General features: G+C 43.6%; 2 protein-coding genes and 1 non-coding gene across 3 annotated transcripts; 1 reads left to right on the top strand and 2 right to left on the bottom strand.

The window, feature by feature from the left end:
* Nucleotides 1-28,090: 28,090 nt before the first annotated feature.
* Nucleotides 28,091-30,792, bottom strand: LOC142496437 (indolethylamine N-methyltransferase-like). Its single transcript, XM_075603133.1, has 3 exons — nucleotides 30,517-30,792; nucleotides 30,146-30,353; nucleotides 28,091-28,799 (listed from the first exon to the last, which is right to left on the bottom strand). Exons 1-3 carry the CDS (start codon nucleotides 30,662-30,664, stop codon nucleotides 28,367-28,369), a joined length of 789 nt encoding a protein of 262 aa, XP_075459248.1. The 5' UTR covers nucleotides 30,665-30,792; the 3' UTR covers nucleotides 28,091-28,366.
* Nucleotides 30,793-37,529: 6,737 nt separating this feature from the next.
* Nucleotides 37,530-59,449, bottom strand: LOC142496438 (indolethylamine N-methyltransferase-like). Its single transcript, XM_075603134.1, has 3 exons — nucleotides 59,241-59,449; nucleotides 58,869-59,076; nucleotides 37,530-38,418 (listed from the first exon to the last, which is right to left on the bottom strand). Exons 1-3 carry the CDS (start codon nucleotides 59,386-59,388, stop codon nucleotides 37,986-37,988), a joined length of 789 nt encoding a protein of 262 aa, XP_075459249.1. The 5' UTR covers nucleotides 59,389-59,449; the 3' UTR covers nucleotides 37,530-37,985.
* Nucleotides 51,669-51,752, top strand: TRNAL-CAA (transfer RNA leucine (anticodon CAA)). The gene has a single exon. It is a non-coding gene; the product is annotated as a tRNA-Leu (tRNA).
* Nucleotides 59,450-72,089: the final 12,640 nt, after the last annotated feature.

A 72,089-nucleotide genomic window follows, 5' to 3' on the forward strand; every position in this document is an offset into this window, starting at 1 on the left:
CCTCATATGGCCCATGCCATTTAGCAAGGAATTTACTCTCCACGGTGGGAACCAGAACTAGTACCCTATCACCTGGAAAAAAAATTCTGACCCTAGCACCCTTATTATACGTATTCCTTTGTGCTTCTTGAGCTTTCTCCATGTGTTCCCTCACTATGGGTAGGACTGCAGCAATGCGGTCCTGCATCTGGGCAACATGCTCTATTACACTTCTGTAAGGGGTAACCTCGTGTTCCCAAGTTTCTTTGGCTATATCCAGTAAGCCCCTTGGATGTCGGCCATACAATAGTTCAAACGGGGAAAAGCCTGTGGATGACTGGGGAACTTCCCTAATGGCAAATAACAGGTATGGTAACAAACAGTCCCAGTTTTTCCCATCCTTATCGACCGCCCGGCGTAACATGCTCTTTAAGGTTTTATTGAACCTTTCCACTAAACCATCTGTTTGTGGATGATAGACTGAGGTTCTGAGATGCTTGATTTTTAGGAGTTTACATAGCTCTTTTGTTACTTGGGACATAAATGGTGTTCCCTGGTCAGATAAGATCTCTTTAGGAATTCCGACCCGGGAAAACAGAAGTACCAACTCTTTTGCTATGTTTTTAGCAGAGGTGCTACGTAGGGGAACTGCCTCCGGATATCGGGTAGCATAATCTAATATTACCAATATATGCTGATGTCCCCTAGCAGACTTTATTAGGGGTCCTACTAGATCCATAGCAATCCGGTCAAATGGTACCTCTATTATGGGAAGGGGTACCAATGGGCTGCGGTATGCTTTGAACGGGGCGGTGATCTGACATTCTGGGCATGAGGAACAATAGTTTGTAATTTCTGCCAGAACCCCAGGCCAATAAAAGCTTCGGAGAACCTTTTATTTTGTCTTTTCCACCCCTAGGTGTCCCCCCAATGGATGACTATGTGCGAGGTGTAATACTACGTTACGGAATGTCCGTGGTACCAACAATTGTTTAGTTGTAACTGATTTTCTTTTATCAACCCGATATACTAGGTCATTCTCTACCTCGAAGTAGGGGTAAGCAAGTGACCTATCTGGTTGGCCATGAGTACTATTCTGGTCCCGTATATTTCCCCTTGCTACCGCTAATGTGGGGTCCTCCCACTGGGCCTTCTTAAAACTCCCAGGACTGACCTCTAGGTCAGCGAGGGTCTTATCCTGTACTGGGGTGGTAAGTGCCTGATCAACATCTTGATTTGGGGTATTCCCTACCAAAGTAGTGATGGGGAAGGGAATTTCACAGCACTCCTCCTTTTCCCCCTTCTTATTTGGGCCCTCGTCAACATCCATTTCTGAAAAAGGGAAAGGATTTGTTTCTTCTGACCCTTCGTTATGGTCCGCTATTGAACTCTGGGTGCTATTCTGAGCTGGGGACCACATTTTTAGAAAATGGGGAAAGTCGGTCCCTATTAACACATCATGTGCCAGTTTGGGTACAACACCCACCTTGAAATCTAAAGAACCAAATTCTGTTTCAAAAAAAACATCAACAGTGGAATATTCATGATTATCCCCATGTATACAACAAATTGCCACTCTTTGTGAACTGTTTACCTGTTTCTTCTTAATGGGCAATAGGTATTCGGACACTAGTGTGACCATGCTCCCAGAGTCAAGAAGTGCCCGAACCCTCTTACCATTAACCTTTACAAATGCCCACAGATGGTTATTCAAGGGGTCCTCTGGGATAGGGCCCATACATTGGGACAACAGCGAATAAGGTTCCACGCTGTTGCATTGCATGGGCTCATCATTTAGTGGGCAGATTTTTGCTGTGTGGCCCCTCTCATGACAATTTACACATTTAGGTACATAGTCTGTGTCCCACTTAGAGCCTTTTCCCGGCTCCCCATGTTGGCTATTGCCCTTAGTGTGCGAACCACTGTTGCTGGAGCGGCGTGAAGGTGGTCGCCGCTCTTCAGCGCCCCTTAACCCCGGTACCCTTTTACCGTCTCTGGAAGAGTCCTGGAACCTCGGGTAGTGGGGTTGCTCCACGACTGTGGGTTGCGGGTGCTCTTCTGCTGCACTGTACCTTTCTACAAGGGCCACAAGCTCATCCACATTGTGGGGGTCACTCCGACTGACCCAACGACGTAAGGCAGAGGGAAGTTTCCTCAAGAACTGGTCCATGACCAACCGTTCCACGATGTGGCTTGCTGAGTTGATCTCGGGTTGTAGCCACTTCCGGGCGAGGTGGATGAGGTCATACATCTGGCTTCGGGTGGCTTTATCCATCGTGAAGGACCATGCGTGAAACCTTTGGGCACGAACAGCCGTGGTTACGCCGAGGCGGGCGAGGATCTCGAACTTCAACTTTGCATAGACGTTAGCTTCGGCTGGCTCTAGATCAAAGTAAGCCTTCTGGGGTTCGCCGCTTAGGAAGGGTGCGATTAGACCAGCCCACTCAGCTTCTGGCCATCCCTCTCTCTGTGCCGTGCGTTCAAACGTGAGAAGATAGGCTTCCACATCATCCGAGGGTCCCATCTTCTGAAGGTAGTGGCTTGCCCTGGTCATTTTCGGAACTGGTGCTGCCGCTGCCAGTGGAAGGTTACTGATAGTCCCCCTCAGAATCTCGAGTTCCTGCTGTAAGCCCTGAGCGAACCGCTGTTGCTCCTCTCTCAGCAAGCGGTTTGTCTCTTGCTGGTGTGCATTCGCGTTTTGCAGGGCTTCATTCGTCTGTTGCTGGTTTGCATTCGTCTGTCGCTGGTTTGCGTTCGCCTGTTGCTGGTTGGCATTAATCTCTTGCTGGGCTATTAGCAGCTGTTGCTGGGCTGCATTCGTCTGCTGCTGGTTTGCATTAGTTTCTTGCTGGGCTATTATTAGCTGTTGCTGGGTTTTATTCGCGTCTTTCTGGGCAGCGACATTGCGTACCAGCGCACCCACCACGTCTTCCATCTTGTTTGCAGAGGAATAAAAAAACTTTTTTTTTTTTTCAAAGTTCTTCAACCCGCAGACCCCCTAGTGCTCTGCCCGCATTCTCCACCATATGTGACAAAACGGCTTACTCCGGGGCTCCGCCGTCTGTCCGGGACTGTTAGAACACGGTCTTTTAGGGTAGGTTAAATGATGAGACGTCACGTACTGTTCCTTTAAACAGGCTATGCCTGGTTTATTCAGTCCCAGGCACTGAGACTGCCACAGTGTAAACAGAAAACAAAGCCAAACAAAAAGCTGCTCGTCTGAGCGATAACTTAAAACTTAGATGTCCCTGACTCAGAGTTGGAAGTGGCTTGTCCACTTCCACCAACAAAATAAGTACCTTTGCAGTCTTTAGACAAACTAACAGAATGAATGAAGCGATTTGGGAAAGAGGCTTTCTCACCCCTCTGCAGTTCAGCAGCCTTCCAGGCTCTTGGGCGGGGCCCAGAGGAAACAGGAAACAGGTCTTATATACCTGAACTCTAATCAGCATGACAGGTGACAGAAAACAGGCAGCAGACAAACTGTGGAATGGAGTGCCTGTACTACGAGGCTGCCCTGTTCAGCTTAGACAGGACAGAAACTGTTCAGTATCCTGGGAGCCCTGTATATGGAGTTTATTACCAACCCCTGGTTTCTGTCACAATATATATATATATATAAATAAAATATTATAGGAAGGTAGTATGGTGGAATATGCCACGGGCTTCTAAAGGCTTACACAAGCACTACAGAAATTAGATAAAAGCAGGTGTATAATCTGAGAAACATCTGCTCAAATGAAACTATTCTATAAATAGCTTTCTGCATCTGTGAAAGTCAGAAAACATGTTTAATCTGACAGTGTTTTGGATACTAAAAAGCAGAGAACAAAATGTAAAGTATTCTTACGTTTAGCACCTCCCACAAATAAATGACCATTTCGGGGAATACGAATCAAGATGACATGAATATTTTTTTTATTGTGGCAATTACGTCAACATTGAACATATGGAACTTGTTAATTATGTTTCTTCTAAATCTAGCCTCTTTGATAGAGAGCTTAATGCCACCTTGGGTCTGGGGGATTTATTGGATTCATAGACAAAATACATTTACAGCATATCATTTACAGATACAATTTTTGGCATACCCTAATATAATATTGTACCAATGTTTCTCGTAACTGTGCCTATAACCACTCCTTAAAACTGCTCCCCTAGCTGCTCATATAACTGCTCCCTATAACTCCTCCCTTCTTGCTCATATAACTCCTTCCTTAATTGCTCCTATAACCCCTTCCTAAAACGCCTCCTCAAACTGTTCCTATAACCGCTCATTATAACTCCTCTCCTAACTTCTCCTATAACTGCTCCCCATAAATTGTCTATGTGACTCCTCCCTCTAACTGCTCCTATAATTGCTCCCTATAACTCTTTCCCTACCTGCACTTATGCACACTCCCTAAAACTTTTCCCCTAACTGCTCCTATAACTCCTCCCTAACTGCTCCTTTAACAGCTCCCAATAACTCCTCCCTTCACTGTCCTATAACCGCTCCCTATAACTCATCCCCAACTGATCCTATAACTGCTTCTTATAACTCCTCCCCTAACGGCTCCTATAACAGCTCCCTATAACTCCTCCCCTAACTGTCCTATAACCTCTCCTTATAACTCCTCCCCCAGCTGTCCTATAACTGCTCCCTATAACTCCTCCCCAACTGATCTTATAACCTCTCCCTATAACTCCTCCCCAACTGATCCTATAACTCCTCCCCTAACTGCTACTATAACCATTCCCTATCTCTCCTCCCCTAACTGCTCCTATAACCACTCCCTATAACTCCTCCCCAACTGGTCCTATAACTGCTCTGTTTAACTCCTCCCCTAACTGCTCCCATAACCTCTCCCTATAACTCCTCCCCTAACTGCTCCTATGACCGCTCCCTACAACTCCTTTCCTAACTATTCCTGTAACCGCACCTCAGCAGAAGTTGAAGTAAAGCAACTTCATGCATGAACTAAAAAAAAGCAATATGAATTTGAAGCATACAGCAATCCCTCACTGTATTATAAAGCAGTAGTGAGTATAGAGAGGATGTTATTGAGTTAAGTGAAAAGCTAATAAGCAACCTCATTTTTAAAAATTCACTTTTCTTAGATCTGCACCTGGGCAAATAGAACATCCTCTTTATGAGCAGGGGCTTTAGATGTTTGAATACATGTACTGTAGTTCAACTCTCTTCTGCGTTATACTGCAGCACATTACATTTCCCCAAGAGTCACCCAACTTGAACAACTTTAACCTTCCATCATTCATATAGAGAAATAGAATGATGCGCTCCCACTTGATAGTAAAAATACCAAAGTCAGAAGTACTGATTCATATAAGTTTAAATGTGAATAAAAGTGAATCTAATTGAAGCGATGGCTCACGGCATCAACAGAGGAAAATTGTAAAGGAAAACCATCAGTGCAAGAAATTCACATAGTATGGAGTGGTTCAAAAGTTTATGTTAAAATGTACAGAGTAAAAAGATACAAATACGTGTCACACAATATAAAGTGTATCAATAAATGAGAAACAGCATGAAAAACATATAAGTTACCCACTGGCACTCTCATCAGTTGAAACAAACTTGCCACTAGAAAGAGAAACTTTCTGTTACAGTCCACACCCAAGGAGAGGTTTCAGATGAACGCCGATAGGGAAAGCACCCGCTCTCGGCTCCGTGGTGAAGGAAACAGCTCACGTCACAGGCAATTGCACATCTGCTCTCTGCTCCATGATGACAGGCACAGCTCATGTCACAGGCAATTGCACACACGCTCTCTGCTCCAGTGTAGAGTAAATGAGGGGTACACTGTCCGTTCCAGACCTTGTCCCCGGTACCACCAGAATTAGACTGCTCATCTCGTTCTCGTTCCAGATAGACACCGATCAGGGAATGCAACCGCTCCCGGGCAGCTGCCCACAGTTATCACGTGGTGGTTGTCGGAGATTAACCAGAGATACAGATACCTGATTGTACTGTAGCTTCTAGAAAAAACTCAACACCGCTTTACCTTGTCTTCTCAGTGTGGAAAGATTAAGTGCTAGAAGGCACTAAACAACTAAATAGAACTAAATAAAGAATACATTAATTAAAATGGCACACTATCAATTCCTACGCGTTTCGTTATTGATACACTTTATATTGTGTAACACATTTGTGTCTTTTTACTCATACATTTTAATATAAACTTTTGAACCACTTCATACTATGTGAATTTCTTGCGCTGATGGTTTTCCTTCCATCATTCATGCCTCTTACAGAGGACGGCAAAACCTCCAGTTTTCCTTATGGATTCTTGCTGTGATAATGCCTTTGCTGATATAAAATAAATGTTTTTACAATTTGACATCAAACTACTGTGAGAGTACTTTTTATCTTCATCGTCTACTGCAGGGGTGAGCAAACATTTTATGCCGAGCCCCCCTTTTCATCCATGAAATTTCTCGGGCCCCCCCTGCCTGATGTAATCAAAATCACATGACGTCAGCGCACGTGAGCTGGTTCAGCCATTGAGGGCGAACCAGCTTTGTAACGCCCCCGCCACGCATCTACAAAAAAAGTATTTATAGCACAAATTACATAACTTAAAAATAAATATTATAATATTTGTCTAATAGCGTTCCCATTTCTGCTGTATTATTAATCTCTCTCTTCCCGCCACATTAGAACACCTCAGGACCTTTCTAACCTCTTCCAGTCTCTCCCTGTATTTCTCACTCCCCCTCCAGTCCCTCTCTATTCCTCCCCTCAGTGTCTCCCCCTCCCCCCCACTCTCTTTCCCTCCCCCCAGTGTGTCTCTTTCTCCCTCCCCCCATTGTCTCTCACTCTCTCCCTCCCCCCATTGTCTCTCACTCTCTCCCCTCTTCCAGTCTCACACTCCTCTTCCAGTCTCTCCAACTCCCTGTATTTCTCACTCCCCCTCCAGTCCCTCTCTATCCCTCCCCTCAGTGTCTCCCCCCACTCTCTTTCCCTCCCCCTGTGTGTCTCTCTTTCTTTCTCCCTCCCCCTAGTGTCCCCCTCCCTCCATTGTCTCTCACTCTCCTTCCAGCCATTGCCTCTCCCTCCCCCCAGTGTCTCTCTTGCACTCTCCAACCAGCTATTGTTTCTCCCTCCACCCGGTGTCTCTCTCACACTCTCCCTCCAGCCATTGTGTGTCTCTCTCCCTCCTGCCAGTGTCTCCCTCCCTCCCACCAATGTCTCTCTCATCCCATCCCCATGTAGCTCTTTCACCCCCCCTCCCCATGTCACACTCACTCTCACCCCCCTCCCCATCTCACACTCTCACCCCCCTCATGTCACTCACACCCTCCCCATGCCTCAGTCTCACACTCACTCCCCCATGTCCCAGTCTCACACTCACTCCCCCATGTCCCAGTCTCACACTCACTCCCCCATGTCCCAGTCTCACTCTCCCACCCCCCATGTCCCAGTCTCACTCCCCGCCCATGTCCCAGTCTCACTCCCCCCCCATGTCCCAGTCCCCCCCCATGTCCCAGTCTCACTCCCCCCCATGTCCCAGTCTCACTCCCCCCCATGTGCCAGTCTCACTCCCCCCCCATGTGCCAGTCTCACTCCCCCCCCATGTGCCAGTCTCACTCCCCCCCATGTCCCAGTCTCACCCCCCCATGTCCCAGTCTCACTCCCCCATGTCCCAGTCTCACTCCCCCATGTCCCAGTCTCACTCCCCCATGTCCCAGTCTCACTCCCCCATGTCCCAGTCTCACTCCCCCATGTCCCAGTCTCACCCCCCCCATGTCCCAGTCTCACCCCCCCCCATGTCCCAGTCTCACCCCCCCATGTCCCAGTCTCACTCACCCCCCCCCCCATGTCCCAGTCTCACTCCCCCCCCATGTCCCAGTCTCACTCCCCCCCATGTCCCAGTCTCACTCCCCCCCCATGTCCCAGTCTCACTCCCCCCCCATGTCCCAGTCTCACTCCCCCCCCATGTCCCAGTCTCACTCACCCCCCCCCCCATGTCCCAGTCTCACTCACCCCCCCCCCATGTCCCAGTCTCACTCACCCCCCCCCATGTCCCAGTCTCACTCACCCCCCCCCCCATGTCCCAGTCTCACTCACCCCCCCCCATGTCCCAGTCTCACTCACCCCCCTCCCCATGTCCCAGTCTCACTCACCCCCTCTCCCCATGTCACACACGCAGGAAGCAGGAAGCAACGAGATGCTGCTGTGTACTGTAGCACAGCGCAGCACAGCGCCACCTAATGGCCAAAAGAAAAATTGCAGCTGCAGACGGCTTTTTTCCCTCTGCTCCTGGCAAAATCGCCGCTGCTTCCTGCGCCCCCCCTAAACAATCTTGCGCCCCCCCAGGGGGGCGCGCCCCCCAGTTTGCGCACCGCTGGTCTACTGCATACCATGGTCTCCAGTTGACATTCCATTACCCAGTTTTTTTCCTTTTGTGATCCCCTTTACTTATTGGTAAAATCAGCTGTCACTGTAATCTGCTAATTGCCATGTCAGTTCTCACATGCACCTCCTTCCAGATTGTGTGCAGCTTGTCTGCCAGCAGAAAGCAGTCTGTTTGAAGATCCCCAGAACAGATGGGATGGAGGCATTAAGTTGCTCCAACATCATAACGATTGTAGACATGCTGCCCAAAGTGCTATCTGAAGAAAGATTTAGTGTGTGGGAATGTGGCCACATTTGTAAGACGCAATAAAAGAAAACTTTAATCATCCGATTCAGGGATATCTCTGAAGTTGTCTCTCTCATGTTGCTGCCATGTATTCTTGACAGGCTTCTTCTATATATTGAACTTAATTGCCTTCATATTATAAATAAACATGAAGGTTTTCCTAAATGTGAGTAGTTTTGTTTCTTCAGGGTGGCCAAAACTGGTCTTTAAGGACCACAAACAAGTCAGGTTTTCAGGCTCTCCCGACTTAAGCGCAGGTGGCTCAATCAGCGGCAGAGTGAGCCGCTTGTGCTGCAGCCGGAATATCTTGAAAACCTGACTTGTTGGTGGCCCTTGAGGACTGGAGTTGGCCACCACTGGAGTAGTTGTTCCTTCAATAGTTTTCAATAAGTGACAGCTATAAAAAGGGTCCACCCGAGAATATAATATCAAGTCTTGAAATATTTGGCTGCATACTCATTTTATTCTGTTAAATGTAGGTATACAACATAAAAAAATAGTGTTTCGGAACTCAAATGGAAGAAGAGTCTTTTGGTCTATTACAATGCCTATAAAAGATATAAGTAAACACGATTCTTTGGATCCATGTGTGTCACCAATCAGCTCCTACTTAAAAAATACTGTAGCATTCCACTATAATCTTTGCATGTAGCATATTGTCACCTACCCAGACTTTCTCAGTTATAATTTAACTGTCATGCACGAAACCCTTGTTAAAAACTGGATGAGCTGTGTTTCTTTGTCAGAGGGTTTCTCTGAACAGCACATTATTAGCTGTCCCCTTCTTACTTGCCCTCTCAAAATGTATTGTAAAATATGCCATTTTTTCATTGTCCAGAGCTTAAAAAATCGGCTCATCTTGATCTACATGCAACATCTTCCATTTATTGGAAAATGGCACTTTATGCATTGATCAGTCTTATTAAGTTAATTATTGATCTGGATAAGAGGGAGAAGTGGAAAATAAGGGGTGACAAACGGTTCTGGAACGACTGTGGCTAGAGACGAAGAAAATATCAAGGCATTGTGGGGTGCGTCTTTATGAAGCAAATCGATGATTGACAGCTCTGCCTCCCTCAAAGTTCATTTGGAGAAGCTGTCTTTGCAGCACCGAGACCCCATGGTGGACATATGTAAAATTTAAGTGACCAGTAAAAGTAAGGTAAGGTAAATTCCTTAGCTGGTTTTCACTTAGCGCCAATAAAGGGGTATGGGAGATCAATCTCACGTTAAATGCCATTCAAGCCAAAAGCAGTCCCATACCCCTTATCAGTTTGTTTATCTTTGAACTCCATCGCTCCCACTGATTTTTTTTAATTGACTATAAGAAGATGCCAGTTGGATGGTCCTTGTCAACCAGATTATGTCTCCAATTTTTTTCTCCTATTGTTACAGTGTTAATGCCTTAGGGCAGGTCCCCGCTGATTACTGCAGCGCGAGGGGGGCTTCCGTGCTGCACAGACAGAAACTCCTGTTCTTAAGAGAATTTATATCAGGCATCATGACGGAGCGCTAGGCCACGCCCCCAGCAGTTCAGCCAATAAGGGCGAACCTGCCAGGTTACGTCATGGCTGCACCCCCGTCACGCTCCCCCCCCCCTGTCTTTCCCCCCTGCAGCTCTCTGCAGACTGGGTAATTCGGCTGCATGCGCCGCAAGCCTTGCGGGCGCACGTGCAACGCAGGCAGCAGGCCCTCAGCCTTACAGATGAACTCCGCTGTCTGTTGGCTCGCCCCATGTGGAGAGTACAATGTACATTTCAGCAGATCGTGCCAAGACAACGATCCAAACACTGCTTGTGTATAAATAAAAGACCTTGGCTAAGAACTCAGTCTAATTTATGCTGTACATGTTGCTTAAATCAAGAGAGAATTTTCCACCCTATTTTTCTTTACGATATTGGCACTGTGTTTCCTTTTTATGAGTTACCTCTAGTAAAGTTCACAGTCGTGGTTTAGGTAAGCATTGCTAACATTATAATGAAGGGTTTTTGTCTCAGAACTATTAATGTGTGATTAAAGCAGAACGAGTTAATACCTTTGCTCCAGCAGAACACAGCTCAATTAAAGCTGTTACTTTAAGCCTGTGAAATTAGTAAATTTAAAGATATAGGGGGTCTTGCACTAAGCTCCGATAAGTCATTTTTAGAACGCAAAGTGCTCTTAGAACGTGGTGTTGCGCTGAACACGATTCACAGAGCCATGCAAACAGACACTTTTGCGTTTAAAACTGACTTTTTTCAGGATTATTTCTAAGTCCAACTTTGCACGTTCGTTAACCTGTTTGCATTCAATTCTGCCCTTATGCGGGATGCACTAAGCTACGCAACCTTAGCGAACAAGAAAGTTGCGTTCAAGAAAACACGTCAGCTCAAGATAGCCGCAAAAAAAGCTGGACTTTTGAAAAATTTGTTTGTTTACATTTTTGCATGTGCGAAACTCATACAACAGGCCGGCGGGGGTCCCCGGCTGACCCCACGGTGGTCCCCGAGGGAGGCCAGGGATCGCGTGAGTGTCCCCAGCTGACCCCACGGGTGTCCCCGTGGGAGTGCGGGGGCACCTGCGGGAGTACGGGGGTCCCCATGGCCGTCACGGTGTCCGCCAGCGAGGGTCCGGGGTACCCGCAGGTCTGCGGTACCAATGGTGTGCCTCCAAAAATACTAAACAATATTTATAACTAAATACACCCCCCTAACACATACAATACAGTAATGGGCAAAATTACTATTATCCACATAGGGATAATAATGCATTTGCCCATTTTAAATACATATAAATTACAATAAATACAGTAAATACATATTACACTTACATTTTACAGGCACCCACGATGAAGGCCGTCTTCATCCTTTTCTTCATCCTGCCCATGTCCCTCCGGTTCTGCAAAACAAATACACAAGAATAAAAATAGCCCATAACCCCATAATCACCTTAGCGGTCATTAACCACTACAGTCATTAAGGGGTTAACACACCCTCACCCACCACTCGGGAGGCATAAATACCCTCCCCCACTACCCATCCCGTGAGGCCTAACCACCCTCACCGACTAACACAGGCGGGAGGCCTACCCACATACCCTTGGGAACAATACCCCCTTCCCCCACCCCCAGAACCCACAAGAAAAACTATACACAGCTCGCAATAAACATTATTATATTTATTCTATACATAACTCACCCACTGTGCCCCCCCATAAATACATGATTTATTATTTTACATACAGGGTTAATACCCCAGGCCCAAGGGAGTCTCCGGTTGGCCTGACGGGTCACCTCACAGACCTCACAGTAGCCCAGCACCATTTTTCAAACAGGGTCTGGAGGCCTATGCGTGGATCTGCCAAGTGCCGTGGTCCACCAGGTGGTCTCCTCAGATTACCATGGGCCCCAATGGGGTCCCCATGGGTAGGCTGCGGCTGTCAGATCCACAGGTGTCTGAGGGGCCTTTGGTGGTTCCCATGGGGGTCTGGGGGCCCTTGGGTGGATGCTACGGGTCTGCGGTGCCCCCACAGATGTGGGGCCACCGGTTCTTCCCCGCAAGTGTCCCCCTGTGGACCCGGCAGCCGTTTACCCGTGACAAGCCCGAGGAGACTGCAGGTGGTCTCCATAGGTCCCCCGCAGACCAAAAGGAACCAACCATATATGTAAAAAAACTAAACCTGACCAATACATTAAATACATCAACCCCCCCCCCCCCAACACATACAGTACAATAATGTGCAAAATAACTATTATCCAGATAGGTATAATAGATTATTTGCCCATTATTAAACACATTAACTAGCATAATAAAATAAAGTTCTACTGACCTCATCAATAAGAAGCCCCCTCGACAGCAAATTCCGTGTCCTCCGTTGCCAACAAAATACATAGCCAATACATTGCAATTACATTCTGATATCAATGAATCCCTTAATCACCTTATTGTATAATAACCACAAAGGTAATTAAGGGGTTAAGCCACTCTGGCTCGATACCCACCCTTCACACATTCATTTGTATATATACATATATATATATATATATATATATATATATATATATATATATATATATATATATATATATATAAAAGAGAAAAAAAGACTGCGCTCCTTGGGTGTATACTGACAATTGTGGATAAACAATACTAATATACTAATATATATAACAATATGGAACTGGCATTAGACTATTTAATAAATAAAATGGCTGATTGACTCACATTAATAAAAATACACACAATGTGATGAATAATAAAAGCTATATGTGCTGATGGTTAAAAAGCTGCTGAAAAAAATGTACTAACCAGTGAAATAATAAATATGGTTATGAATGAGCACTAGATGTCATGAAGGATCTATTTCTACACACATGCAACACTCTTGGATGATATTAAGATTAATTAAAAAAAGTATGAATATCAAAAAAATTAAAAAATTAAAAAATATATATATGAAAAAAATATAAAAAAATAAAAATAAAAAATGAAAATGAAAAATATTGAAAAAAATGTTCAATCAAACCAAGGGTCCATGTGTAGGATCTGGCTGCTCTCCGCAAGGACCAACGAACTCCCAGGAATCTGCGAACAACAAGAAAAGAAAGCGCCGGATCCTAGTGCAGCATGAAAAAATACAATTTAATAAAAATGAATAGAACCAACAAATGCAAACTCACAAACAAATAAAAAGTTAAAGCATGTAATGAGTATACTCATTCGCCAACCGCCCACGGAATGCCTCTGCTTGCGCGCCAAACCCTCCGTCTGTGTAGTCCCAGCTCTTCTGAACCGACATCTGGCAGGGAATACAGGATTAAGATAGCCAAAGTGTGACCCGGAAGTCCTCCTCACTCTAAGTAAATTCCGGATGTGAGGTCTGTTCTTCGTGACTCCGCAAGGCAAGGGATATTCAGAGAAGTCTCTTTAATGTCCCACCAGTGTCCGTAGTGAATGGGCAGTGAAGAATGGTATAAAAATGTACCAGCACTATACCAGCAGCTCAAAAACACTCTTCCCTACGCGTTTCTTCACACTCAGGTGATTTCATCAGGGGATATCTGACGGATGTGCGTCAGACTATTTATATAGTTATGCGTCAATTAACCAATTTGGCACCTAAATTGCTTAAATAAAATGGGTATAGTGTGATAGTACCAAAATATAATAATAAACAATTTTATATGTGAAAATCTAAAATACAAAATTACCAAAATAAATAATTATAACTGTGCAATCAATACATCACCAAAATACATAGTTAAAAGAGATGTGCTGTGGACCCACTACCAAACTTGGTCAAAGTTCCTCTGGAGTCCAAACAAAGTCCAAAAATCAAAAATACAAAGTATTACTCATACAATGCTTTTTTAACTCTTATGTTTGTGAGTTTATTTTTATGAGTCTTTTATTGAGAATTAAATCTTTTTTGCACAGTAATGCACTAGGATTGGGCGCTTTTTTCTTTTACTTTATATATATATATGTATATATATATATACATATATATATATATATATATATATATATATATATATATATGTATGTATATACAGCATATATATATATATATATATATATATATATATATATATATACTAGCTGATATACCCGGCGTTGCCCGGGATGTAAATGCGTAATACACAGGCGGCACACTTTATCCGAGTGCGGCTCATTCCGCAAGCCGGGAAATGTCCCGGCTTGCGAGCCACACTCCCTCAGCGTGCCGCGCATCACCGATGCGCGGTCACGCATCATCGGGTGCCTGTGCCACCTGTACGAGTGCCCAGGGCTCCCCGAGGGAGCCCTGGTGTCGCGTGGATGTCACGACGGCGGCGGGATGTTCCGGGGGACCCGGCAGACCCGGTAAGGAGAGGGGGAAGCTCCGATCGGCGGGCCTCTCCTCCGAGGCTTCGGCGCGCGCCCGGCACCCTCCGGCGCGCGCCAGGTTACTGCTGCGGCCGAGAACGGGCAAATGCTCGAATAAACTCGGCCGCAGCAGTAGGTAGTATTATTTATAAATCGTGGAACAATAGGTGACTATTTGTTGTAAAGGTTGGATAATAATGTTGAAAAGAAAGATGGAATAAAATGTAATACGATGTTGTTGTTTAAAAATGGTTTATTGTAAACACACCACAGTACAATGTATATTTTGGTGACATAAATATATTTATTTATGTCACCATAAAGGTATCAGTACCGTGTTAGCCGAGCTTCAATAATCAAAAAATAAATAGATGATACCGTTCTGTGGCTAATGAAATGCTTTTATTTGTGCGAGCTTTCGAGATACACTGATCTCTTCTTCCGGCGATGTTACAATGAATGAAGCAAAAGGTATACTTAAAAACAGTGTCTCTTGGAATGTTATCTGTGCTGTTCCTTCCCCCGGTGTGGATGTGTTTTATGGCTAGAGGTGTCAAAAGGTTACTGAAAGCAAGTGAAGAAAGTGTGTGTATATATATGTGTGTATATATATATATATATATATATATATATATATATATATATATATATATATATATATATATATATATATGTATATATATATATATATATATCCCACTGTACAAATGAATGTATGAAGAGTGGGTGCCCATCATTGCCAGGGGGTACATAGAACACAATCTATTAATGCTGCTTTATGTGTTTAATAATGGCCAAATAATCTATTATCCATATGTGGATAATAGTTATTTTGCCCATTACTGTATTGTATGTGTTAGGGGGCTGGGGATGTGTGTTGTATATTGCTATGTTTATTGGGGGCAATTGTCCCCAATAAACATGCTATTGTGTCTTAACCCCTTCATTGCCTTAGCGGTTACCCGCCAAGGTAATGAAGCTGCTTTAATGTATTTTTATTAATAGTGTGCGGGAGCAGAGGGTCCCCTGAGCAGAACCGCATTGATTTCTTCCTCAGAGACCCCCTGATTCCTGAGTTACAGGCCCCAGTTTGGGGCATCGGTGCCAGTGTCGCTGCCATGTTTATAGCGTCCACGTCGCGTATGTGACGTTATAAAGATGGAGGCGACACGGGCACCCGATGCCCCATACCTTGCCCTGTATCTCGGGAAGCTGGGTGTCTCTGAGGCAGAAATCAATGCGGTTCAGCTCAGGGGACCCCCTTCTCCCGCACACTATTATTAAAATGTACATTAATGCAGCTTCATTACAATTGCAGATAGCTGCTATGGTAAGGAATTATTGTTTATTGATATGTGTGTTTTCACAGTAGTGTAGATGTGTAGGGGGTCTCCTGAGTTGAACCGCATTGGTTTCAGCCTCGGGAACCCCCAACTTCAGGAGATACAGGACACTTTATGGGGTGCCGGTATCCTCTGCAGAATGTAAATATCCCGGTCACATGACGCGGGAGCTTGAAAGTGCAGGGGATACCGGCACCCCATAACGGGGCCTGTATCTCCTGAAGTAGGGGTGCCCCGGACCTGAAACCAATGTGGTTCAGCTCAGGAGACCCCCTGCTCATGTACACTATTATTAAAATGTATTTATTTAGTGTCCGATCGCCTGTAACAGCCTTGCATGGAGATGCCAAATCTCCATGCAAATGTTCCAAGCGGATTTTTTTTCTATCAGCTAGTGTACGTAAAGTTTAAGAACGCTAGCAGAGGGAAAAAAGCAACACGTACGCTGTGGCTGTTTTGAGCTCGTACGTTAGAAAATGGGCTCAAGGCCTTAGTGAATCGCATCTCCGGCCTCACTTTTTAACGGACGTGCTTTTTGTTTTCATCCGGACGCAAAAGCCTTGAGCTTAGTGCATAGCCCCCATAGTCCCACTTATCAGGTCAATATTTCAATGTACAATTTCCCTTAAAGAGGAATTCCCACATAACAGACAACTTAGTTTTTTCTTGAACATCTCAATATTATCAATATAATTCACTTCCTTAGAAATATTGAATCACCTTTAACGTATTATTTGTACTTATTGTTTTCTTGTGAAAAAAATTAATGCTTTTTCTTCAGGTGATACTATATGTTTTCCTACATTTATCTGTTAATTAGTGTTCTTTCCCTAAATCTACTTGGTTAATGATGGCATAATAAATCAGCAAAGGAAAAAGAGCATATAACAACTTACCTCTATGCAGTTTATAAATAGTTTTATCCCAAGAGATTAGATCGGGGGGGCCAACTCGTGCCCCGTGATGGCTATGGGAATGGCTCGCGTGATGAAGGAAGAAAAAAATAAATTGGCTGAAAAATTAATTAAGGTATTCAGGGGATCAGCCGCTCTGAGGGCTGCGAGCTTCTCCTGTCGCCTTCTTTGCGGCTCTCCACTCTTCCAGGCCAGCCTCCTGCTCCACACAGGCTGCCATCGTCCCCGCCACCGCACCTCTACCCGCCGCTGGATCTGACACCAATACTTGTTGCACCAGCCACTAGGAGGTCTCTTCTTCTCGCCTTATCCCTATAATTGTCTATCTAGGCATCTGCTCTTGGTACAGGCCCCTGATCTGCTGCCAACCTCTCTGGAATGCACACCTCCGTGCCGGCCACCATGCTTTTTCTGGGACTCCATTAATGTTTGTAATTTTGTAATGTTTTTATTATCCCAGTTGACTGAAATAAATAGTTTTTTTGCCTTGTTTTAAAGAGATAGCTGGCAACAAAGTGAATTATAATGTGTGATTTCAATGAAGACATGTTGTCTAGACCTGGTTGTGATACCACCAGGGAACAATCTGCTCAACGTAAACTTTGTTAATGCCAATCTCAGCAATGTGAGAGAAGCCTTGTCTCTGCCATCAGTTAAAAATCAACCGGCGCTCTAGTGGTAGTAATTAGTGAATAAGAATGTGAAATGGCACTAGATGACACATACTGTATATAGTGCAATATTGTGACCAATAGTTGTGATAGGAATAATGAATATACAGATGTGATGAAATAATAAATCAATATATATAACCGAAAAAACTGCTGCTTCCAGCCACAATGAACTTTCCTCTTTGGTTCTTAGAAGTGATGATGATGGAGAGTGTGGGGAATACAGAAGACAGCGTTGCTATAACAGCATGCAGAAAGCCCCGAATACCAGTGATAGCAACATTTGCAAAAATAGTGAATAGCCGGCGATGAGATGATCGCCCCTCTGAAAAGGGCTCACACGGTGAGTTCTATCTGTTGCAGAGAGAAAGAGCTGTCTCTCTCTGCTAAAACCTCGACAGAAATGAATTATTTTTTAAATTTAAATGTTATTTCTTGAGTAGATGAGCAGGTGGTCTCTGGAGCAGAATCGCGTTGATTTGAGGTTCAGAACCCCCTGCTTCCCAAAATATAGGCCCCGTAATCGGGTGCCAGTATCTCCTATGCATTTGATTCCCACGGTCTCGTGACGCGGAACATTTCAATGCATAGGAGATATCAGCACCCCATAACGAGGCCTGTATCTTGGGAAGCAGGGGTCCCTGAGGCTGAAATCAATGCAGTTTGGCTCAAGAGACACCCTGCTCCCGTACCCTAATAATACAAATGAAAATAGCTTAATTACCTTAGTGGATAGAAAACAAGCATTTTCCAAAAAATGCATTGGCTAACACTGTGTTTATCAATAGCCTAAAGTGACGTCACATCTTTTTGAACTAATGTAACCTATCACATGGTACACCAACCAATGGATTGTCTTCAATCCCATTGGTTGTAATACCATGGGATACAGCCATGTGGTTTGAAGGATGTGACATACCTCCCTTGGAGATGACGTCACAACCTTCTCCAAAAAAAAAAAGAGGCGACCACATGATACAGCGTCCAATCAGATTGGAGCTGTACCATCTGACCTGAAAATGTGACTATATAAGGCCTGGACGCCTCATTTAAGCTCAAGAAGCCAACAAGTCAACATCGTGTTGTGGATTTTCCATTGGGTTTTGGATTAACAGATGAAGAAAGTAGATGAAGAAAAGAAAGAAATAATGACAGATGAAGAAAGAAGAAGCTGATAGAAGATAAAAAGAAGAATTTTGTTACCCGTCCCAGATCTTCAAGGTGGATGGACTTTGATGATGTCACAGAGCGTCCTGATAGGCCGGGATTCGGAGGGTCAACACCTTTAAAAGTAAGAAAAATATTGAATGTTTTTTTTACAGGTTTTTTTATTGTGTTTTTGTATTTTCATGTTTCACATTGCCCATTGAGTGATAATGTATTAATCTGTGCCCCTTTAGGGTACAGATAAATATAGTGTTTACCACTGCATTTTTTGGATTATGCTTGCTTTCTATTGAGTGTTTTTTTTCTATTTCAGTTTATTGTTTGGATTAAATTGTTTGTAATTTTGATGGCTTGTTTTTATTTATTTATTCGATTGTTTAGCATTTTAAAATAATTATGTCTTGTTTTGGTCATGCTTTTAATTGATGTGTTGGCTATTGGTTTTATTAATTAATGGATTTGTTGGCTACTGATTAAAATTATTTAATTGTTTCATTGATTAGTGCTTTTATTTATTTACTTGATTGTTTGTCTAGTGCTTTTATGTATTTAATTGGTTGGATACTGCTTTTATGTCTTGAATTGTGGTGTTTAGGTGCTTATGTATTTGTGTTATGATTGGGTATTTTTGCCTGCCATGTTTTTTATTAGGGTGACTATTGACTGCTCTAGTGGCTTATCATGCCAATATTATATGGGTATGATATACCACTATGCCAATCAATGGATACAGGGTTGGTATAGTAGGTCCGGGGTGGGTGTATAGTCCTCCCGGGTGGGTAGCGGGGGAGGGTGGGTAAACCCCATAATTACTATAGTGGTTGTTAACTGCTAAGGTAATTAAGGGGTTAAGGACCATTATATTTTATTTTGTCTTGTATTCTTTCTGGCAACGGACGACCTGCAGTATGCTGATCAGGACACCATTCATGATGGCAGGGATAAGTAGAAAGGTTTATTTAATTTATTTATGCTGGCTAATGTTTTATTTAATAATGGGCAAAAGAACCCATTATATGGGATAATAAAAATATCCATATCTGGATAATAGTTATTTTGTATTGTATTGTATGTCTTTATTTATATAGCGCCATTAATGTACATAGCGCTTCACAGTAGTAATACATATGGTAATCAAATAAATAACAGATAATATAAATAACAGATCAGGGGAATAAGTGCTTTAGACATAAACGTAACATTAAGGAAGAGGAGTCCCTGCCCTGGGGAGCTTACAGTCTATTTGGTAGGTAGGGTGAATGTACAGAGACAGTAGGAGGGAGTTCTGGTAAGTGCGTCTGCAGGGGGCCAAGCTTTATGTATCATGTGTTCAGAATATCCACAGTGCTATTCATATGCTTCTTTAAGCAAGTGTGTCTTAAGTTGTGTCTTAAAGGTGGATAGAGAGGGTGCTAGTCGGGTACTGAGAGGAAAGGCATTCCAGAGGTGTGGGGCAGTCAGCGAAAAAGGTTTAAGGCGGGAGAGGGCATAAGATACAAAGGGGGTAAAAAGAAGACATCCTTGAGAAGAACGCAAGAGTCTGGATGGTGCATAACGAGAAATTAGGGCTGAGATGTAAGGAGGGGCAGAAGAGTGTAAAGCTTTAAAAGTGAGGAGAAGAATGGAGTGTGAGATGCGGGATTTGATAGGAAGCCAGGAGAGGGATTTCATGAGGGGAGATGCTGAGACAGATCTAGGAAAGATTAGCGTGACTCTTTCAGCAGCGTTTAGGATAGATTGTAGGGGAGACAGATGAGAGGCAGGAAGGCCGGACAGCAAGAGGATACAGTAATCAAGACGGGAGAGAAGGAGGGCCTGAGTCAGAGTTTTAGCAGTCGAGCAACAGAGGAAAGGGCGTATCTTTGTTATATTGCGGAGGAAAAGCGTCAGGTTTTAGATATGTTTTGAATGTGAGGGGCGAATGTGAGAGAGGAGTGGAGTGTGACCCTTAGGCAGCGTGCTTGGGCTACTGGTTGAATGATCGTATTTCCAACAGTAATGTGGAAGGAGGTAGTAGGGCCAGGTTTGGGAGGAAGTATAAGGAGCTCTGTTTTAGCCATGTTGAGTTTAAGGCGGTGAAGGGCCATTCAGGATGATATAGCAGAGAGACATTCAGAAACTTTGGTTTGTACATCAGGTGTAAGGTCGGTTGTTGAAAAGTATATTTGTGTGTCGTCAGCATAGAGGTGATAATTAAACCCAAAATATGTTATTAGGTCACCTAGAGAGAATGTGTACAGAGAAAAGAGAAGAGGTCCCAGGACAGTGCCCTGGGATACCCCCACAGAGAGATCAATAGAGGAGGAGGTGTTAGCAGAAGAGACACTGAAAGTACGATAGGAGAGGTAGGATGAGATCCATGATAGAGCTTTATTCCGAAAACCAAGAGTATGGAGAATGAGAAGGAGAAGAGGGTGGTCCACGGTGTCAAATGCTGCAGAGAGGTTGAGTAATATGAGCAGAGTGTAATGACCTCTGTCTTTGGCAGCATAGAGGTCGTTAGTTATTTTAGTGAGGGCTGTTTCTGTGGAGTGAGCAGTGCGGAAGCCAGATTGTAGAGTGTCTAGCAGAGAATAGGTGATGAGTAAATTGGAGCAAGCGAGAGAATACAAGACGTTCAAGGAGTTTAGAGGAAAAAGGCAGGAGGGAGACAGTTCGAAAGTTAGAAAGACAGGTAGGGCCAAGCTTGCTGTTATTGAGTAATGGTATGACTGTTGCATGTTTGAAGGAGGATGGAAAGGTTCCAGAGCAGAGGAAGGAGTTAAAAATGTGTGTGAGCGTAGGGATTATAGTAGGAGCAAGAGGTTTTAGGAGATTGAGGGAATGGGGTCAAGAGGGCAAGTGGTAGAGGCAGAAGAGGTGATCAACAGCGACACATCCTCCTCTGAGACAGTGGAAAAAGACTCAAGGATTGGACGTATGGATTCCACCTTTTCCTTAAAATAGTCAGCAAAGTCCTGAGCGGAGATGGAGGAAGGAGAGGCAGCTGAGGGTGGTTTGAGTAGAGTATCAAAGACAGAGAACAGTCGGCGTGGGTTAGACTTGTGCATGTTGATTAGTGAAGAAAAGTAGGCTTGTTTAGGTTGCGAGAGGGCAGAGTTGAAACAGAATAGCATAAATTTGTAGTGAAGGAAGTCTGCGAGAGTATGAGACTTCCTCCAGAGGCGTTCAGAGGAACGAGTGGAGGAACGCAGCATCCGCGTGTGGGAATTTAGCCAGGGTCTAGGGTTAGAAGGGCGAGTGCGGCAGAGAGAAAGCGGGGCATGTAGATCAAGAGACGAGGACAAGGCAGAGTTGTAGTTCCTGACCAGGTTGTCAGGGTCTGTAGCAGAGCTGAGAGAGGAGAGGGTGGAGCTTAAAGTGGTCTCAAAGTCAGGTAAGTGAATAGAGCGCAGGTTTCTGCAGAACTGGGGGGTAGATGCAGGTGGAGAAGGGGAGAAGCGAGATAGAGAGAATGAGATGAGGTGATGGTCAGAGAGAGGAAAAGGGGAAATGGAGAAATCAGAGAGAGATAAGTTTTTAGTGAAAACCAGGTCTAAGTAGTGGCCATCCTTGTGGGTGCTGGCTGCAGTCCACTGTTGAAGGCCAAAAGAAGAGGTTAGAGAAAGAAAGTGGGAAACCCAAGGGAGAGAGGGGTCATCAATGTGGCAATTGAAGTCCCCAAGGAGAAGAACAGAGGAGTCTGAGGAGAGAAAGGCAGAAGGGGGATGAGTAGAGGTAGGTGGGCGATAGATGACCGCCAAATGGACAGGGAGAGGAGATAAGATCTGGACAATGTGAATCTCAAAGGAGGGAAAAGCAAGAGAGGGGGAACAGGATTGGTATAGAAGCCAGGGTCCACCCAAGGGCCCCCAGACACCCGCAGGGACCACCCGAGGACCCCTCGGCACCCACGAGGACACCCGATGACCCCTGGACACCCACAGAGACCACCTGAGGTACCACAGACACCCGCTGGAAACACTTGTGGGGGCCACCCGAGGGTCCCATACACAGTCGAGGACCACCCAAGGGCCTTCAGACACCCACGGGGACAACCTGGAGGCCCACAGACACCTTCAGGTGCCACCTTGAGGCCCACGGACACCCATGGAGACCAGCCAGTCACCCCGTAGGCCTCTGGTATATATCCTGTGTATAAAAAAATTAATGATAGTTTTTTTGTGGGGGCACAGGGGTTGGATGGGTTGTGTATTGGTGGTTATTACATATTGTAATATTTATTGGGGGTAGAGGGGGTGAATGATTGACCAAGAACCCACTTCACTCATCCCCTCTGACCCCAATAAAGGTGCTGCTGTTCCTTAACCCCTTCATTGCCTTTGTAGTTAGCCGCTAAGGTAATGAAGTTGCCTGTAAATGCATTTTTATTGCATGGGATTCATACCGGGTATCTCCGATGCTGATATTAATGGGGATCTGCTCTGGAGACTCCCGGCATCAATCTGATGCAGGAAAAAAACATTTTTTTTCTAAGTCCCGTCTTGCCGCTTATCGACAGCTTCTCACCACCTTCTTGTCAACTTTCGTGGTGGGATGATTTTGAGAGAATCTCTATTCTAGAGCCACGATTAGCCTCGATAAGATAATTGGGGCTACTAGAATAGCATGAGTTTGAAAAGCTGACGATAAGTGGCTTATCGGCGTAAAATTGCCGAAATGGTCTCTTATCGCTGATAACTGCTTACTGAATTGCTGTAGGCTTTTTTGGCAAAAAGGTGGCAATAAGTGGCTTATTGCTTCTTAGTGCATAGGCCCAAAAGTGTCAATGCCCAACCATAACAAACAAAAATAAAAACTGGCCTAATGGCCAGTAAAAAATACCCAAAAGCAGGAAAAATAATCCCAGCCCAATAGCAAAGTTAAAAATAAAAAATAAATAAAAAATAACTTTGTTCATATTTCCCCATCTCTCCTTCCTTCTCCGCTTCTCAGTTCACATGAACTGCTCTTTTATTTGTGCCATTGACTCCACACAGGTATACCCCCTGCCTTATAACACACCCCTACATATTGTCCTCACATATCCTCTTTCTTTCCATGCTTCTCCTCCTTGCTTCTGGAGACATCTCTCCCAATCCTGGTCCCTGTCTTATTACTACATGCTCTCATATTTGCCTCCCAAAAACAACTTCACCTCCTTGTGGTATTAACCCCTCTAACCACATTCCCATCCTTGTTAACATCCATCACCTCTACTTTTATCCTGTACCCTTTGGAATGCACAGTCCCTAAATAACAAATTCCTCTCAGTATATGACATTTTTTTCTCTCACTCTCTGCTCCTCTTTCTATAACTGAGACTTGGCTCATTCTGTCTGACTCTGCACTTGAAGCTGCCCTCTCTGGTCGTGGCCTTTTCTTTCTCCCACACTCCTTGCCCTGATGGCAGGGGTGGAGGTGTGGGGCTCCTCCTCTTCTCAATCTGCCATTACCGAACCCTTCCCATCACTCTCTCTCTTTCCTTCCTTTAATGCTCACACTGTCCAGATTTTTTCTCCTCTGATTTTGAACATGGCGGTCATCAATCGCCCACCTACAACTACATATCCCTGTTCTGTCTTTTTCTCTCCCTTTGAATTCTAGCTCTCCTTCTTTTTCTCCTCCGACGCTCCTATTCTTCTCCTTGGGGACTCCAACTACCATATTGATGACCCTTCTCTCCATTGCGCTTGCCACTTTCTATCTATAACCTCTTTTTTGGCTTTCACTAATGGACTGCAGCCAGCATTAGAGATGGGAAAACCAGTCCAAATCCGTTTCGCTACATTTTCCGAGTTTGCCATTCAAAATCCGTTCCACGGTGAAGAATCCACAAACGAATTTTTACAGTTTGAAGCCATTTGGATTAATCCAAAACTACCATTGGATGCAATTGTAACAATACATTCCACAGATTCCACAATCCGCTGACGGATTCTAAGAATGCTGAATCCGAGGAATGGATTCTTAAAATCTTTCGGTGGATTGCGGAATCCGTGGAATGTATTGTCAGTAAAAACAAAAAATCGGCAAATGTCCAATTGCTCTTTTTGAGAATCCGCAGACCAAAGGAACCGGACGATCCGTGGAGGATCCAAAACCACCCAAACAAATTGACCATCTCTTGCAAGCACCAAAAAGGATGGCTACTACCTGGCCTAACTTTTTGTTCTCTGACTTCTCCAGTTCCCCCTTTCCTCTTCTGATCATCATTTTATCTCATTTTCTCTCTCTCCCCTTGTCCACCTCCATCTATCCCTAATTTCTGCAGAAACCTGCGTTTCATTAATCTCTCGCCTCTTGACTCCACTTTGTGGTCCTCCATCTCCTCTCTCAGCCCCACTACAGACTCTGACAACCCAGTCAGGAACTTCAACTCTGCCCTATCCTTCTCTGTTGATCTACATGCCTCTCTCTTGCCCTCCCAATCTCACCCATCTGACCCCAGCCCCTGGCTAAACTGCGACACATGCATGCTCTGCTCCTGCACTAGTTCCTCTAAACACCTCTTTAGGAACTCTTACACTCTCACAGATTTCCTTAACTTCAAATGTATACTATCCTCTTCATCTCTGTCCTCTCTCAGGTTTAAAAAACCTGCTTTTCTTAACTAATCAACACTCACAAGCGTAAACCATGCAACTCTTCTCTGTCTTTGACTCTCTAATCAGACCACAGCCCATGGCCGCCCATAGAAATCGTTGGGCCCAGGAAAAAAATATGAACAGGCCCCCTGAAATGTACCTTGGGGGAGGGATTAGAAAGAGGTAATGAGGTGATGGGGGTATTATAAAGAGCTAAGGATCAGGGGGGAAGGGATATTAAGTGGTAATGACCCGGGTGGGGGGGATATGAGGAGGTAATGAACCTGGGTGGGAGGTATTATTGGAATGTTTGTGACCTGGGAGGAGGGGATATAAGAGGTAATGGACCTGGGGGGAATATAAGGAGGTAATGGACTAGGGGTGGGGGAGATATAACATGTTAATGGCCTGCGAGAGGGGATATAAGAAGAAATAAGATAGGGGACTGATATAAGAAGGTGACAGAAGGGGGAGGGATGTAAGCTAATGGACAAGGAGGGAGGGGATATAAGAAGGTATTGGATAGATACAGGGGTTGTATAAAGAGTTAATGGATCTGGGGGGAATATAAGAAGGTAATGGGTATGGTGGGGAGGGTATAAGGAATTCCTGGAGGGAGAAAAGGGGGTACTGGAATTGGGGAGAAGGGTTTAATGGGTATTTGGCCTGGGCAGGGGGATATAACGGGGTACTGGACATCTAGAAGGTACTGGGTCCTCGGAGGGTAAATGTAGGGGGTACTGGACTTGGGGAGTGGGTATAAGGGGGTACTGGGTCTGGGGAGTGGGGTGAAAGTGGGTACTGGGCATGTAGGTGGTATTGGGCCTGGGGAGACGGTATATTGTGATACTGGGCCTGGGGAAATTGCTATAATGGGGTTTTGGACCTGGAGAGGGGGTACTGAACATGTGTTTTTAAGTGGGTATTGAGCCTGGGAAGGGAGGTTTAAGGGGGTCCTAGCTTTAAGACGGCACTCCTCACACTTCTTCCCAACATGGCCCTACTACCTCCTTCTGCATCACTGTTGGTAGTACTATCATACACCCAGTATCGCAAGTACACTGCCTAATTGTCACATTTGACTCCTCCCTCACATTCGCCTTTCATATTTACTATGTAGCTAAAAGCTGTACATTTTATCTCTGTAACATTGCAAAGACACGCCCATTCCTCTGTCCCTCTACTGCTAAAACTCTAATGCAGGCCCTCATTCTCTCCCGTCTCGACTATTGTAAACTGTCACTGTCCGGCCTTCGCGACCTCCCACCTGTCTCCCTTACAATCTATCCTAAACACTCCTGCTAGAATCTGTTCACTCTCCTAAATCTGTCTCAGCGTCTCCCTGCTAAAATCCCTCTCCTGGCTTCCAATTAAACTCTGAATCACTTACAAAAGTCTCCTCCTCACTTTAAGGCTATACACTCTTCTGCCCCTCCTTACTCAATACTTATTATGACTGCAAATGATGAAATAAAAAAAATGGCAGATGAGAAATTGTATTTAACTTATTGAGTTTTGGTGACAGAGAGAGAACGTGATTTTTCCAAATTGCGAATGTTGAAAATATTGTGATGATATAATTTATTTTCTTGCTGTAAGCTGCTGATTGGGTCATTAGAACCCAGCTTGTGATGTTTCGGATACAACAGAACCATGACTATGCGGATGTTAACATATCGTTAAGTATTTAACGGAGTTCTGTGGATACCAGCAGTCCAGCACCCTTCAAATAATGCATATGGTGCTTCTAAAAATTATATGTTAATATTGATGAAATGCACTAATATTTAAAAGCTTTTTAGTAAGTGTTTGTGAAGGTCGGGGTCACTGGTAAAAATTTGTGGGTTTTTTTTTACGCTAGTCAGTAATCTCAGCAATTTTCCACCTTTGTGAGCATACACAAATATTTTGCCCATATCTACCTAGGACGTGCACATATCCATTCATATAGTCACATGGTATGCAGGAGCATTAAAAAAACAAAGGTTTATAGGTTTGTTGTGATGGTGTCTATGCCTTGCAAATGTAGCACAAGTCATGGACACAACTTTCAGGTTAAACCCAGGCAGGTATTAGGAAACAGACTGTAATTCCCAATGAAGGTTCATTATGAATATTTCACACATATATACAACACAGATAGAAAAGCCCAGAGCTACATCCAATATGACAAAAATACACAGTGAAATACCTATATATCTCTTGAAAAAGGGTCATTTAGTTAAACCCTTTAGCCAACACATTATAATCCCTCAAGCCACATCAAGGCAGACCCCAGTTTGCAGGTCCTAACACTAACTGATTGAAATTATTATTTAAAGGACGAATGATCAACATTGGATCCGTACAAACCAGCTGTATGCAAGAGACCTGCAGGTCTAATTCTTTTAATTATAGAGGTAAATAAGAATTGTAATCAGTTAGTGTTATGACCTGCAAACTGGGGTCTGCCTTGACGTGGCTTGCTGGCTTATAATGCTTCTATTGCTTCTAATGCTTTGGCCAAATGGTTTAACCAAATGACCCTTTTTCAAGAGATTTATAGGTATTTCACTGTGTCTTTTTATCATATTGGATGCAGCTCTGGGCTTTTCTGTCTGTCATTGTATACATTTAGCCACGCCCAGTAGCACTCCAATTGAAACATATATATATATATATATATATATATATATATATATATATATATATATATATATATATATATATATATATATATTGGTATTTTGGGGGTTTCTTAGAGCTTACTGGGATTGTGTGTGATTATTGCACAAACGCAGAACAAGATGCAGGAGAAACCAACTGTGATCATTTAGAGGGAATATGCAGATCCTTTTTTTACACAAATAAAGGGAACTACATATCATAAAACCAAGATAGTATTCCGGGAATAAAGAATAATCGAAAGTAACTACAGTATATGACCCAATTACCTATTATTGTTATCAGAAAAAAAGTCCCACTATCAGCATTGATCTCTTGAGATTATACTTCCCTAATGATTATAAAATTCACCTTTGATTTTTATTTATTTTCAGTTTATAGATATTGCTTGATATAATGCTTAAGATAACACAATTTTGTGTGCAACTCTTACGACAACATACAGTATCTGGTGTGAATTCCTTTTATATTTTAATTGCAGTCAATAAGATTTTTGCTGTATCTTTACCATTCAGTTTATAAAGCATCAGATAAACAAATTGGTGAATACCTTACTTTTTTCAGGAGTATATTACTTAACCTCCCTCTCTTTGCGTGCTATTAGAAAAAAAGCATGCTTGTAATCTGATAAATTGCTGGTCTTTTTAGTAGGCAATAAATCAAAATCCACAATGATGAACCCTGCATCACAAACAGCCTCTCTCATAAACTCCTCATCATGTATCAGACAGGAGAGCTTGTGCTCACCAACCATACAGTATGATTTATTCAATGGACCAAACAGTACCATATGTCCCCCAGTTTTTAGCATTGAGGCTAGTTTTTTCATATTGCTACGGTAAGCCTGGTGGTCCTTACTAACAACAAATAAGAGAAACATGGAGAGCACACAGTCCACCTTTGGCAGGACTATAGGCTCTAAAGGGTTATCTTTGGTGAAATCACATTTGACAACGCGTTTCACTGCTCTTCTTGCTTTGTCTTCCTTTCCTTGCCACTTCTCGCTGAAATTACAAAATTAAAAGGGTTCAGTTTTGGAGAAAACAGTGATACAGTACATGAAAATAATGTACTGTACACATGTCTCTCAATAAACTACGACAATTAAAAAGTTCAAACGAGCAGAACACTGCATTGTAAATATGTCCCTATCTGTGTCAGTGCAGTACAGAATGGATTTCAACAGTTCTCAGGTTTTACCAATTTCTGACATCTTTCATACTTTCCACACAGAAAACTGAGTTCTTTAACTATGACAGAAAGTAGAATTTTAAGGTACTCTTAGTGAAAGATTAAATATTGAAAGATGTCAGCCTTTATATAATCATTAATTAAGGAGTATGTAAGACATGGAATTATATTATCCTTTCTTGTTATTGAATTCTCTTTTTTGTTTTGTTTAATGCCCTTATCCATACATATTTGTATTACTCTCTTCTCCTGTATATGACCTCTCTATAAAGCACTATATACGTAACATGATTAACACACTGTAAATATCAGACAATTAAATGATTAGATTACTTATCTAATGAAAATGTGCAGCATTATTAGATTAGACTATTAACTCACTAAAATGTACATCTCTGTATTAGCCAATTTGACATTGATCTAATTTAAACGCTCTTAACCCTCACCCCGTATTCACTTACATGGCGTTAAGCGAGTCTTAATCGTGTTAGAAGATAAACATTATTTTAATGGTCATTAATCTAAATGATATATGATATGCCAATGATCATATGTTATATTCTTCCCATATTCACTAAGCTCGGTTAAGGTTTATTCTGGAAAAAAAATGCTACATTATTTGTCATATCTAATTCATTCATTACTCCCATCCACACCATGAAATCAGACTTTAAGTGGACAAGATTGACAGAGAATACCAGAAATAGAGGACACAAATTCAATAAATACATACAACTTTTTAATACAGTAATCCCATAGTAGCCCAAGTGGACATCTAGTAATTTACATCCCCATAGCTAGCTGGTAACGATGGGCTACAAGGAGATTATTATATAGATAACAGGAGACTACCTGCCCCCCATTGCATATCAAAGAGGTGCAAGGCATTACTTGGGAACTATTTATTACCATTACTATTTATTCTGTTTGATTATTTATGTTTTAGTCTGTGGTTTTGCATGTAAATTTCATACTGAAAATTTGGAGTTTGTAGAATTGACATTCATGTCTTTCTGTAATGTAGATATACTGTACTGTATATTAAACACATTCACGCCTAATATTGAGCATTGAGGTTCTATGGTTGCATTTTCCAGCTCCCTCAAGGTCTAATTTAGCTCACCTGGAAGATGATTATTTGTTCTGAAATATACTTTACCTCTTTCCTTCCAGCTCACAAACTATTTTTGCAGCGTGAGACCAGTCAGCAGCTCCAGGCTCCTTGTTCCTCCACATTTCAAATTCCCTGATATTTGCGTCAGTAAATTCTATCACATTGATCTCTTTGAAGAAATCACAGGCGGATAAGAGATGAAAAGCTGTTGGTCCAATGGTAACATCTAGCAGGGTTTCCCCTCTCACACGCCCTGCACCCAACGGTTAGAAAATAGGAAAATAAACCTTTTTGACAAAATTGTTTATCACATTACAAAGTATTGAAGAAAATATAAATTATTCACATGCTTCAGTTCCCCCCAAATGTACTGTAGATAATATATGAACTTCAACTATAACTATAAATGAACGTACCTGAAGAGAATGTTTTAAACAGTTGTGTAATGGGATATACAATCAACTCCTCAAACATATCATTATTTTCAGGATGGAAATATGTATTGATAAACCCGTTGGGATCAAACATTTCATCATGGTAATGCGTATGGAAACTGGATTCCATTGTGAGTCTCCTTTGTGTAATGATCCTGTTACTTCTATGTAGCACGTGTAAGTTGCAGCTTGAGAAGGTAGAACAGTAGAAGCTCGGTTGGCATCTCAGTATTTCAGCAATTATCAGAGCATGTGATTAGCTTCTGCACAAACATTCACGTGGGACGCTGCTGATCCTTGTTTGCTAAAGCAATACCATTTTTTTCACATGGCAATTATTGAAATGATCCATCTGACATGACACATGACACAAAGTTTGTGATTATTTTGTGGTCTATGTATCCTCAATTCTGTCTGTCCTGATTATTTTTCTAGAAAATGTTGAGTTTTGTGATTCATGCAATTTGTATGAGTAGTGTGAGCGTGCACTTTCACCTGTGGTTTCATTATTTTTTTTTATTGTGTTTTGAACGGGGTTTTGTTTCTACATGTTTGTTCGTGTTTTGGATTTGGTTCTGGGCTTTTCTTTTTTTTTAATGAACAATGGAAGAAAAAAAAAGTAAGCAGCAAATGCTGAAATAGTATAATAATGCCTGAAACATTGCTAAATAATAATAAGAAAATCATATAACAATTAGGAAACTAAAATAATGTAATTAAAAAATAAAAAGAGAGAAAGAAGGAGACACTATAGGGTAATATCGTAGGGGCTCTCTCGTGACAATCTGCAGTATTCTCCAACGGTTGTACTCGCATACTGTACTATGAAACAATATTAGGCACATCCCAAGCAGATGCAGAGTAGTTGTGTGCTGGACGTAGGAAGAGAAAAGAAAAATAAAACACCATAGCGCAATAAGTCAAACTCCCAAAAACTTTTTGTTGATAAGATTTATATATATTCCAAAATTGAGAACGATTCTGAAAAGTATTGGAAATAAAAAAAATAATAATAAGGTTGCCTTCGTAAGGAGAAACCAAACCCGAGAACATGCACTAATTCAAGAACAAAAAAAAACGAATGCAAAGATATCTGGGTCTAAGAGGTTCTTCCCGGGATCTAGACAGGACGTAAATAAATAAATAAATAAATACAGAGGTGAGGAACCAACTCAAAAAAAGTAATAACGGTTGTATAACAAATCATACAATGTAGACAACAAATGTAATCATTTATAATTTTATATGATGTACTTTCCTCAACCAAAGACATTTTTTATATTGCGCTTACATTGCGAATTTGAATTGGAGGCGGCTGCATTTCTCCTTTCACCCTGAGTGAAGAAGACCACAGCCCCGCACCATTGCCAGCTAAACGAGCTTACAGGAGTGCTCAGTGTCCTCTGGGACAGCGTCTAACCTGACTGCAGAGAGAAGCTGTAACCAGCTTTTTTCCATCGCCCACTCTTGTGAGATTACAAGCGGGACTGCAGTAAGTCATTCGGTAGCACGGAGAGAAGGCAGCACTAGTGGGAGACCCAGGCGCACCAGCTGGTCTGCAGAAGATGGACTGGGGAGTCCAGGAGAATCAGCCGGAGGAGAAAGGCAGCCGACTCCAATGCAAGTTCGCGATTTATGCGCAATACCTACCTCCTGTAAAGAGGATGTTGAATTTTTGCCGGGCGTGTGGAGTGGTTTCTATTGCAATGTTCCACATGTGATTTTTTTTTAATGTTTATTAAATGTCCTTTTGTTCGTCTTAATTTCTTTCTTCATTCCTACCTCTGAGGATTTCACTATTAGTTTACCATTTGGCTAAGTGTCATTTTCATACTGTATGCAGTGTTGCACTATGTTTGGAAATATTTTTCTCTTCACTTATGCAGAGATTCACCTGATCTGATCAACATCATTAAACTGACTGAACACTACAAATAGGGACATTATCTATGGCTGTATCACTTGGACATATTGTATGTATATTTGTCTAATGGTGAATCTATTTTTATTTTTGGATGCATTGGCAACATTCACTTTCATTGCAAGTGAATGGTCACATTATATATTAATTGGCATTAGGCGCCACACAGTATCTGTTTTTCGTATATTGTAGCTGTTGCTACAAGCACTGACTGAATGATTGATTCAAAGTCAGCCATTAGGTGAACCCAGGGAGCAGGATATTCCGATCACAGGAGAATGAATTAATCAGCAGCTCATATAATTCGTTTTCATTAAAGGTAATCAAAGGCTCCATATAGTAAACCAAACAAATGAAAAAAGGGGAGAGAGGAACCCTGCTTTAACTAATGAATCATCAGGTGAGAAGATGCTGTGTTGACTTTTAAGTGCTGACTAGCAATATTGCAGTCAATTTGTGACTAGAGTTTCTCATTATATTACAGCAAATATAAACCCAACTTGTGAGCACATTCACATGTTTCAGACAGGTCTGCAACCCTGCCCTTCCCTATTACCTCTTAGCATACAATGCTTCCACTGCAGCTAGGGATTCTGGGTAATGATATGCAAATGAACACTTGGTGTGTTACCTTTAGCTTTATGTCCATTTTAACATGGACCCCTATAAGCTTATATGTACCTGCCGTATTACACAGCATTTTCAGCACAGCTTGGGTTAGAGAAGGGAGAGCCAGTAACCCTGGCTCATGCTTGGAGAGTTAGTGACGTCACCGCTCTCAAGCATAAGCAAGCTCAGCAGCAGTGTGGCCGCAGCCTAAACCCCTCTCCCACCTAAAATCTTTCTCACACACTGCCCCTCACCCTGGAATGCCCTTCCCCTCAATATCCGACTTGTTCCCTTTCTATCCAACTTTAAGACCTTTCTTAAAACACACCTCTTTAACAAAGCATATTGGTAGCCCTGCTTGCTGATACTATACATCACAGGTGATAGACAGCTGGGATAAGATAACCCAACCTAAAGGTGGGACTTTACATCTTTAGGTGCAGATTATTGGTCATAGAGGAAAGAAGGTATACAACAAATACATTTCCCGCAGTCTTACTATATAAGCTACTCTCTGAATATAAATATGATGATAGGGGTCAAAAATGTAATGATTTAACAAACTAGTAACATACTGTCCCTTCCCTAATAATGTATACAAGGTAAGCAAAACAGAAAAAAAAAGTAGTATGTGCCCCTAATTTAACATACAGGCATACCCCGCATTAACGTACGCAATGGGACCGGAGCATGTATGTAAAGCGAAAATGTACTTAAAGTGAAGCACTACCTTTTCCCACTTATCAATGCATGTACTGTACTGCAATCGTTATATACGTGCATAACTGATGTAAATAACGCATTTGTAACAGGCTCTATAGTCTCCGCGCTTGCGCACAGCTTCGGTACAGGTAGGGAGCCGGTATTGCTGTTCAGGACGTGATGACAGGCGCATGCGTGAGCTGCCATTTGCCTATTGGGCGATATGTACTTACTCGCGAGTGTACTTAAAGTGAGTGTACTTAAAGCGGGGTATGCCTGTATATTGCCGCATCTATCTGATGGGGAGAGAATTATGAGAACAATAGAGAACAAAATATAGAATATCAGGTCTGGTAAAAAAAATATAGAAATGATGCCAATCAAATGCCTGAGTCAGGGCTCTGACAGTTATGGGAAGACAAGAGAGAAAAAGGATACCTCTGTGCTTACAGTGTTATTACCATCTGCACGCAATAAAGCCAGTCTTATCAGAACCAGTGTGATTACTGTCTGCTGCTGTGCAAGAATAGCAAGGTGTCAGTATCAGCCATCCCCTGTCCTTGCAGAGAATCTATGCTGACTGGAGGCGCTGCAAACCTGAAGAACAAGGTAACCTGCACCCCTGTCTTGACTCTCCCCACACCATCGCGGAGCACTCAGCCCTCCTGTTTGCCTACAGGTATGCAGCACCATACCTTGATAGAAGTAGCTAGAAGAAGTAGACCCCCCAATATCACATAGCGTGGGGGTACAAGGGCTACATTTGGAGACACTGCTGTGAGAGTGAACTGCTCCCAGGACAGGACAGGTTTTAGCAGCAGCAAGATGATGGACTTTATTGTGTGTGCACAGAGAGACTGGTCCTGCTTCCCTCCCCAAAGAAATATGTCGGGGCGACCCCCTGGTCATCGTGCCAGGAAGTGTGGACACCCTCATATATGGACTTGCTAATCTGTGGGGCGACTACCTGAGGCTTCACCAGGGAGGAGTGGGTACCCTGCCTATCAGTTACTATGAAGAGAATAGGGAGCAGGTTCCTGAGGTGACACTGGGGAGCCTGCAGCCCATTACCTGGCACTGCAGTTGGGGTGACTAACTGAGGCTACATCAGAGAGGGGTGGGTACCCTTCTGTGCACCACAACGGAGCTAAGCAGCAAGGGGACAGGGCCTCTGAGGCATCACCAGAGACCATTGCGTACTCAAAGCAATAACGGACAATTGCACTAATTCGTGTGGCATTTCCTGTGGCTCTACCAGGGTGCATAGTACTCAAAGAAAGAAAGGAAATTGTGCTTTATTTTGTTTGGCTCCTTAACGAAGAAAAGGGGTCACACGTGTTTTCAAGTCCTCACAAAATGATGGTTTTGCTCTCAAGGAGACCGCATGGTGCTGGAGTTTGTGCTTTCAAAATGGCGGTTCCAGAGACTGGGGACCGCATTGACGTTAACTACCTCAAAATGGCAGTTTCTACCACTCCCAGGGAATTTGCGTCAAGTTGCAAGCTTTTGCTGTGTTCCAGTTTGCAAGAAACAGCGCGAACTGCTGAAGCCCATCCCCCTTCCTTGCTCCAGATTGGACTATACTATCCACTAGGAGGAGGAGTTGGGTGTGCCCTGATGGAGCACACAGGATGTGAGAAGCCAGATACAGTACATGTGCACTTCAGAGATATCAGCAGTGCTTATTCTACTGGCTCCCAATTGTTCCAGTATGGAGAATCGTGGCCAAATCTATGAGTTGACTGGAGGAGTCCTAGTCATCCGAGACTCCCATGAGACTCAACTCCTAGGGGTCTGCTTGCTGTGCGATTACCCAGGTGGGCAATTACAACTGCTTGAGAGCTGCCTGGCTTGCCGTGTGCCCTATCTCAGGGCTAGGCCTGAAGATCCTCAAGCTATTGACATTGCTATGAGCACCATTGAGCTGCGCACTTTAAATCAACTGGTTTGTAAGTTATCGCAGTTGGCCCAGGGTTCGGCGTATGATGCTGCTTGTCACTACCTCCACTAGCTATTCTACCCAGACCTGCAAGTGGTGGCCACTTACCCTGTTTCCTTGTCGAGTATGGAGATCCCCTCCGTGAAACATGGTGGCCGGAAAGAAGGCTCTCTACTGGGTCCCACCGCCTGGGTGACTGCCTTCCAGAAAGTAACTGGTGCTTCTTCATCTCCGGAGCCGTCCCTCTGTTTCCAGCGTGACATCTGCATCTAGTGGTCTGCCGTCTGAGCCCTCGGGAACCGCCCCACCAATCTACTGTAAAGCGCTGTCTGATGTTGCTGCTCCGGCATGCTTCTCCAAGAGGGAGGTGACACCAGTTGGTGAGTCCGATGTTGCTGACATCCCAGAGGTATTGGCCGATTTAGTATAGGAATGCTTATACATGAGAGGCAATCCTGGTGCATATGTCATTTCATTTAATTTATTTTTATTCTTTATTACACACCTTTTCGGTAATATATGTTTTAAGTATACAATAATAAAAGTTATATTTCAATAGTGGTGGAGTGCATTTAAGTGAATTTCCTTTGGGGCACACTCACTCTGTACTCCTCATTTTTCTACTGATTCACTTTTTAGTTCATAGTTGCACCCATCTTACAATTATCGATTATATTTATTAATTTACATTTATTATCACAATTAGTATGGTTCAGTTGATCACTCCCTAAACCCCCTCCCTTGTTTACCCCTGAAGAACAAATTAACTTGCACCCCTTTCCTGGCTCTCCCCACACCATCGCGGAGCAGTCAGTCCTCCTATTTACCTACAGGTCACAGCACAACAGAGTTATGCTAGATAGAATTAGTTAGAAGAAGTAGATCCCCAATATCACTTAGGGTGGGGGTACAAGGTCTACATACCCAATATTGTTTCCCTTTGACAAATGTTTCTAGTGTTATCTCCTCCTCTCTAGTCTGTGTTAACTTGTTGCATACTGATGCATTTCAGATCTTTGGAATTGCATTGGTGGGAGATTATTAAATGATTTGATACACTGTGTGTTATGAGAGCCTTTTCTATATTTCCCACATGCTATGCTGGATGGAATTGTAAACTTCTCGACGATCCCCTGTCTGATTAGATAAATACATGGTTGTCAATTTGAGCAGCAAATATCTCCCTCTCTCTCCCTCCCTCTCCCTCTCTCTCCCTCTATCTCCCTCTATCTCCCTCTATCTCCCTCTATCTCTCTCTATCCCAAGGCAAGAACTTGTCAGTGGGTGTGATGGGAGTGGGTGGTGGTACTCGATGCAGCTGTGTCCTGGTTACTGGAAACCGTAATAATATAATGGACCTTAACTTATCCATTCATCTAGGCCCATGGTATACTGCATGCCATGATAATATCATGAGATATTAGGTATGTTAATCCATCTGGTGCTTTAGGGGTTAATAGGCTACCATCTGGGTTTAAAGATACCATGTATTGTGTTGGATTTCAAAGGGAACTCAGTTAAAGTTGATATGAAGAGGTGTAGCGTGGGGCATCAAGCGAGCTGTATATTAACCCTTGTACTGTAGAGGAGATATTGTCCATTTGAGCGACATTTGCAGAGGTGAAAGTTGGGACCGGTGGCGAGCGGAGTATTAACCCTTGTCCAGTATGTAGGTCACGTGCTCACAAGTGTGTCGTACGTGACACTGCAGCAGTAAAACAACCCCAAAGGTTCAGAGGTTGGTTGTGTTGGTGTGTATGTCTCTCCAACCTTCAGGTTCACCCAGGCAGGTATCAGGAAACAGACTGTAATACCCAATGAAGGTTTATTATAAATATTGCACAAACGCAGGAAATGATGTATGAGAAACAGACTGCAATCATTTAGAGGGGATATGTGGACCCTCTTTTACACAAATAAAGGGAACTCTATCATAAACCAACTTAGTATTCCTAGGAATAAAAATAATCAAAATTAATTATATAACCTCATTAGCTATTATTGTTATCAGAAAAAAAAAGTCCCACTATCAGCATTGATCTCTTGAGATTATACTTCCCTAATGATTATGCAATTCACCTTTAATTCTTATTTATTTGCAGTTTGTAAATATCGCTTAAGATAATACTTAAGATAACCCAATTTCGGGTGCAACCATTAGAACATCATGTCTGATGTGAAATCATTTTATTTGGTGTCACTGACATTTTTGCTATATTTTTGCCATTCAGTTCACAAAGGACAAATTGTTGTATACCTTACTTACTTTTAAGGATTATATTACTTCCCCTCCCTCTCCTTACGTCCTATCAGAAACATAACATGCTCATAATCTGTTAAATTGCTGGTCTTTTTAGTACGCATTGATTCCAAATCCTCAATGATGAACCCCGCATCACAAACAGCCTCTCTAATCAAATCCTCATCATGTGAGAGACAGAAGAACTTGTGCTCACCAACCATATAGTATGATTTTTTATATGTACCAAGCAGTAACATATGTCCCCCAGTTTTTAGCATTGACGCTAGTTTTTTCAGATTGCTACAGAAAGCCTGGTGGTCCTTGCTAACAGCTTGTAAGACAAACATGCAGAGCAGACAGTCCATCTGTGGCAGGACTACAGGCTCTAAAGGGTTATCTTTGGTGAAATCACATTTAACAACGCGATTCACTGCTCTTCTTGCTTTGTCTTCCTTTCCTTGCCACTCCTCGCTGAAAGTACAAAATTAAATGGGTTCAGTTTTGGAGCAAACAGTGGTACATATAAAAAATAATGTACACGTGCCTCCCAAATGACAAAGACAATGAAAAAGTCAAAATGAGCAGAAAACTGCTAACTAAATATGTCCCTATCTGTGTCAGTGCAGTAAAGAATGGACTTCAACAGGTCTCAGGTTTTACCAATTCCTGACATCTTTTACACCTAACACGTAGAGTGGGAGGATCCCTCTATCCTTGAGCATGAAAGCAAGCTGAGCAAGTAGGGTCGCGCTTGCGATCACCAGTCCGCCACAGAAGCTGAGATAGTGACATCACTCCCGGGGGACGCGAAGACACAAGGCCAATGGGTAGCATTAGCAGGTTGAGAACTGACCCCAGGATTTCTATCAGGGACTGGATGGACGTCCAATGGAGCTGGGGGGGTGGGGGGGGAGAGGGGGGTTCGAGCAGTGTGAAAGCAGTCTCTCTAATACACTTGTTAGTGTGATGTGCTTTTTATTGTTGCATTTTTGTAACTGCGTTTTGTTATACTTTATATAGAAACATTATATACCATGTTGATCTGTGCTATTGTGACGGTTCAGGGGATTCCTGCCCCTTCAGGTGTCCCTGATGTCACACGCTCACCTACCCTCTCTGTCCCTTCCCCTGCCAGCCTCCCTTCCTTTACCCACACCTGTCCCTCTCCGGCAGCCTCTGACGCCGTTCCAGCACCACGGCGCACGCCCCGCAAGACTCGCGCACCCGCGTGGTTCCCGTGCCCCTGCTGCAGCGTTTCCCACTTTCAGGCCCCCTCGTTATCTGCTCCCATCCCCTTACCTCCGGCGGCTGTTCCCTCCGTTCCTCCACCCTCCTCTGCGGGTGTCCCCACGGCGCGGCGCTCCACGCGCCTCGTGACGCAGCCTGTGCGCGCGCACTCTCAGATTACAGAGGGTGCGCGCACACGCTCCTCTTCTAGGGGTTTCCAGTCTCCTGACTCCTCCTCTCATGTCCTGCAAGCGATCTCCCTTACTGTTTCCCCTGTCTCCTCCTTTTCTCCTCACCTGTCCCTGCTGTCTCCCACTTCACCCTCTGCTCCTCCTCTCTCTCCTATTGGTGCTCCCTCCTTTATAACCCCTGTCTGTCCTTTCTATCATTGCTCTGCATAGCTTCTGTTATCCCTGTGTGTGCAGTCCTATGCTTGGCTCTTCTCTGTGTTCCAGCTTTGTTCCTGCTCTTGCTTATCTCTGGATTTCCCTGGTTTGACCTCTGCTCGTCCTAGACTACCCTGCTCTCTGTTGTCCTTGAACCCTGCTTACGAACTCTACCTTGCTGACCTCTGTAACCCCTCGACTTGGCTTACGAACTTGACTATTCTGACTTCTAGATCCCTGGACTCTGGCGCACGGACACCACTATTCTTACTCTATACACCCAAGGCATTGCAAGTATCACTAACTATCTTTCAACAGGCCCGGCAATGCCATATCACACTCCGGGCACACCCTCACTGTTGTGGGTGCGTGGTAATACCCTTCCCACCTCAATATTGGGGTCTTTCCTGGTCTGCGGGCATACAGGCAACAAATGCACACCCCTCTGAGGTGGGTACATGTGTTTCACTTGAGGTCTTACAATTTGTGAGAAATCAGCTGTCCAAAGTCTCCCAGCAATTGGCTAACCTCTCCCTTTAGGAGACTCCTATGGCTCAAGCACCCCCGGTATCCATGACCTATGCCAACTCTGGACCATCACCTAATCGCTACGATGGGGACCCTCTCGCCTGCCGCGGTTTATTAAACCAATGCGAGGTGCAATTCGAGATGTCCCTCTCCCTGTTTCCCACTGGTCGTTCTAAGGTGGCTTACATCTACGCCTTGCTTACTGGTGACGCCCTCGCTTGCGCCTCTCCCCTCTGGGAACGTAAGAGCGAACTAACCCAAGATTATCCTAAGTTCAGGCGCGAATTTCAGCAAGTATTTGATACTCCTGCATGGCACGAGATAGCCGCATTCTCTCTCTTCCATATTTCACAGGCCCGAAGATCTGCTGCCAATTACGCAATCGAGTTCCGTACCCTTGCCGCAGAGACCCAATGGAATGATGAGGCACTCGCCGCCGCATACTGACACGGACTCTCAGACACCTTGAAGGATGATCTTGCTACTCATGCCCGGCCTTCTTCCCTGGAGGAGTTGATTACCCTGAGCGTACGCATGGATCAGCTTACCTAGGAGCGACGGCACGAGAGACACTGTTCTCGTTCTCTTCGTTCCTCATTTGTCTCTCACAGGTCATCCACTTCACCCCTCCTGGCATGGAGGCTCCAGAGCCGATGCAAATCGGTAGCCAACAACTTCAGGCCGCAGAGAGAATGCGACACTGTCTGAATGGACTCTGTTTCTACTGTGGTTCTTCGGAACATCGTCTCCAGAAGTTTCCCCTGAAGCTGGGAAACGGGAACACCCAGTAAAGGTAGAGGGGCTTCTACTGGGTACTGTCTCTTCTTGCCCCTCTCTCCCTGAAAATCTCCCAAAGAAGTTTATGCTTCCCGCCACTCTGGAGGGTCCTGACCTTTTCCTGCAGGTAAAAGCTTTCATTGATTCTGGATCTGGTGGTAACTTCCTGGACCAAATCATCGCCTCTGAGAATCAAATTTCTATGGTATGGAGAAAAGCACCTATTGGTCTTGAGGCCATCAATGGTTTACCGCTCCAGCCAGCATTTATCATTTGGGAGTCTATTCCTCTCATACTGACCTTGGCCGACGGTCGTAAAGAGGTAATAATTTTCGATATTTTTCAATCTCCTACTGTTCAACTTATTTTAAGATTGCCTTGGCTTCAACTCCATATCCGCGCATCGATTGCATCGGCACCCTGCCTATCCAGTGGCCTTCCACTGCTGACTCTGCTCCTGCGGCTTCTCCTGTTGCGGTACTTGCCGGCCTGGATTCCGTTCCTTCCAATCTATCGATTCTGCCGACAGTGTATCATGAGTACTTGTATGTGTTCAACAAGGTAGAAGCTGAGGTTCTACCTCCCCATCATCCGTACAATTGTCCTATCGATTTGATTCCTGGGACTATCCTTCCAAAGTCGATATCGTATCCTTTGTCCGTTCCTGAAACTGAGGCCATGATGTCCTACATTCAAGAAAATTTGGAAAAAGGATTCATCCGCAACTCTACCTCCCCTGCCGGGGCAGGCTTCTTCTTCGTGAAGAAGAAGGATGGATCACTTAGGCCATGCATTGACTTTCGCGGACTCAATAAGATCACGGTAAAAAATCGGTACCGCCTTACCTTAATCTCTGAACTGTTCGACCGTCTCCAGGGGGCCTCTATCTTCTCCAAGCTCGATTTAAGAGGGGCCTATAATCTCATTCGCATAAGGGAGGGGGACGAGTGGAAAACCAAGTTTAATACACGATCCGGACATTATAAGTATCTAGTTATGCCCTTTGGTTTATGCAATGCTCCTGACGTCTTTCAAGAGTTCATGCACGACATCTTCCGAGATGTGTTGGGGACATTTGTCATAGTATATCTGGATGACATTCTCATTTTTTCTAAAAACCTGGAGGAACATATTCAACATACCAAACTGGTGCTGTCTTGGCTCCGTTCTAACCGCCTATAGGCCAAGATGGAGAAATGTTTGTTCCATCAGACCTCTACTGCCTTCCTAGGCTACATTATCTCCAGTCAAGCTGTTCGCGACTGGCCGCTGCGTAATTCGCTCAAGGCTGTCCAGCGTTTTCTCGGCTTTGCCAACTATTACAGGAAATTAATCAAAAATTTTTCTTCTATTGCTCTTCCCATCACCGCTTTGACCAAAAAAGTCGCCGATACCACCTCCTGGTCCCCTGAAGCTATTTTTGCTTTTGAGGTGCTTAAGAAAGCTTTTGTGTCCGCACCCATCCTACGTCATCCGGATACCTTTCTTCCATTCACTTTGGAACTCGACGCTTCAGACGTGGGAGCTGGTGCAGTTCTCTCTCAGAGGTCTTCTCCCCAAGAAAGACTCCATCCCTTTGGGATTTTTTCGTGAAAAATTTCATCTGCCGAAAGAAATTATGATGTTGGTAATCGTGAACTTTTGCCCATTAAATTGGCTCTCCAAGAATGGAGGCATCTTTTAGAAGGCACCAAGGAACCTGTTGCTATCCTCACCGACCACAAAAATTTGCTGTACATCGAGGGAGCCCGACGGTTGGGATCGCGCCAAGCTCGGTGGTCTCTCTTCTTTTCCCGCTTTAACTATACCATTTCATACATTCATAGTACCAAAAATGTCAAAGCAGACGCTCTCTCTCGCCAGTTCAGCACGGAAACCGAATCTTATGAAACCACGGAACCTATTCTTCCTGGAAAATGCATAATCTCTGCTAACAATTTTGATGTGTTGGACGAAATCAACAAAGCCCAGGCTCACATTCCCAGCAGGTTCAGGGTTCCAGAATGGCGCTTATACGCAGCTCCACGGTTTTGCCACAAGATTCTACTTTGGGGTCATTCCTCTAGATCTGCCGGTCATCCAGGCTTCAAAAGGATAGCGGATCTTATTAAATGGACATTTTGGTGGCCGAGGATGAACAAAGACATTTTCGACTTTACTAGTGCTTGTCCTGTATATGCCCAGAATAAGACGCTCCACCACAAACCTTCTGGTTTCCTCATGCCTCTTCCTATTCCGGAACAACCCTGGAAACACATCTCGATGGATTTCATTGTCGAACTGCCCAATTCCAAAGGAATGAACACCATTCTGGTCGTAGTAGACAGATTCTCTAAACATTCACACTTTATTCCCCTCAAGGTTCTTCCCAATTCTGCTACTCTGGCCAATGTTTTTTCCAAGGAAATTTTCAGATTACATGGCATTCCCATTTCTATTGTCTCTAACAGAGGGTCTCAATTCATCTCTAAGTTCTGGTGGGTGTTTTCCCAGAGACTCGTAATTTCCCTCCTTTTTTCTTCTGGATACCATCCTCAGACCAATGGTCAGACCGAAAGGATGAATCAAACCCTAGAGCAATATCTCAGATGTTTTGTATCGGACTCACAGGACAACTGTGTGGACCTGTTACTATGGGCCAAATTTGCAATCAACTCTTTAAAAAATGAGTCTACCCAGGAGTCTTCCTTTTCATTAATTTCGGCTTTCACCCCAGTAGTCTTCCTCTCTCTACTCCACCTTCTGGCGTTCCTGCAGCCGACTCTCATGTTACGACTCTTCAGAGCTCTTGGAAAAGGATCCTCAAATCCCTTCAATCTGCTCTTTCCAAACAAAAAACCAAGGCGGATCGTCATCGCCAACAAGGCCCTTTATTCAAGACTGGTGATAGAGTGTGGTTGTCCTCAAAGAACATCAGGTTCAAAACTCCATCGCCTAAACTGTCACCAAGATTTCTGGGCCCATTCAAAATCATAGAAAAAGTCAACCGAGTCGCTTATCGTCTTGATCTACCCCCCACCATGAGGATTCCTTCCGTTTTTCATGTCTCCCTGCTTAAACCCTTTGTACAGAGCTCGCATTTTCCGGATCATTCCCGTAAACCCAACCCAGTGTCCACCCTAGGATAACAAGAGTACGAGGTCCAATCCCTCATTGATTCTCGCTTGTCTAAAAACAAGCTCCAGTTCCTCGTCCACTGGAAGGGCTATGGTCCGGAGGAGCATTCATTGGTACCGGCACGTCACATTCATGCCACGAAACTACTCCAACAATTTTATCGCAAATTTCCTCAAAAACCGTGGCTGGATCGCTCGGAGATCGATCCTCAAGGCTGGGATACTGTGAAGTTTCAGGAGATTCCTTCCCCTTCAGGTGTCCCTGATGTCACACGCTCACCTACCCTCTCTGTCCCTTCCCCTGCCAGCCTCCCTTCCTTTACCCACAACTGTCCCTCTCCGGCAGCCTCTGATGTCGTTCCAGCACCACAGCGCGCGCTCCGCAAGATTCGCGCACCCGCGTGGTTCCCGAGCCCCTGCTGCGGCGTTCTCCACTCTCAGGCCCCCTCGGTATCTGCTCCCATCCCCTTACCTCTGGCGGCTGTTCCCTCCATTCCTCCACCCTCCTCTGCGGGTGTCCCCACGTCGCGGCGCTCCACGCGCCTCGTGACGCAGCCTGTGCGCGCGCACTCTCAGATTACAGAGGGTGCGCGCACATGCTCCTCTTCTAGGGGTTTCCAGTCTCCTGACTCCTCCTCTCATGTCCTGCAAGCGATCTCCCTTACTGGTTACCCTGTCTCCTCCTCTTCTCCTCACCTATCCCTGCTGTCTCCCACTTCACCCTCTCCTCCTCCTCTCTCTCCTATTGGTGTTCCCTCCTTTATAACCCGTCTGTCCTTTCTATCATTGCTCTGCATAGCTTCTGTTATCCCTGTGTGTGCAGTCCTATGCTTGGCTCTTCTCTGTGTTCCAGCCTGTTCCTGATCCTGCTTATCTCTGGATTTCCCTGGTTTGACCTCTGCTCGTCCTGGACTACCCTGCTCTCTGTTGCCCTTGAACCCTGCTTACAAACTCTACCTTGCTGACCTCTGTAACCTCTGGACTTGGCTTACGAACTTGACGACTCTAACTTCTGGATCCCTGGACTCTGGCGCACGGACACCACTATTCTTACTATACATATCCAAGGCACGCCCTCACTGCTGTGGGTGTGTGGTAATACCCTTCCCACCTCAGTATTGGGGTATTGCCAGGTCTGTGGGCATACAGGCGTGACAGCTATGGAGCTATTCATCTCTTATTACTGATGTACACCCTTATGACATCACTGGGAGACACATTTTGTCCTGACATCCAGACTACAGATTGACACAGCTCATGTGCCTGAAAACCACTTCCATCTTGTGAGTAGGCAGAACATAGAGCCAAGCTACACACCTGACATTTGCCCCCAATCATAATACATCTGCACTTAGAATTGTGTGTTGTTGTCTCTCCTTTTTTATATGCTCCATCTGGATTGTGAGAAAATATTCCCACCAGAGGGTCTGAGCAGAGAGTTTCAACTTTTATATATTTGTATTTGCACAAGTTATAATATGTATTATTCACATCTCTGTATTTTACAGGGTTACATATACCATCACTTTAAGAATAGTGATCACTTTTTGTTGTTTTTTGCACCTCATTTGATCACCTTCACTTGCTTCTTTTACACTTTCCACACAAAACAAAGTTATTTCACAAGGACAGGTTCTAAAATGTTTGCTATACTCTTAATGAAAGATGAAACATTGAAAGATGTCAGCCTTTATATAATCACTAATTAAGGAGTATTTAAGAGATGGAATTATATTTCAACTCCTCGCTGAAATTAAAATATTAAAAGGGTTCTGTTTTGGAGAAAACAGTAATACATGAAAAGAATGTACACGTGTCTCAATTAACTACGACAATTAAAAAGTCCAAACGAGCAGAACACTGAATTGTAAATATGTCCCTATCTGTATCAGTGCAGTACAGAATGGACTTCAACAGTTCTCAGGTTTTAACAATTCCTGACATCTTTTATACTTTCCACACAGAAAACTGAGTTCTATAACTATGACAGAAAGTAGAATTTGAAGGTACACTTAGTGAAAGATTAACCCATGAAAGATGTCAGCCTTTACATAATCAATAAATAAGGAGTATTTAAGACATGGAATTATATTATCCGATCTTGTTATTATATTCTCTTTTTTTATATAATGCCCCTATCCATACTTACTGGTGCAGCAGACTTAATTCTAACAAATCACCGGTTTGTCCCTGGCTGGTTCCTGGAATGCGACGCTGTTCACCTGAAGCATGCCGCATTCCTTTTGCGTTCCCAGCCACGGGTCATGCCCAGCTGATGCGCGGTTGATGTGTTAATTGATAATGGTTCAGTATTTAATAGGCTGCAATGCTTCGCGTGTCCGCCAGATGGCATAAATTTATGAATTGTAATGCAGTATATACACTGGCGACACACTTTATTCGAGCTCGGCTAGTCCCACGAAGTCGGGTATACTCGGGTGTATTGAGGTTTGTGACTGTTTTCTGCCCGAGTGCATTGCATTATTTTCCAGGCAGGATTGAAGCATTTTATTCCCGCTGGCTGCAATACTGCACAGTATATATATATATATATATATATATATATATATATATATATATATATATATATATATATATATATATATATATATATATATATATATATATATATATATATATATATATACTGCATTACAATTCATGAATTTATGCCATCTGGTAGACACGCGAAGCATTGCAGCCTATTAAATCCTAATCATTATCATTTAACAGATCAGCCGCCCGTCAGCCAGGCATGAACCGTGGCTGGGAAGGCAAACGCAACGGGGCTTGTCAGAGGTGAGGAGCGGTGCATTCCAGGTATCTGCCAGGTACAAACTTGGCATTTGCTCGAATAAAGTGTGTCGCAGCAGTATATATATATATATATATATATATATATATATATATATATATATATATATATATATATATATACTGTATAACAACAAACCCTATAACCCCTAACATACAGTACTGTACACATACAGTACTGTATATGCATATCAACGATACTATGGGCCGGCGGGGGCGAGATGTGTTTGCAGCAGAGAAAGATCCGCTGCTCTCTCTGCGCAAACATCGGCACATTAAAAACTATTTAAAATATATTTTTATTCAGAGTGTACATGTGCAGGGGGTCTCCGGAGCTGAACCGCGTTGGTTTCAGGTCCGGGGATCCTCTGCTTCCCAAGATAGAGCCCCCTTTATGAGGTGCCGGTATCCCTCTGCATTAAAGTACCGATCACGTGACCGCGGCCTGTAAACCAAGCAGAGGGATACGGCACCCCCTAAGAGGGCCTGTATCTCGGGAAGCAGGGGGTCCCCGGACCTAAAACCAACGGGGTTCAGCTCCGGAGACCCTCTGCACATCTACAGTATGAATAAAACACATATATAAATAAACACTCGTTCCTTACCTTTGCGGCTATGTGCTATGGTAACGAAGCAGCATTTCTGTATTTTTAATAATATTGTACAGGGAGCAGGGGGTTCCCTGAGCCAAAAATCAATGCTCAGGGGACCCCCTGCTCCTGCACAATATTATTAAAAATACAGAAATGCTGCTTCATCACCATAGCTAATAGCCGCTAAGGCAATGAAGGGTTAAGGTAGAATAGCATGTTTATTGGGGACATTTGCCCCCAATAAACATTGCAATAAACAACATACAGTACACCCCCTGTGTATTTAAAATACATAAACAATAAATACATTACATACATATTTTTAATTTGTGTGTTAATCCTCCCTGCCTTGACTGTAATCTATGTAAAGACCCCTCCCCCTAATGTGTGTGTGTTAAGCTTGTTTTCAGGTCCGGGGACCACCTGCTTCTCGAGATACAGGCCCCTTTATGAGGTGCCAGTATCCCTCTGCATTTCAAGGTCCCGATCACGTGACCGCGGCCTGTAAACCAAGCAGAGGGATACCGGCACCCCCTAAAAGGGCCTGTATCTCGGGGAGCAGGGGGTCCCCGGACCTAAAACCAAAGCGGTTCAGCTCCGGAGACCCTCTGCACATCTACAGTATGAATAAAACACATATATAAATAAACACTCGTTCCTTACCTTTGCGGCTATGTACTATGGTAACGAAGCAGCATTTCTGTATTTTTAATAATATTGTACAGTTAGCAGGGGGTTCCCTGAGCCAGAAAGCAAAACTCAGGGGACCCCCTGCTCCTGCACAATATTATTAAAAATACAGAAATGCTGCTTCATTACCATAGCTGATAGCCACTAAGGCAATGAAGGGGTTAACCCACCGTGCCCGCTTTATTGTGGGTAGCAGGGGTGGGTGAAAGGGGTATTTGGCCCTTGGTGTGAGTTTAGGACTTGCGGGGGGGTTGCAGGTGCACTTAACCCCTTCACGACCGTAGCACTTAATACCGCTATGGTCATGAAGGGGTTAACCCCTCCCGCTACCCCCTGCAAGCCTTAAACAACCACCGTTGGGGCTAATACCCCCTTCACCCACCCCCGCTACCCACAATAAAAAAAACACACACAGCAGCCGCCCCCAAAAAATAAAATCTAAATAAATAAATAAATACATGAATATAAATAAATAAATTTAAAATACATTTTTATTCATAGTGTAGATGTTCAGGGGGTCTCCGGAGCTGAACCGCGTTGGTTTCAGGTCGGGGGACCCCCTGCTTCCCGAGATACAGCCCCCTTCATGAGGTGCCGGTATCCCTCTGCATTTAAAGGTCCCGATCACCTGACCGCGCCTTGTAAACCAAGCAGAGGGATACCGGCACCCCCTAAAGGGGCTTGTATCTCGGGGAGCAGGGGGTCCCCGGACCTAAAACCACAGCGGTTCAGCTCCGGAGACCCTCTGCACATCTACAGTATACATAAAACACACACATCAATAAAGAATCGTTCCTTACCTTTGCGGCTATGTGCTATGGTAACGAAGCAGCATTTCTGTATTTTTAATAATATTGTACAGTGAGCAGGAGGTTCCCTGAGCCAGAAATCAATGCTCAGGGGACCCCCTGCTCCTGCACAATATTATTAAAAATACAGAAATGCTGCTTCATTACCATAGCTGATAGCCGCTAAGGCAATGAAGGGTTAAGGCAGAATAGCATGTTTATTGGGGACATTTGCCCCCAATAAACATTGCAATAAACAACATACACTACATCCCCTGTGTATTTAAAATACATAAACAATAAATACATTACATACATATTTTTAATGTGTGTGCTAAACCTCCCTGCCTTGACTGTAATCTATGTAAGGCCCCCTCCCCCCTAATGTGTGTGTGTTAAGCTTCCCTGCCTTCACTGTAATCTATGTAAAGACCCCCTCCCCCTATTGTGTCTGTTAAGCTTCCCTGCCTTGACTAATCTGTGTAAAGCCCCCTCCCCCTAATGTGTCGGTTAAATCTCCCTGCCTGTGTTTCTGTGAGTGCAGTGTATGTAAATGTGGGGAGGGGGATCCCGTGTAAATATAATGCAGCGCCTCACTCCCAATGGCCCACCCCGTGAGGCCTAACCACACCCACACCCACTACCCACTACCCACCTGCCCATGGCCCCTCCGCTGCTGCAAAACAGAGTTCCCACACTCTGATTGGCTCTAATACCATGTGATAGGTTTTCATTGACGTCACATCCTTTCTCCCCCAAGCCTCTGTCACATGGTATACTAGAGCCAATCAGAGTAGGGATGGAGTTCCCACGCTCTGATTGGCTACCGTACCATGTGTGGATGGCCATGTGTCTTTTAATGACGTCACCTTAAAGGGAATTGAAGCAAAGCCATTCTGATTGGCTGTGCTTTCATTGCCTTTAAGTGACATCATCATTTTTATTTTTATCGGCCAAAACACATGGTTTTCTCGGCCCAATCAGGACCGTGGGAACCATGACGAAAATGTGAGGTCATAGGCCTTTAAAAGCCTATGTCGTCTCATTTTGAAGCCAGACGCCACGCAGGAAGGACCTCCGGAAAAGAAAAAAGACAAGGGCGTGGCCGAAGGCGGGAAGAAGACCCCGCCCGGAAGAAGATAGGAGAAAGAAGAATACAGATGAAGATGGATTACAAATAGAAGACCCGTGGATTGATTTGGATTTTTAGTTTAATGTTTATTTTTTTATGGTTTATTATTTTATGGGTTCCTGTGCCTGGTGGATTGGTTCGTGAGTAAACTGCTCAACGGGAGTCGGTGGGGCCAAGTAATTGTAAGTGAAATAAAGAAATGTATTTTATTTAACTTGTTAATTTTTTTAAAAGCTTTTTTAACATGTGTATTTTTTTTTTTGTGGTATATCATTTCTTGCCACTGTATGTATGTCTGTATATATGTCTAGAGAGATATATACATACAGGCTAAGAAATGATGTTGTTTTAAAAGATTGATTTGATGTGTTTTAAATTAATTTGTCTATGCTGCTATGCTTTATTGTGTGTTTAAAGTATTTTAAAATTAGATAGATGTAATCCTTGGTATTGTATTGTGTGCTTGTGTTCAGGGATAGCCTTGGTTTTAAAGTTTATATTCTGGTTGGTACTTATATTTTTTACATGCTAAATTGTTATGCTCCAGGCGTGAATTAGTTAATTGTTTCATTGTTCGGGATGGACTGTCAATTGTTTAGGGATGTAAATAATGATTGCTAATTGATTTTTGTTTACTTGATTGGTTAAAATAGTTTACTTGTTTGGAAGTGTTTGTATTTTGCTTGCAATGATATTGTTAACATTCATTTGCAGAATGTATATGGTACATAGATTTTATGCATCATTTATACAATGTAAATGCAATGTATTGATTGGAATGTGAGGTGTTTCATTGGCATTTGATGATTTAGATTGTAAGATCAGTTAGGATTATTAAAGGAAATTCATTGTAATGTAGTGTGTCTGTATGGAGAAGTGTTATTTGTAGTACAGTATGGTTTTGATAACCCTTCAACATTTATTTGTATATTTGTTCATCATGTGTGTGTATATACTGTATATATATAAGTAGTAGTTTTTTTGACAGGTACCACGCCCCTTTTCCCCTAAGCCCCGCCCCCTTTTGGCCTTAAACCCGCCCTATGTCCCGCCCCTTCCGTATCCGGTCCCGCCCTTTCCGTATCCGGCCCCGCCCCCGCGACAATTTTTTGAGGTTGACGCCCCCTGCGGCAAAAAAACGCGGTTGATGCCCCCTGCGCCAAAAAACACGTGGTTGACGCCCCCTAAGCCAAAAAAACGCGGTTGACACCCCCCTGACTCCATTTTTTATTATGATGTGTATTTTGTATTCTTTTTTGTGATTGGTGCGTACTGTTGACGTAGATTGGAGGGGGCGTATACATAGCGGGGCATGTCCGGGCATGTTTATAGGCGTTTGGGGCATGCCCGAACATGTTTTTTTTTCATATGGGGCATGTCTGGACATGTTTATTCTGAAATAACGCAGTGCGCATGTCAGAAAAGTTCAAAAGACGTTGAAAAGATAGGGGGCGTATACATACGTGGGGCATGTCCGGGCATGTTTATAGGCATTTGGGGCATGCCCGAACATGGTTTTTTTTCATACGGGGCATGTCTGGACATGTTTATTCTGAAATAACGCAGTGCGCATGTCAGAAAAGTTCAAAAGACGTTGAAAAGAGGGCATAGCATTTTTTTTTTTTTAAATTCAGACAGAATACCGCTTTAAGAGGATAAACCCCTCAAGGGTCTGGGTGGCCGAGTGGTTTAAGGCGTTGGACTCAAGATCCAATGGACGTATGTCCATGTGGGTTCGAATCCCTCCCCAAACATAATCTTTTTATATATTTTTTATTTGTATAGAGACGGTACAGGGATTAGCCGCAACAGGGGCTACATAAAAAGAAAGTACAAGTGTATAAAAGTCAAAAATATTTTTTATTTTTAAAAGCTACAACAGTTTCAAGCAGGAAATAATTACAAGACGTATTTACAAGTAAAATGGTAAATAAGGTATTAAATGACATTTAAGGCCTTTATAGACTAAATACATCCAGAGTTGTTAAGCTAGTACGATACATAGTATAGAGGGACAGCAATACATTGTCTTATTTTACAGAGGGAAAAAAATTAAACAGCCTTAACCCTTCATTGCCTTAGCGGCTATCAGCTATGGTAATGAAGCAGCATTTCTGTATTTTTAATAATATTGTGCAGGAGCAGGGGGTCCCCTGAGTTTTGATTTCTGGCTCAGGGAACCCCCTGCTCACTGTACAATATTATTAAAAATACAGAAATGCTGCTTTGTTACCATAGTACATAGCCGCAAAGGTAAGGAACGAGTGTTTATTTATATGTGTTTTATTCATACTGTAGATGTGCAGAGGGTCTCCGGAGTTGAACCGCGTTGGTTTTAGGTCCGGGGACCCCCTGCTCCCCGAGATACAGGCCCCTTTAGGGGGTGCCGGTATCCCTCTGCTTGGTTTACAGGCCGCGGTCACGTGATCGTGACCTTTAAATGGGCCTGTATCTCGGGAAGCAGGGGGTCCCCGTACCTGAAACCAATGAGGATCAGCTTCGGAGACTCCCTACACATGTACACTATGAATAAAAATGTGTTTTAAATAATTTTTAATGTGCCGATGTTTGCGCAGAGAGAGCAGCGGATCTCTCTCTGCTGCAAACACATCTCGCCCCCGCCGGCCCATAGTATCATTGATGTGCATATACAGTACTGTATGTGTACAGTACTGTTTGTTAGGGGTTATAGGGGACGGCTTCAAATACAACAGCTCGCAAACGCCCCCATGCGTTTTTACACGGCATTGCAGTATTGCAGACAGCAGGAATAAAATGCTTAAATCACAGCCGAGAAAATAACACAATACACTCTGGGCGAAAACGACACAAAACCGCACATCACCGGAATATTCTGAATTACGCGGAACTAGCCGAGTTAGAATAAAGTTGGTCGCCTCTGTATTTGCATTTCTCTCTTCTCCTGTATATGACATCTCTATAAAGCACTATATACTGTACATGATTGGCACCATGTAAATATAAGGCAATTACAATAATTAGATTACCTTTCTAATGAAAATGCGCAGCATTATTAGATCAGACTAATCTCACTAAGATTAACTTTGCTCTATTAGCCTATTTGACGTTGATCTAATTTAAATGTCCTTAACCATAGCGCAGTATTCACTTAACAAATAACATGGTGTAACGTCTTATGTGAGTCTTACTCCTGTTAGAAGAGAAACATTATTTGTAAAGGTCATTAATCTAAATGATATAAAAGGAATGCCAATGAGCCAATGTTATATTCTTCCCATATTCACTAAGGACGGTTAATTCCGGAAAATGAATGCTACGTTATTTAAGTCATATCTAATTCTTTAATTACTCCCAGCCACAACATGACATCAGGCTTTAAGTGGGCAAGATAGACAGATAATACCAAAAAATACAGGATATAAATTCAATAATAATCTTTTATCAACTTTTTAATACAGTAATCCCGTAGTAGCTCAAGTGGCCATCTAGTCATTAACACCCCCATGGCTAGCTGGGTTACAAGGAGATTATTATATAGCTAACACAAGACTACCTACCATCCATTGTATATCAAAGAGGAGTAAGGTATTGCTTGGGAACTATTTATTACCATTCCAGGAATTCTGTTTGAATATTTATGTCTTGGTCGGTGGTTTTACATGTAATTATAGGCTAAAGCAGTAAAATTCTGGGAATTATTAAAAATTTTGCTCTCTGATTGGTTAAAATTCCGGGCATTATCCAATCAGTAATGCCTGAAATTTTAGCAGCTTGCAATGTGTAGTTTTCAATGTGTTTATTTCCAGCCAATCAACTTTCAGAACAGCTGAGACAGGGCAAGGGATTGGTCAGAATGAAGTAACAGCTCTGAGACAGGGCAGGGGATTGGTCAGGAAGTATCAGCCACGGGTTGACTCCTCACCCTCCCGAGCTGACTGAGATTTTCTGAGCAGATTCAGTTGAATTGGTGGTGGGGGGTAGAGAGTCTGCAAAGTTTAATTAGTGGCTGCATTTTTTATTTTGTGTGTGTGTGTAGTAGCAGTGTTTATGGGTCTAGCAGCAGTGTGTGTGTGTTTTGTTGTGCTGTCTGTGTGTGTGTGTTGTATGTGTGTGTGTTGTATGTGTGTATAGCAGCAGTTTGTGTGTGTGTAGAGCGGCTGTGTTGTGTGTGTAGAGCTGATGTGTGTGTGTGTGTGTGTGTATAGAGCTGCTGTGTGTGTGTGTGTCAGTTTCAGCAGCAGTGTTATGGGTGTAGCATGTGTGTGTAGCAGCAGAATTTGTATGTGTAGAGCTGCTGTGTAGTGTGTGTAGAGCTGCTGTGTTGTGTGTAGAGCTGCTGTGTTGTTTGTGTGTGTAGAGCTGCTGTGTTGTGTATGTGTGTGTGTGTGTGTGTGTGTGTGTGTGTTGTATGTGTTGTGTGTGTGTGTAGAGATGCTGTGTTGTGTATATGTGTGTGTGTGTGTGTGTAGAGATGCTGTAATGTGTATGTGTGTGTGTGTGTGTGTGTTTGTGTACACAGTGCTGGCGGCAGTGTGTGGATATAGATGTCTGCAGTGTAAGCGTATATAGAAGTGGTTTCATGCATTTACCATTTTATTTTAATAAAAAAATCTATATAACTATACAAAAGTGTCTATTATTTATTAAAAAAAAGTCTACATTTAGCCTATAATAGTAATAATCCCCTCAGAACAGGACATTATTGGCCAGTAATGCCCTGTTCTTTAGGGATTACAGTATTACTTAAATATCATAATGAACCTTTAGCATTGATATAAGTTAGTATGTTTGAATATCAAAAGGTTTTTTTTTTTTTTTCCCTCTTAGCTCTGTGCTGTTAATTGACCAACTGGAACAAGATGATTTATGGCATTTTAGTGAGGCATTTAAAGTGAGCTTTTAAGTGAGAATTGTTAGACTATAGTGTGCTTTTAAGTGAGAAGATATAGTTAGACTATAGTGAGCTTTTAAGTGAGAAGATAGTTAGACTATAGTGAGCTTTTAAGTGAGAAGATATAGTTAGACTATAGTGAGCTTTTAAGTGAGAAGATAGTTAGACTATAGTGAGCTTTTAAGTGTGACGATATAGTTAGACTATAGTGAGCTTTTAAGTGAGAAGATATAGTTAGACTATAGTGAGCTTTTAAGTGAGAAGATAGTTAGACTATAGTTTAACTAGAGGTGACAGGGGACAGCATCCTACGGCACATGGCAACAAACGGTGAGCTATTCTGATCACACTATGATTCCTGCTGTTTAGTCTGCGCACACACACACTTGGCTCACAACAGCTCCATGCAGCATCACCTACCTCCTGCATAATGAACCTGCTTTTTACTCCACTTTGTTCTTTCTCATAGCCTCATTGAAATGTTATTCTTCTATCCACTACAAACGCCTCCCTCCTGGCCCACGCCCAACATCACCATACACCCTGGATTACTCAAAAGCCTTGCACTATCTACTGAATTTTGGTGGAGAACCCTGAAAACCAGCACACCAACCACCGCACACTCAAATGGCAAACATCATAAAGTAACAACTTGCAAACAATTACTCAAATTTCTACTCATACTATTACTCTGTTTAGCAGGTGATATTGAAGCTAACCCAGGCCCTCCCACTTCAACTCTGTCCCACACCCATGAGAATACCCCCAACAAATTCCAAAAAGGGCTATCTGTCGCCCATATAAATATCTGGAGTCTACTGCCCAAACTGGATGAACTAAGGGCATGGTGCCTTGTGCATAAACCAAAAGCCATCGTTCTTACAGAAACATGGCTAACCCCTAAAACCCCTGATGCACATATTGCCATTCAGGGTTACTCCATTTTTAGGAGAGATAGGTCAAATAGAGTAGGAGGGGTGTTATTTTATATTGCAGACACATTACAATTTACATTGTTAAATTGCCCCCCAAGCCCAACCTCTTTTGAAATCCTAGTTGTCAGAATCTGCCTCCCCTTTTCTAAACCAATCTTGCTAGCTGGCATCTACCGCCCCCCTAAAGCTACAATCTCTGACTGATATCACCCAGTTTCTTAGCTCCATTTCCTCTCTGAATGAGAAGAGTGAGCTGCTAGTTCTTGGGGATTTCAACTTCAATTGGCTTGACCCTAAAAACCACAAAATACACACACAAATTAAATCGCTTAACCTATCGCAACTCATTTCCCACCCACACGGACAAACCTGAAATCGCACAATCCTTCCTTGCTTGACTGGATACTCTCCTCAAATCCCAGCAGAATCCAATCCTCTGGCACCCTTCCTGACATTTTCAGTGACCATGCAATAGTGTACTGTGTGATGAAAATTAAACCACCCCAATCAAACCCTAAAGTTCTCCTCAATAGAACATTTAGAAACTTTAACCCACAACAGTTTCTGGATGACCTTACCAACTGCCCTTGGCACAGAATCGATTTAATTCCTGACCCTGATTCTGTGCTCGACTATTTCCAATCCGAGTTCTTAAAACTCTGTGAAACCCATGCTCCACTACGCAGAGTAAGGGTATGGGGTGCCCACCTTCCATGGCTTACAACTGACCTTATAGCACTCTACCAGTTCAGGGATGCCTTGTGGAAAAGCCACAAAGTAACTGGCACTACCAAGGATCTCAATCACTACAGATGTGCACAAGGCAAACAAGGCATGCAAAAGCAGAATATTACTCTGAAAATCTCCACCAGAACACATCAAACCCAGCTAACTTCTGGAAGGTTATCAACAACATATTACAGTCTTCTAACCATCAACAGCCAAGTAACATCACTACGGGCGATATTACTCTGACAAATCCCACCGACATTGCAAATGCATTCAATGATTACTTTGTGGGGTATACTACTAACTTATTAGCGAAACGCAGCCCAAACCACACATCTGAATCTCATCCTGGGAGTACCCCTATAGCCCCAGCCCCTCCCAACAATGCCCACAAATTTCAATTTGGACCAGTATCCGAAGAGGAGAATACACAAGCGCTTCTCAAATTAAAACTAAGCAGCCAATGTGGACCTGACTTACTACAATCTAGGTTCCTACGACTTGGTGCCCCAGCCATTGCCAAACCAATTGCTTCCATAGTCAACTCTATCCTGTCTGAAGGCCATATCCCTAAGACCTGGAAAGCTGCCAGAGTTGTCCCAATCTTCAAAAGTTGGGACAAAAACACTGTCTCGAACTACAGGCCAATCTCCCTTCTCCCAATCCTATCCAAAGTCATGGAAAAATGTGTCCACTCCCAATTAAGCGATTACTATAATAAGACAAATTTCCCTAGCCAATTCCAATCTGGCTTTCGACCAAACACTCTACTGTAACTACCCTGCTTAAAGTTTGTAATTAAATCCAATGTGGAATGGAACGGGGTCAATTCACTAGTGCAGTATTCCTAGATTTTGCAAAGGCTTTTGATAATGTTGATCATGCTATCCTGCTTAACAAAGTCCAGAGCTGTGGAATAGGGAAGCATGCTTTAAACTGCTTTCAGTCCTACCTATCAGGAAGATCCCAACATGTGTCCATCTCCGGCTCTAACTCTAACCCCCTGGATATCACCTGTGGTGTCCCGCAAAGCTCTGTTCTGGGGCCCCTACTCTTCTCAGTGTTCATCAATGATCTCCCCACAGCTTGTCAGGAAGCCTCAATACACATGTATACAGATGACATAATCCTATATGCACACAGCCATAGCCTCTCTGACCTTCAACACATACTTCAGTCTGACTTTTTGAGACTCGAAAACTGGATTTTTCCAAAACAAACTGTTTTTAAACACTGACAAGACTGTAACAATGGTATTTGGGACCAAGACTAAATTTTTAAAGCTTCCAGCGACTGAGCTCCACATAAGAACCAACACTAACACCAAACCAAAATCCCTTTACTAGTTTTAAATACCAAGGCATATGGCTTGACTCCCACTTAACATTCGGGATGCACATTGATACCCTGACAACAAAGACCTATGCCAAACTAGGGGTACTTTACAGGAACAAATCCTCCCTAAGTCTCCTGGTCAGAAAAGCGTATCGCACAGCAGATGCTAATGCCAAATATTGACTATGGAGACATAGGATATGGCTCGGCTCCTCAAACCCACCTTGGCAAACTTGACACACTCTACAATTCAATTTGTCGTTTTTTTCTCCAATGCAACTATAACACACATCACTGCGAAATGCTCAAAGAACTAGATTGGTCATCACTCGGGTCTAGGCGCAAAGTTCACCTTTCCTGTCTTGCCTTCAAATTTTTTATGGGCAAGCTACCCAGCTATCTGAACAAGCTCCTCACCCCTACCACATGCAGCACCTATCACCTAAGATCAGACTCCAAAAGACTGTTCATGGTCCCAAGGCTCAACAAAGTATCCGGCCGTTCCTCCTCTTACCGTGCACCCCAAAACTGGAACAACCTACCAGAGACTCTCACATCCACCACCAGTTTAAGTTCTTTCAAATCTAAGGCTATCTCACATTTTAATCTGGTCTGTAACTGTTTAATACACCCATAATATATATTTTCTTTAACTGTGCACGCAATGTCTTGTATATAATGTATACCCTGCTCATTTATGTAACTGTATTTGTAACCATGTATTTGTCATCATAACTCTGTGCCCAGGACATACTTGAAAACGAGCGGTAACTCTCAATGTATTACTTCCAGGTAAAATATTTTATAATAATAAATAAATGAACATTTGGAGTTTGTCGAATTGACTTTCATGTCTTTCTATAATTTGGTTACATATTAAACACATCCATGCCTAATATTGAGCATTGAGGTTGTTTAGTTGCATTTTCTTGTTTCCCCAAATGAAGGTTTAATTTTTCTCAGCTTGATGATGATTATTTTTCTGAAATATACTTTACCTCTTTCCTTCCAGATCACAAACTATTTTTGCAGCGTGAGACCAGTCAGCAGCTCCGGGCTCCTTGTTCTTCCACATTTCAAATTCCCTGATATTTACGTCGGTAAATTCTATCACATTGATCTCTTTGAAGAAATCACAGGCGGTTAAGAGATGAAAAGCTGTTGGTCCAACGGAAACATCGAGCAGGGTTTCCCCTCTCACACGACCTGCACCAACGGTTAGAAAATAGGAAAATACACATTTTTTACAACATTGTATTCACATTAGCAAAGTATTGAAGAAAATATAAATTCTCATTCACATACTTCAGTTCTCCAAAATGTACAGTAGATTATATTTGAACTTCAACTATAACTATAAATGAACGTACCTGAAGAGAATGTTTTAAACAGTTTTGTTATAGGATATTCAACCAACTCCTCAAACATATCATTATTTCCAGGATAGAAATATGTATCGATAAAGCCTCTGGGATCAAACTCTTCATCGTGGTAATGCTTGTGGAGACTGGAATCCATTGTGAGTCTCCTTGGTGTAACAATCCTGTTACTTCTATGCAGCACTTGTAGAAACCTTAAGTTGCAGCTTTAGAAGTTAGAATAGTAGAAGCTCGGCTGGCATCGCAGTATTTGAGCAATTATCAGAGCATGTGATAAGCTTCTGTACAAACATTTACGTGGGACGCTGCTGATCCGTGTTTGCTAAAGCTGTAGCCTGAACAATACAATTTTTTTCACATGGAAATTATTGAAATTATCCATCTGACATGAAACATTAAAGTTAAAATTGGTTTCCTTTCTAGGTATTTACCTAGTAGAGACAGTAGGGGAACCCCTGCTACAGCCTTAGTGAAATGATACTATGAACGGTGCTTAGGGTATAAACTGTAGTGGATATAGGAGAGAAAGGACCCAGTGTAGCACTCGGGTTCACATTCTGGGGATTAGTGATTGAATTAAAAACATAATCTTTATTTAACAACATATATAAAATATTAGTCCAACGACTTACTGAAGGTGAGTTGATCCTAAATATAGGAAGCCATATTGGCTCTGGATCAAAATAAGTAATATGTGCCAGACGGTTTTAATAAACCACTGGTACTGTTGCAACACAGTGATCCTAATGCGAACCTGTGTAATAGGTGATTAGAACAGGGGTGTCCGGGTAAGTACTGGGATTGCAGGTCACAGTGTCAAAATAAATCTGTATTAGATGTGACCCAACTGATAAAGATAAAAACAAATATACTATGTATATCAGTGTTGGTATTGCTTAATCAGCTGCGCTTCTCTATGATGGTATGCGTGCCCCTATCAGTGACACATGACCTGTGGTAACCCTCTGGATACTGTACTCCTGGGGTGTGTGAACCTATGTTAACCAGCGTGGCTATAGTCAGAGAGTAATGTCCTGACTAAGGTAGTGGCAGTAGGTCAGTATCCCAGTGTGGGAGACACTGATAGTAGGGGCAGGTAGGTAACTCTTTATAAAAATTAAACAGAGAGCTGCGTGATGGTAGAAGCTGAAGTGAACCTCACAGATGTACAGCAGCACACCAACGCGTCAGAGCAGCTATGGTGTACTGTAGGTGAAGTTGCTCAATAATTTAATACCGGAGCAATATCCCTTAAACCACCTTAAAGAGGCTAACAGTGATCGTCGGGGCACTTATAGCCTGTGTAAAACTGCACTCGCAGACTACCGCATTGATTCGCGGTCACAAGGATACATGCGGAGGCAGTCCTGATCTGCGCGTGCATGTGTGTACAGAGAGCCGACGCGCGCGTTTCGCGAGGGGCTTTTTCAAGGCAAAAGGTTAGTATCGTTGAGGATACCCTGCAGGTAGGCAGGTATATATAGGGCCCCCAGTGATGACGTCATAAGTTAACCCCTGGTGTGCCAAGGTATGTTTGGTCCTGAGATAAAGCACAGTAAGTATACAAATGTTTTTAACTGCATATCCAGCACACTATGAATAAATAATAAAGATCTGACTCAATTTTGTGTTGTTCTTGCCTGATTGTCAGAAACTTGCAGAGTGAAGTGATAATACACTTCAGATCTGCTACAGGGATAGTGGAAGTGATGTCCAAAATGATCACGTACATGTATGCACTATGTTATACTGTCAGAGTCCAGAGAAAGCCCTGTGATATAGAGTGATATCACTGCTCTAAGGTGGTGATAATCTGTGTACAGGATTGGGGAACTGCCTGTTTTTACAGTCATGGCTATAAAGGTTTATTACCTAGCAAGGAAACCAATTTTAACTTGAATTAACTATAAAATATTGTTTAGACATTTGGTCTTAATAAAGTGTATCATTTTAACAGACTCAGTGTGAGCATCATTGGACCTATATATTTTATGGTCTGTTGTGCACCAATAATAGGGATTCTTACTAGTGGCAAGTACTCTGTAGTTACAAACCGCTATTCTCTGACATTTCGTCTATCTCCCTGGTAGCACGCAACCTCCATACGACCCTTCAAGTAGAACAGTGGTTAGTGCGAGGTACCCTAATCTATTTCATATCTGACATGACACATAACACAAAGTTTGTGCATTTCTTGTTATCATCAAGTCTGTGTGCTGATTATTTTGCTGGATAAATTGAGTTTTGTGATTCATGCAATTTGTATGAGAAGTGAGTGGACACTTTCACCTGTGTTTCATTATTTTTTTAAATTGTGTTTTGGACGTGGTTTTGTTTCTAAATTTTTTTTCGTGTTTTGGATTTGGTTCTGGGGTTTTTTGTTTTTTTAAACAGTGGATAAAATAAAAAAAATAAGCAGTAAATGCTGAAATAGTATAATAACTCCTGAAACATTCCTAAGTATAAAATCATATAACAATTATACTTGCGATGGAGGCGTGGCCAAACCCCTGCCGGCGGTTCAGCCAATGAGGGTGAACCAGCCGCGTCAGGTCATGGCAATGCCCCCGCAAAAACCCAACCATGCCCCCTATCGCAATCTTTGACTCCCCCCACAGACCTCAGATCGCAGGGAAGCGCTGTGCACATGCTGCCCCCCCCCCCCTCCGGGCGCACGTGCTGCAGTGCACACTGGGACCGCAGCCTATTACACATGGCAATCATATAAATAACAAATAATTCAAATAACAGATCATGGGAATAAGTGCTTCAGACATAAAAGTAACATAAAGGAAGAGGAGTCCCTGCTCTGAATAGCTTACACTCTAATTGGTAGGTAGGAATAACGTACAGAGACTGTAGGACTATCTATTAGCTTCCACTGCCATCAGGGATTCTGGGTAGTGACATGCAAATGAGCACTCACCATGCTGTTAGTTAAATCATTAGCATAGGCTTAACGCCATGTTGTTCATCTTCTTGTGGAAATGGTGTGAAGGATAACACCAGGCATATAAAAGAGAGAAATAAGGAGACACAATGGGGCAATATCGTAGGGGCTCTCTTGTGACAATCTTCTGTATTCTCCAACGGTTGAACTCGCATACTGTACTAGGAAACAATATTAGGCACATCCCAAGCAGTGGCAGAGTTGTTGTGTGCTAGACATAGGCGATCTCAGGAAGAGAAAAGAAAAAAAATGTGTATGTACCGACCACCCACATTTTCAGTGAAACTTTTGTCTTTTGTCCCTGTTTTGTCAAAGAAATAGTAATTGTGATGTTTTTAATTAAAAATCAAAACACAATTCTAGTGACATAACGTAAAGAAGTTTAACTTAGAACGCGTGTTTTAGCTATTTGAACTTCTATATTTATAGTAACTGTGAATTCCTTGTGTGTGTGTGTGTCTCAGTGTGATAGTGAGTGCGTTTGTGTGTCAGTGTGTGTGTGTGTCAGTCAGTATCAGTCCGTCAGTGTGTGTGAGTCAGTAAGTGTGTGTGTGTGTGTGTCAGTCAGTCAGTCAGTCAGTGTGTGTAAGTCAGAGTGTGTGAGTCAGTGTGTGTGTGTGTGTGTGTGTGTGTGTGTGTGTCAGTCACTGTGTGTGTGTGTGTGTGTGTGTGTGTCAGTCATGTGCTTGTGTGTGTGTCAGTCATTGTGTGTGTGTCAGTTAGTGTGTGTGTGTCAGTCTCTGTGTGTGTGTGTGTGTGTGTGTCAGTCAGTGTGTGTGTGTGTGTGTGTGTGTGTGTGTCAGTGTGTGTGCGCGTGTGTCAGTCTCTCTTTCACGCTGTGCTCACCACAAACAAGACGAGACCCCAGTACTGAGATGGGAGTAGTAACAAACACCAGCCACAGGCACAGAAGCCACGTCTAGAGTGTAGGTTTGCCTTGACAGCCGGGTCCGAGATATAGAGATAAGAGTAGTCTTTATACTTGCCGAGTTCAACGTAGGAGATATCCAGAGCATAGAAGGTACTTTTGCCGACGTCAGTGTTGGGAGTGGAGAGTGGTCGAGGTGCAATGCCGAGTTCAGGATTAGAGAGTTGCGAGGAGTCAGAGATATTCAAGATCAGGAGCTAGAGGTAGGAGTAGTCAAAACAAGCCGGTTCGTTTCACAGAAGATAAAAACGGGAACAAAGCAGAAAAGCAAGGGTAAACACAGAGTAACATATATCTATGCTTAGCCAATGTACCTTTGACATTGGTGAGCATATATAGGCAGGATCAGCCAACCCCAAGGGGGTGGAGTGGGGGCGCGGGCCGTGATAGGTCTAAGGCCTCGGACATGGTCAAAAAGACCGTGCTGAGGCGCGCTGAGGGGAAACATTATCCCTATCAGCGCGGCTTTAGATGGCGCTTCCGCACGCTTCCGCAGGCATGCGGAGGTGTGTGGAACTTCAGCCGACACGCCAATTTTTGTTTTCCCGCTGAGGGAAGCGCAGGGCCAGTCACGTGACTGCCAGAAGCCAATGGCAGTCCATGATGTCGGCGCCGTGACGTGGCGTGCTAGCCCCGCCTCACACTCTGCCTCCAGGCCCACCTCCCGAAAGCCTCCCACCCGGCACACAAGCGCGCTGGCTGACGCTCATGCCGGAACAAGAAAAATCTCCTGCTTGAGCAGGAGAGCATGAGCGTCATTGCTGACCAGTGCTCTTCCCTGCACCATGTCCCAGGATTAAGGCTTTCAAGACCAGGTGTAGCTGTGTTGCAGCTAATGAATGCATCTATGAGCAGGTGCAGCTGTTTGTACAGCTAATGAATGCTTCTACAAGCAGGTGTGGGCAGCTAGTGGATTTTGACACGGAGCTTGGGGGTGTGGCGCACGTGTTACGTGCGAGTTCCGTGTGCTATCAGTGTGTGGCACAATCCGGGGGCAGAGCCTGGGTCTGCGGCGTTGGATAACACCATTTTGGCGTGCGTCTGGTAAGGAATGTGGTCCATAGGCACCCCGCGTGTGCACTGTGGTGCTCGAGAGGATGCACAGAGCGGCTGTACTTTGGTAATCCTTACAGTACCACACCCCCCCTTCAGAGGAGACCTCTGGGCGAACCCTGCGAGGCTTCAGGGGGTACTTCCAGTGAAAGTTTTCGATGAGTTTGGGTGCGTGGACTTGCATTTGTGGGATCCAGGATCGTTCCTCGGGACTGTATCCCCTCCAGTGGATGAGGTATTGGATTGTCCTTCTAGATAACCTTGAGTCTAGGATAGCCTGAACTTCGTAATCCTGCTGGCCCTGTACGATTTGAGTGCCCGGTTGGGCAGGAGCTTGATCTGGAAATCGGAGGCTGCGATGTGCTGGTTTCATTAAAGAAATGTGAAATACCGATGTGATTCTAATCGATGAAGGGAGTGGCAGGTGGTATGCCACTGGATTTATTCTCTCCAAGACTTTGAAAGGGCCAGTTTTAGTTTAGAGACTTTTAGGCGTATGTTCCGTGAGGACAGCCATACTTTGTCTCCCGGTCTCATCTCTGGAGTTTCGCGATGGTGGCGGTCTGCCTGAGTTTTCTGTCTAGAGGAGGCTTCTTTCAGTTTGTTCTGAATTTTGGTCCATGAATCTTGTAGTGCTTGGATTCAGTCATCAGCTGCAGGAACCCCAGAGGAAGGGGAACAGAAGGGTAGCCGTGCCGGATGGAAACCGTAGTTTACAAAGAACAGCGCAGGTACTGCTCTAAGGAGTGATTGGTCCTGTCTGTCCATTCGTCTGTGGATGGTACCCCGATGAAAAATGCAGAGAAATGTTCAATCTTTTGGTGAAGGCCGCCAGAACCTCAAGACAAACTGGGGCCCTCTGTCCGATACAATGGTGGTGGAGGTACCGTGGAGGTGGAAGATCTCCCAACAGAATATGTCTGCCAAGGTTGGGGAGTCCGGTAGTCCTTTAATTGGGATAAAATGTGCTTGTTTAGAGAACAGGTCTATGACTACGATTATGGTGTTCATACCTCTGGATCTTGGAAGTTCTATGACGAAGTCCATAAACAGGTCCCTCCAGGGGTGGTTAGGGATAGGAAGGGGTTTAAGAGCACAGGGTGTCTTGTTCCATGCACATTTGGCACATGCTTTGGTAAATTCCTTTATGTATTTTTGTATGTTAGGCCACCAGAATGTCTGTGCAATTAAGTCTGTGGTTCTCTTAGTACCGGGATGGCCGGCGTTTTTTGACGAATGTCCCCATTCCAAGATCTTATTGCGCAAGTGTAATGCTGCGAAGAGGCATCCGTCCGGGAGCTACAGACCTTCTGGGATGTTGGTTTGGTTCAGAAGGATGTCATCTAGTACGTCGAATGTATTGGCGGAGATGATGAACTTGGCAGGCAGGATGGTCTCTGACTTGGCTTCGATTTTGTTCTCACTTTAAAACTGACGGGAAAGGGCACCTGCTTTTAGGTTCTTGGAACCGGGTATGAATGATATGATGTAATTAAAGCGGAGAGGAAAAAGTGACCAACGGGCTTGATGGGCTCCCAGGTGTTGAGCGCTCTCCAGGTACATACGGTTTTTGTGGTCGGTGAGGATTGTGATGGGACTCTCTGTACCCTCCAGCAGATGTCTCCATTCCTCCAAAGCTAGTTTGATGGCCAGTAGTTCTCTGTTGCCTACATCATAGTTCTGTTGTGCTGATGAATTTTTTTTAGAGAAGAAGGCACATGGGTGCCGGTTAGAAGATGGTGATCCTCTATGTGACAGGCTGGCGCCGGCTCCAATGTCTGACGCGTCTACTTCCAATGTAAATGGTAGTCTGGGATTTTGGTAGATCAGTATAGGTGCAGAGATAAATGTTTTCTTTAAAGTGTTGAAGGACTGGATAGCTGCAGGTGGCCAGGATACAACATCAGCACCTTTCTTGGTGAGAGCAGTGATGGTGCGACAATGGAAGAGAACTTGTGAATGAACCTTCTATAATTATTGGCAAACCCTAGGAATCTCTGAATGCCTTTGAGTCATGTGGGGAGTTGGCAGTACACAACGGCTTTCAGCTTGGAGGAGTCCATGATAAACCCAGAATCTGATGTGATGTATCCTAAAAAGGCAGTGGATGATTGGTGAAAGTTGCACTTTTCCAGTTTGGCATAGAGGTGGTGCTGACGATGGCGTAGAAATATACCTGTTTGACTTGGTCAATGTGTTCTGGGGTGGTCTTGGAAAAAATTTAAATGTCGTCCAGGTAAATGATAACGAATCTATTCAGCAGGTCTCTAAATATTTTGTTAACAAAGTCTTGGAAGACTGCTGGGGCATTGCACAGTCCGAATGGCATAACCAGGTATTCTTAGTGGCATCTCTTGTGTTGAACGCCGTTTTCCACTTGTCGCACTGATGAATCCTTACCAGGTTAGGCCCCATGGAGGTCCAATTTTTTTAATATAGTGAATCCCTGGCGGCAGTCGAACAATTCTGATATATATGGTAGTGGGTAGCAGTTTTTAATGGTGATCTTGTTTAGTCCTTGGTAGTCGATGCAAGGACATAGGGTGCCATCCTTTTTTTTGACAAAAAAAAAACATGCCCCCGTCGGTAATGAGGACTTTCTGATGAATCCTTTTTTTAGATTATCCTGGATGTATTCGGACATGGCTTTGGTTTCTGGAATGGAGACAGGGTAAGAGTGCCCCCTGGGCAGGGTGGAACCGGGCAGGAGGTCTATGGGACAGTTGAAGGGTCGATGGGGCGGCAATACCTCTGACCTGGCTTTGTCGAATACGTCTCTGAATTTGTTGTATTTGTCTGGTAAAGGGTCTTTTGGCTCTTCTGGTGTCTTCTTGCTGCAGAATTTGTGAGGGGAAACTGCACACGATGTGGAACTTTGTTGGTTCCAAGAGATGGGTCTTTGTTTGGTACAATTGATGAGTGAATTGTGTGTTGGAGCCATGGAAGGCCCAGAATGATTTCGGCAGATTGGGAGTGGATCACGTCTAGGGTGATATTCTCTCTGTGGGTCTAGTCACACACCAGGGAGAGATCTACGGTCTATAGGAAGATGAAGGCCGTTTGCAGAGGGCGTCCGTCAATGGCCTCTAATCCCACAAGGTTTTTTTTTTCTTCCAATGGTGAATTCCTGGTCTATGAAGTTTCCTCCAGAACCAGAGTCTATGAAGGCGGATGCATTCACCGCCATGCCTGGGGTTTGAAGGGATACTGGAATCAGGATTCTTCTGGGCAGGGAGTCTTGCGTGATGGAGGAGTTAGAGAGTGTTCCCACGGGAGCTCCTCTATGTCTCAGTGGATGGTCAGCATTCCTCGACTTGAGTGGGCAGTGGAGGGCTAGGTGACCTGGGTTGCCGCAGTATAGGCACAGACCGAAGGTTCGGCGACGTTGCTTCTCAGATAGGGAGAGTTTGTTACCACCCAACAGCATGGGTTCTGGCGCTTCGGTCGTAATTGTCTCTGGAACAAAGGAGTGAAACAGTGAAGTCCTGGCGCACGATCCGGGTGCGGAGCCTGAGTCTGCGGCATCGGATGATGCCATTTTGGCGCGGCTGCATGCTGCGCACGTCTGGTAAGGAATGTGGTCCATAGGCATCCCGCGCGTGCGCGGTGGTGCTCAGGATGATGCACGGAGTGGCTGTACTTCAGTAATCCTTACACAGTCAGTGTGTGTTTCAGTCAGTGTGTGTGTGTGTGTCAGTGTGTGTGTGCCTCTTTAGTGTGGTGTGTGTCTCTGTGTGGTGTTTGTTATGCTCCTTGTCCAGCTGCTGGTGTCTTCTGCCATCCCCCCCGCCCCGGCCAGCACCCCCTCTCTCCTCCCCCAGCAGAGCAGAGGTACGGAGACAAGAGGGAGTGGGAGGGGGGTGGTATGGGATGTCTTAGCTGCTATCTGAGTTCCCCGGCCCGGAGCCAAACCCCCCTCTCTTCACCCTGGCAAAATCCCGTCACTATGTTACATAGTTACATAGTAGATGAGGTTGAAAAAAGACTTCCGTCCATCAAGTTCAAACTATGCTAAATTTAGACAACAGATACTTTATCCTATATCTATACTTATTGATCCAGAGGAAGGCAAACAAAAAACCCCATTAAGGGGAAGAATGAATGCCTTCCTGACTCCAAGAATTGGCAATCGGATTAATCCCTGGATCAACATCCTTCCCATGTAAATTTATTTGGTATATCCCTGTATACCTTTCCATCTAAAAAGATGTCCAACCTTTTTTTGAACAAATGTATTGTATCTGCCATCACAGTCTCCATGGGTAATGAATTCCACATTTTAACTGCCCTTACTGTAAAGAACCCTTTCCTTTGTTGCTGGTGAAATTTTCTTTCCTCCAACCTTAAGGGATGGCCCAAGTCCTTTGTACTGCCCGTGGGATGAATAGTTCTTTTGAAAGCTCCTTGTATTGTCCCTGAATATTTTTGAATAGAGTTATCATATCCCCTCTTAGACGCCTCTTTTCTAATGTAAATAAATCTAATTTAGCTAGCCTCTCCTCATAAGTTAGAATGTCCATCCCCTTTATTAATTTGGTGGCTCTTCTCTGCACTCACTCGAGGGAATGGCTGATCTGCGGGGGCACGGCTGACGGATCTCGCAGCCCCATTGCATCTCCTGCATTACCTTCAAATTGCCTGCCTTTTTCCTGCCCAGGTGAAGTATTGGTATCCTTCCCTCCATATTCAAGGTGTGGTCTTACTAAGCTTGCTCTCTCTAGTTCCATAATGTCTTTTCTTAGGATTGCTTTGTAAAGGGGCATAATTATGTTTACTTCCCTTCCATCCATTGCCGTTTGATGCAAGATAAGATCTTGTTTGCCTTTGCAGCTACTGCATGACATTGGGCCTGCTGTCTACAAGCACTCCTAAATCCATCTCCATCAAGGATTCCCCCAATATATCTCCATTTAATTTGTAAGTCGCCTTTTTATTCTTGTATCCCAAATGCATAACCTTACATTTATCTGTATTAAACCTCATCTGCCATTTACCTGCCCACGTTTCCAGTCTCTCCAAGTCCTTCTGAAGAGAAATTACATCCTGCTCTGATTCTATTACCTTACACAATTTTGTATCATCAGCAAAGATGGAGACTTTGCTCTCGATCCCAACCTAAAGGTCATTAATAAACAAGTTAAAAAGCAGGGGTCCCAGTACCGATCCATGAGGTACTCCACTCACGACTTTAGCCCAACCTGAAAAAGTTCCATTTATGACAACCCTCTGTTGTCTGTCCTTTAACCAGTTTTCAATCCAGGTGCATATATTATTACTGAGTCCAACTTTCTTTATTTTGTACACCAACTTCTTGTGTGAAACCATATCAAAAGCCTTTGCAAAATCTAAGTAGACCACATCAACTGCATTACCCTGGTCTAAATTCCTGCTTACCTCCTCAAAGAAACAAATAAGGTTAGTTTGGCAAGATCTATCCTTCATAAATCCATGCTATTACTAATAATTTTGTTTTCTATTAGGTATTCCTGAATATTATCCCATATTAAACCTTCAAGTAGTTTCCCTACTATTGAAGTTAGGCTTACAGGTCTGTAATTTCCCGGTTGTGATCTAACTCCCTTTTTAAATATAGGCACCACATCTGCTTTACGCCAATCTAGTGGTACTGAGCCTGTGGAAATGGAGTCCTTGAATATTAAATATAATGATTTTGCTATTACTGAGCTTAACTCCTTGAGAAATCTTGGATGTATGCCATCGGGGCCATGTGCCTTATTAACTTTAATTTTTTAAAGCCGCTTATGAACTTCTTCCACAGTTAACCAATTGTTCATTAATATGGAGGTTTTGGCTTCCTCCTGCGGCACTTCTATTGAACTTGATTCTACCCTGGTAAACACAGAGGCAAAGAATTTGTTTAATAACTCAGCTTTTTCCTTATCTCCAATAATCAGCCTACCCATCTCACACTGAAAGGGTCCTATATTTTCTTTTCTCATTTTTTTTTGTTATTAAGGTACTTAAAGAATTTTTTAGGGTTGACCTTACTTTCTATTGCAATCCTTTTTTCATTATCCATTTTTGCTAATTTGATTGCCCTTTTGCAATTTTTGTTACATTCCTTATAATTCTGATACAATGTCTCTGTCCCTTCTGGCTTGAAGAATCTAAACGCCTTCCTCTTCTTGTCCATTTCCTCCCCTACCTGTTTATTTAGCCACATTGGTTTTGACTTATTTCTTTTATACTTATTACCCAAGGGTATACACTGATAAGTGTGCTTTTCTAACAATGTTTTAAAGACTTAAAGACTGCCCATTTATCTTCTACATTTTTTCCCTGCAAAAACATCATCCCATTGTATTACTACTAGATTAGACCTCAGTTTATTAAAATCTGCCTTTCCAAAGTTGAAGGTCTTTGTTGAACTTTAAAGGGGATGAGACCGCTCATCCGTTAATATACATCAGAATGAATATCAAAAGGTAGGAGTGGCTCAGTGAGTAAAGACACTGACTGACACTGAGATTGCTGCAGGGTTCAATTCCCGGTGTCGGCTCCTTGTGACCTTGGGCAAGTCACTTTATCTCCCTGTGCCTCAGGCACCAAAAACATAGATTGTAAGCTCTACGGGGCAGGGACCTGTGCCTGCAAAATGTCTCTGCAAAGCGCTGCCGTACAATTAGCAGCGCTATACAAGAACATGCTATTATTATTATTATTATTATTATTATTATTATTATTATTATTATTAGATAGGCAGGTGCTTATAAGGGACAGAATAATATATTCTTAACAGTGTGATCCGGAGAGGATCCAAATTTTGAATAGCATCAGTGCCGGAAATAGGTGAACTGGATAGCAGTGATCCTACAGGAAAATTACCTGCAATTTTAATTTAACCGTTCATTTTCCTGTAGGATCACTGCTATCCAGTTCACCTATTTCTGGCACTGAGTGCTATACAAAATTGGGACCCTTTCTGATCCTCTCCGGATCACACTGTTAAGAAGGTCTTTGTTGAACCCAAGAAATCTGTTTTTTGATAATTTATTTCAAATGAGACCATGTTATGATCACTGTTACCCAAATGTTCCAGGACTTGAATATTTGTTATTGCTTCTACATTGTTTGATATGACCAAATCCAGAACTGCCCCTCTCCTGTTGGTTTCTCAATAATTTTGGTCATATAATTGTCTTTAAGTACCCCCAAAAACCTGTTCCCTTTTGTTGTAATGCTAATCTCATTGCCCAACTATGTGAGGACCTGCCTTTCAACACACCTGGGGGGCGAGACTGGAAAGGGCAGGAGCGCCCATATTGGGTGACGGAAGGATACCAATACTTCACCTGGGCAGGTAAAAGGCAGGCGATTTGAAGGTAAGCGATGGAATGGCTGATCTGCGGGGGCACGGCTGATGGATCTCGCAGCCCCATTGCATCTCCTGGCCAACGAGGAGGAGATCTCGGGGGAGCCGGTGCACAGGTGTGTGTGTCCTTCCTGGTGACTCCTGCTGGCAGCTGGCAGCTGGCAGCTGGCAACACTGACAGCCTCATCTGCCAGCAGTGACGTCACTGTGGGGGAAGAGTTAGAGTTGGAAGAATGGGACAAAATATATGTAGCGTTTGCAAAAAGCTCAATATGCATGACATTAAAGGAGAACGCATACTGTACACTTAAGATCCTAATGAGGTGGTATATCACTACACTTATACTATCTAAATTTGTTCCAGGTTACTCCCCATTGAGTCTTAAACAATGCGTAGAGCCAGCGGACTTATTTAACATGGTCTTGCCCTCGTTTAAAACCCTTAAGGGAACAAATTAAAGATTAGCTACAGAGGATTGTGGGCCTTGACATTCAATTTGACCAGTGGCGGTTCCTGCTGTACAGGCCATCGCAGGGTTTATCCAGATCTACTATCAAGTTAATTGCCCACTTTGC

The sequence above is a fragment of the Ascaphus truei genome, chromosome 6 (assembly GCF_040206685.1).
Source record: "Ascaphus truei isolate aAscTru1 chromosome 6, aAscTru1.hap1, whole genome shotgun sequence".
NCBI classification, from domain to species: Eukaryota; Metazoa; Chordata; class Amphibia; order Anura; family Ascaphidae; genus Ascaphus; species Ascaphus truei.

Excerpts from the sequence above, each read along its gene's own strand:
- LOC142496438 (XM_075603134.1), bottom strand. The coding sequence starts at position 59,388 with ATGGATTCCAGTCTCCACAAGCATTACCACGATGAAGAGTTTGATCCC. Across the intron at positions 59,077-59,240 it reads GTTTAAAACATTCTCTTCAG|GTCGTGTGAGAGGGGAAACC; the intron begins GTACGTTCATTT and ends CCGTTGGTGCAG. Across the intron at positions 38,419-58,868 it reads TGTGATCTGGAAGGAAAGAG|CGAGGAGTGGCAAGGAAAGG; the intron begins GTAAAGTATATT and ends TTGTACTTTCAG.
- LOC142496437 (XM_075603133.1), bottom strand. The coding sequence starts at position 30,664 with ATGGAATCCAGTTTCCATACGCATTACCATGATGAAATGTTTGATCCC. Across the intron at positions 30,354-30,516 it reads GTTTAAAACATTCTCTTCAG|GGCGTGTGAGAGGGGAAACC; the intron begins GTACGTTCATTT and ends CGTTGGGTGCAG. Across the intron at positions 28,800-30,145 it reads TGTGAGCTGGAAGGAAAGAG|CGAGAAGTGGCAAGGAAAGG; the intron begins GTAAAGTATATT and ends TTGTAATTTCAG.